General features: G+C 38.0%; 2 protein-coding genes and 2 pseudogenes across 2 annotated transcripts; 3 read left to right on the top strand and 1 right to left on the bottom strand.

The window, feature by feature from the left end:
• Positions 1–27064: 27064 nt before the first annotated feature.
• Positions 27065–31350, bottom strand: LOC115270155 (uncharacterized; annotated as a pseudogene).
• Positions 31351–38958: 7608 nt separating this feature from the next.
• On the top strand, positions 38959–39889 carry LOC109413518 (MIT domain-containing protein 1-like). Its single transcript, XM_019687204.3, has 3 exons — positions 38959–39166; positions 39223–39661; positions 39723–39889. The coding sequence occupies exons 1-3, from the start codon at positions 39046–39048 to the stop codon at positions 39877–39879; spliced, it is 717 nt and encodes a 238-aa protein (XP_019542749.3). The 5' UTR covers positions 38959–39045; the 3' UTR covers positions 39880–39889.
• Positions 39890–45501: 5612 nt separating this feature from the next.
• On the top strand, positions 45502–52554 carry LOC134288884 (protein lethal(2)essential for life-like; annotated as a pseudogene).
• Positions 52555–60783: 8229 nt separating this feature from the next.
• LOC109413458 (arylalkylamine N-acetyltransferase-like 2) lies at positions 60784–61735 on the top strand. The gene has a single exon (XM_019687134.3). It carries the CDS (start codon positions 60949–60951, stop codon positions 61678–61680), a length of 732 nt encoding a protein of 243 aa, XP_019542679.3. The 5' UTR covers positions 60784–60948; the 3' UTR covers positions 61681–61735.
• The last annotated feature ends 10354 nt before the right edge of the window (positions 61736–72089 follow it).

Genomic DNA, 72089 nt, shown 5'->3' with positions numbered 1-72089 from the left:
AAGTTAATTCTACACTCTCTGAAACCCACCTGATACTCAATCAAAAGTCTGTATATTGTTATTATTAATATTACATTTTATTAAAGACACTTCACCAGCTAAGTAGGCATTCGTGTCCAAAATACAAAAAAAAATCCAAAAACAGCTAGCCTCTTAAATCCTCCTGAAGAGCATTCTAATGCTCCCCAGGACTCCTTTGAAACTCCCAGAAACATCCTGAAACGTCTTGAAACGCACTCAACGTCTCTGAAAATCAGAGGCGTCTCGTCGGCGTGTTCAACCAGTTCATTGAACAGGTATTCGATTTGGAAGAAAATAATTAGGAATTGTTTCACCATCCTTCACCATTTTTGTCATTTTAAATTAACCTAAATTATACGGATTAAATTTTATATTATCACAGAACTTGGAAAAAAAAAGTTTTTACATTGCATCTCCGTTGGAACAAAAAATCTGGTGCGTACCACCCATCCCACCACTATAATGTCGAATTCGTTTTTGAACCTGGGTTGGAACTGGATTGGCGGAAAATGTGTAAACAAACAAACGTCAAACAAACTCAAACAAACTTTAGTACAAGCGAAACCGAAGTCGGGTTGGTGTTGAAACTGTGATCTCATCCAGTTCCAACCCAGGTTGGAACTGAATCAAAAACGAAAACGACATAAGACAGTTGCCCAACCACCCACCGTGAAGCGGCCGAGAAGCAAAACAAGCACACCGCACCGTAGTTCAACTTTTTCTGTTGAACAAGCTCTCATATATGAACGCCCCAACACACTGCAATAGGTCAGATGTTCGTATACGGTTGGAGGTGTAAATGTGTGAGATCAACCCGTTCTACAAGCGAATTTGAACAACGTTTGCTATCACATGCTGAGAGTATCTCGTGCGCGTTTTTGTTTGACGCTAAAAATGATTCGCATAGGATTGAGTTTGAACTCATTTAAATCGCACATGACAATGCTTCCGCAGAAAACGGATTTCAGCAGAAAACAGTTTAATTACGTGAACGTCGTCATGTTCTTATCCCAAAATCAAAAAGCGCTGTATGATTACAACTTAATTCTAACAGAACCATTTTTGCTAAACCGACATACCGCTATGTGAGCCACTCTTACCGTGTTGCGTCAAAAATCGCGGTAAACTTGCATGCAGCTTGGCGTCGGTGTCTCTCATCGTGTTCAACCCACCGGCTTGAACGAGAGAGAAAAAACGAAGAAAAAAGAGAGACTTTCTCACCGTAATCATTGCATGCTTTCAATGCGCGTGGCTTGCGCACCAAGCAACCATGTGTACCTACCTGCTACTGAAGCTGAATGTGCTTTCATTTGGCGTGTATTGTGTACATTATTCAGTGCTAAAATGCAATTTAATTAATTAGTTAAATTGTTATTAAACTTTTCCTAGCCGGGCTAGCTTGTATTGATCAACATATATTTAGTTATGTTCTGCTCCGCGAATGCGCAAAAAAAAGGCCACGCTTCAATATTTTTTGGCAAAAAATTTGAAGTGCTACCCGTTTTCATTCTACACATCACTTGTTTTCTGATAGAATGCGCTTGGGAGGATGAGATTAGTAATGGCACTGAGACCCCAGTCCCTTAATTTTCAAACAGAACTGAAAAACTTATTTTGATCGGCTATAACATTGAACCAAATTAACCCAGATGATTGTAAGGATTAGATTGATCAAGGTCCATTTCAGAATCTTTTTCATTATCTGGAAAAGTAGTTTTATGATTGTATGTTTCGTTAATCTGGTCAGACGAACATTCAAGCACCACAACAAAGGCTCCAACAAATCTGCGATTATTCAGAAGAAAAGTGCACCACTTTCAGTTTTGGAATACATTATAATATATAATTCTCATCTGTTCTTCAACATAAGTGTACCAAATTCCAATTTTGAATTTATCCTCAATATTGAACAGGTCCCCTATTAGACCACGCGTCGCCTCTGCTGAAAATTCCCTGAAGCTAACCTAAAAGCCTGTGAAACCATCGGCAACCTCTCTGAAACCCCTTCAAACGTTTCAGAAACCCCTGTTGAAGCTCCCTTGAAGCTTACCATAAAGCCCTCTAAAACAACCTAAAATCCTTCTGAAACCCACTGATATGCCCTGAAATGCTTTGAAACTCCCATGAAACCTCCTCTAAGCTCACCTGAAAGCCAGTGAGGTGAAGTCCCTCAAACCCCCTGCAAGCCCCTGAACCCTCCTTAAAATCCGAGGACCTGAAAATCAGAAGTCTTTGAAGAGATGAGTTATGAAGGTGATGATCCAGAGCCCCGATGGACGAATCTGACGAGCACACGCGAGTCTGATGATACAGGAACGAGAAGTGGTAAACTTCTAGCGTCGTGCAAGGTAAAGTGAACTCGAAAATACGGCCTGATGTGTTGTGATGCTGTGGGAAGTTTAAGAGGGACAATTAACAGCTCTACCTCTGCATGCATTTACAAAGATGGCAAATTACACGCAGTAAGTAGAAGTGGTACATATTAAGTAGAAAAACGAAGGGAAGTAAACAGAGATCAGATTACCATTAACTTTGAGCGAAGAATAGCGTCATCTTGATATTGGGATTGGAATAAAAGAAATATATCAGCAATTCTTTCATAAATTCATGAAATTGTTCAAGAATTAACCCCCCCCCCCCTTATTTTGCTAGAAATTCCTTCACGGATACTTAAAATTATTTATCATTCAGAAACTTCATCTAGCGGTTTTTTTTTTAATTTCTTGTATTGCTTTGAAAATTCCTCAAGTATTCCGCTCAAAACTTTGTCTTGAAGATCCTCCAGAAATTTATTCAAAAAAGCTCTAGAAAAGCTACCATTGATTTCCTCAGAAAAACGTCCAGGAAATCATCCATGGATAGCTTTGGAAATGCTTTCAGTGATTCCTCAAATAAAACACAGAAATTCCGAATTCCTCCAGAAATGTCCCCATGGATTTTTTAGAAAATCTTACACAGATCCCTTCAGAAATTCTTCAGAAGGATTCTTTCAGAACTGTTTTGCCTTTGATTCCATCAGAAATTCTTTGTAAGACTCCTCCAAAAGTTTGTCCAAAAATTTATTTCGGAAATCTTCTAAGGATTCATTCCAAAATTGTCCATTCCTTCAGAAATAACTCCAGGAATTCGGTCTTAAAATCTACCAAGGTTTTCTTTCAGAAACTTCTCCAGTAGATTCTTTAGAAATTATTTGGAATATTTCTCCCGGGCTTTCTTCAGATCAAGATTTTCTACAGAAATTCTTCTAAAGACATTCCTTTGGAAATGTCTGCAGGGAATTCTTCAGAGATTCTACCAAAAGCACCTGCTTGTCAGGGAAATACCTGACGAAACTAGGTGATTGCTTCAAAAGTTCTCCATGACGTTTTTCAAAAAATTCTGTAACTTTTTAAAGAAGTTTCTTCAAAAAAACCCTACAGTGATTCCTTCGAAAATTCTTTCAAGGCTTCTTCAATTAATTTCTGTGGAATCCTAGAAGGTTTTTCTGAAGGAATCCTTGCGAAAGATCCTGGAGGTACCTCTGAAGGAATTCTTAGAAGAATTTCTTATACAAATTCTGAAGGGATTAGTACATAAAATTCCTAAACTAAAACCTGAAGAAATTTCTGAAACAAATGAAGAATTTGAAAAAATCTTTGAAATAATAATACTTGGAAGAACTGGAGAACTTTCTGAAAGTATTCACAGAAGAATTTTCTGGAAAATTCCTCAAAAATGTTTAGGAATAGATTCTGATGTTAAAATTACTGAAATGCTGAGAGAGCCTTTCTGCCTGTCTTCTGTCTTTTGATATATAACTGCTGAAATATTAACACTGTTGTATTTCTGCTTTATTTGGATGCAAGATCTTGTGATAATCCAGCATCTGTGGAAGAAAGCATAGCGAACGATCGAGAATTTGATGAAAAATAACCAAGAATGTACCAAAATTGTCAATGTCACTTTAAAGAAGAGCGGCAACTTTTGAGGAATTCCTGAACCGTCATAGAAAAAAAAGCTGAGAGAATCCCTTAAGAAAGCTATAAATTAATCTTTAGCAATCACTGAAGGGAAATCTGGAGGGTCTTCTGGAGGAGCTGCCAAAAGAATCTTTTCAGAATTTTATTGAGGCATTCCTAGATAAACTCATGAGGGAAATCCCTAGAATGTGCTTCATATTTTACCTTTAAAACCTCTGGATAAATTTTAACAATCATAAAATAGTTCCTGGAAAAATTTCTTAAATTTTAAAGGAAACCCCTAGAAAAATATATAAAAGAATCTCCAAATCTTTGTAAACAAATTTCTCCAGGAATTGCATTATTTGAAGAAATCTTCAGAGAATTTCCTGGAGAAATTATTGAAAGAACATCTTGAGAACTTTCCTGGAATAATTCCTGTCGAAGTCCCATAGAAAAACTCTTGATGAAATTCTGATAGAGTTCCCTGAAGAATTCCTTCAGAAAAGTTTGTAGAAATGTACAAGGAGGAATGAATGCTTGCTTCCGTAGTAATCCTTGAAGAAATTTCGTAAGGATTCCCAAAAGAAATTCCGGGAGGAATTTATGAAAGTATTTATAAAAACTCCGTCGGCTAGTTTCAGATCAATCTTTTAAGAAATTTCTTGAGAATCTTTAGAATCTTTAGAAAAATTCCTAGGAATCCAGCGAGAATCTTCTTTCTATAAATTCCGATGAATCCTGAAAGAATCCCTTAAGGAATTTCTTGCATTGTCCTTAGAGATAATGTGGAGAAAATTGTTATGAAGTACATAGTAAGGAATACATTCTTAAAGCACATACAAACAGACGTAACACTTCGAACATTTTTCGAATCAAATCATAGTCACGGAAACATGTTCGCCCAATGCTGAAAAGAATGAGTTTGGCCGACCATCAACTAGGTGGCGGTAGTGGGTAAACGTCAAACTCGAGCAAAAGCGATGCGAGCGCCACGGGTGGTCAGTTGGCCAACTATGAATTTTTTAAATGGGCCGTTAAATCGGTGTACGATGCGAATTATCAGAGTGTTACGTCTGTTTGTCTGTGCTTAAAGGACTCTCGTAGAATTCTTTCTGAACTTATCAAAGGAATTCCTGCAATATTTCCCTTTTCACGATAAGGCGGATACAAATTTCATTTTGACTTTTTGTCTCCACCCCCAACCCAAAACCAACCCCCCCCCCCTCTTCAAAATTTTTGCATGATTTTGCATTTTGAGTAGCAGATAAAAAATATTTACCATAATATCAGGTCTTGCTATACATTCTTTAACAAATCCGATGAGTTTTTAATATTTTTAAGATTGAATGCATTATTATTTTTATCCCCCTTTCGACCAGCCCAAGACTGGTGGGACAAAAAGTGAAATAAATATTTTTAACGGCCTAATTACAGGGAGGGATTTCCCCAGAATAATTTTTAATACGTGACAATAAAGAGGTACCAATTCCTTGGGGCGTAGCAGAACAGGGGGAACTGAAATGAGGAAACCTTGAGTAACCAGCTCTGATTTTACCATGGCTTTGTCCTGCCTACATGAACGTTCCATTCCCTTTTTAAGAACCGCATAGCGGTGATAGGCTTTGGCTCCTGGTGTTTTTGCTCACTCAATTGCGGCTACGGCGTTCCTTTCCTTCCCTATCTTTCTGAAGGTGTTATCTGTGATTCACTGTTTACTCATTTTGCCAGGCTCACCCAGTTTATTCTTTTCATTGGCAATGAAGACGTTTTTGATGAGAATCCTTCGACTTTTTTTTGATTGGACATTGTGGTTCACCAGTTCCTCAAAGAAAAATCTTTTCATTGATGCGTCTTTAAGTCGACGTGTGTTATTGACCATTGTAATAACAAATCGTGACAATTAGTAACTCTTACTTCAAGCTTTCACACTTAATTTTGATCACCGAGTTCGGTAACACAGCGTAACAAAAAATAACTTTTGGTCTGTCTCAAGAGCAAACTTATGTGTCTCCGAAGGATTTTGGGCCGCTGAGTCCGAATCCGGGCTCAGATTTGCTCTAACACGTCACAATTTTGAGCTATACCTCAATTTATAGGGCAAAATATGCGATTTTGGGCTTTTTTGACTGCAAGCCATTAAGCAAGGAAATATTTTTTTAAGCAATCAAAAGGTTAACTGATCAATTAACATCTAAATTAACGACTCATGCAAAATATTCCATTTTACCAAATCGAATTTGATAGTTTTAGGCGATTTATGTTAGGTACGATGTTTCCCATACAAGTCACCCTCCAAAAGTTGCATGCAAGTTTTCATACTAACATAAAATGCTTAAATCTATTAAATTTGATTAGGTAAAACGAAATATTTTGCATGAGTCGTTAATTTAGATGTTAATTGATCAATTAACCTTTTGATTGCTTAAAAATAATATTTCCTTGCTTAATGGCTTGCAGTCAAAAAAGCCCAAAATCGCATATTTTGCCCTATAAATTGAGGTATAGCTCAAAATTGTGACGTGTTAGAGCAAATCTGAGCCCGGATTCGGATTCAGCGGCCCAAAATCCTTCGGAGACACATAAGTTTGCTCTTGAGACAAAAAAATGTTTCGCTGTGTAATTTTTTGACGAGATTAAAACTGCTGAGCACCGAACTCGTTCAGCAAAAATGCATTGTTTATTTCTTCCAAACGATTTTGACAATTGTTTTACTGAACCTCAGTAAAATCGATTCAGAAGTAAGTGTGTGTTTTTTAAAATGAAAAAGCACCGTTTAGTAGATATCGATTCCTTAACTCTTTATTATTGACATTCATTAACAGATTTTGAATCAAAGTAAGTTGGCTGTAACTGTACTCCATGGACAATGGTATTTGACCATTATCATCTCAACATCGCAACAGTGTGCCAACTTCATTTCGTCTAAACAGTTCCAAATCTCACACATTCGGGGCCCGGGAGATGTCCTTGCGCTTCGCTCGATAAAAGTTGATTGCTGATATTGCGACATATTTATACGAGAGTAGTTTTTTCAATCTCGCCCTCTCTCTGACCAACCGACCGACTGACTGACTAACTGTAGCACGTCAGTCAGAATCCGCATGAGTGTGTATATGTCGGGTTTTGGGCAAAAAGCATTGCCCAATTTCCTAAGGAGGATTCCTACATATCTCTGCGGAGACTCTGCGGGGGGTTTGGTGATTTGGAGCGGACTAGCAGAACAATTTGCGCGGCTGAGATGACGCAATCCGCAGACGGCGGATTTGTGCGTAAATGGGACTGCCCGAAGCTTGCGTTTAATGCATATCAACTGGTATCCTTGAAACGAACGAAGCGGTAAAATTTTTCCAGAACAGTAGGAGAAAAACTGGAATGTAAATTATTGAAAGGCTCAAACCACGAAATTGATCGAAACATAAATGTTGCAAAGCATGTCAGCTTAAAATTGACGTAAATTTACATGCTTTGCCATTCGTGTAAAATTAAATCCAACGTATTTATGTAGATTGGTAAATCATGCAAAATACGTTCCAGATAATACTAAAGGAGTTTCTTGTGACTGAAATCACTCAGGTTATGAATTTGTATGAGGTTCATGCAAACACAATATAACATATCGTATACATTTAAGTCTCTTGTCAAGTAAAATTACACAAATGTATTGATTTAATGAAAAACGACACTTGAATGAAATTTACATGGTCATTTTTCGAGGCGATGGCGAAAAGCCACGTTAATAAAGACAAAAAAAATGTGAAGTTGTAGTTTCGAGACTTTATGTAATTTTACATGTATTACTTATAGAAATCTTCATCAATAAAGAAATAATCAAGTCATCATTTTTATTTGCAACATTCTGTATCCCAAGCACCGTTGGAAGAAGCATAACTTAATGGGTGGGATGGTGATATTCGGTTTCAGTCAGAAGCCGCAATTTGCGGCAGGAATGAAAAAGCGATGTGGATTGGACTGTTGACCATCGGGATCACATATGTATGTTAACCAAGAAGCACACAGTCACACATACACGCTTAAACGCTTCCTTAGACGCATATCTTGGAAATCGCCGCAGAGTGATAGGCAGGCGGTCCGACGATGGACGAACAAGGCAAGGCAATGTTATTCCTCCACGCAGAGAGTGGAAGGAATTTGTTTAATTTAATTAGACCAAGCCATTCCCATGATATTAAAGCATGAGGGTATTAGCAATAAATTACAGGCTTGTTTTTTCGTCCGCCTCGTCTGTTTGGGTCGGTCGGCGAGGATCGTTTTTCTTGAGCTCTCGTCGGTTGATGGTGGTGAATCCGATTCTACTGAGAGGAAGAGAAACCATGTCCGTTGATAACAACTCTATTAATAATCTGGAAGCTAACTTCTGGGACAAAAAGATTGCCGGGAAGTGGGCAAAGATGGGAGTCTGTCTATTTTTCATGCAGTGAAAATAAACGCAGTGGATCAGTGTAGCTACCGATGTGGAAGCATGCGGGAAATGTCTGAAAATCTTCTAACGGACCATGCTAAGTGTGTCTGGGTTCGATTATCGGTTGGTTTAGATCAGCGTAGAGTTTAAGGTTTTTGTCAGATAAAAATAAAATCATAACTTTTAAATAAAATTAGTTTTGATCAAAAAATTTAATTACACTAAAATGTACGTCATGGTTTAAGTTTGATTTGTAAGTATGAAAACAATGCATAGGAAAAATATTCATATCAAATTCAGTCAGAAATTATGCACAAACAGGGAATGCTACACAGAAAAAAATTCTGAAAACTACATGTGACGTAAATATTAGAACGTTTTAATTTTTATTTCTTTTTATTTGATTTTACATGAAAGAATTTCTTGCACGCAAAGTTGTTAGTAAGCTCCATACTGCAGACAACCTCTAAATTTACAATCCGATGAAAAATTGCGAAAACAACGATGGAGGTCATTTTGTTACAGCGAACTCGATGTAACAATTTTGAAATGTGTAGTTTTAATGCAAATTTTTATGAGATATCATGTAAAATTACAATAAGATCGTGTAAATTTCTGACAACCAAGCGAATTTCAACCGAGTACGTGAGTGACTATAAGTGGAACTTTACACGATCATTATGTAATTTTACATGAAATAGAATGTAAATGGGCACAAGGTCTACACAGTTCAAAATTGTTACATCAAGTTCGCTGTTACAAAGTAACCTCCATCGCTTACAACACAATTCGCAATCCGATTGTAAAATTACAGGTTGTCTGCAGTATGGAGCTTGCTTACAACTTTGCATGCAAGACATACTTTTATGTAAAATAAAATGGAATGAAATGGAAATTTAAACGTTGCAATATTTACGTTATTTGTATTTTTCAGAATTACTTTCAGTATAGCATTCCCTTTATGTGCATGATTTCTCGCTGAATTTGCATTGATATTTTTTTTTCTATGTACCGTCAGGTCAAAATCAGAACTGGTTACTCAAGGTTACCAAATATAGGCATCCTCTACTGGTACACCCAGACTGTTTCCAAAGGCATAGTTTAGTGATCGAAATTATTTTGTTCGTGGAAAATTGATTTAAGTGGGAAGTTGTTTGGTATATCAGAGCCCTTCTACTACCAGAAACTTATAAAGGAACTGTTGTAAAATAACCTGAAAAATACTTCCTCTCTCCTCTTCTTGGCGTAACGTCCTCAGTGGGACAAAGCCTGCTTCTCAGCTTAGTGTTCTATGAGCACTTCCACAGTTATTAACTGAGAGCTTCCTCTGCCAATGACCATTTTGCATGTGTATATCGTGTGGCAGGCACGAAGATACTCTATGCCCAAGGAAGTCAAGGAAATTTCCTTTACGAAAAGATCCTGGACCGACCGGGAATCGAACCCGTCACCCTCAGCATGGTCATGCTGAATACCCGTGCGTTTACCGCCTCGGCTATATGGGCCCGAATAAAAAATACTTATGGATGCATTTAAATAAATTCATAAAATCATTCGTGGAGCAATTTTTAGAGACATCCTTGTAGGAAACCATTCGAAAATACGCAAAGAAATACACGGGGGTATTTCTGAGTTTCTGAAGAACCGCTACAGAACTTCCTGGAGGATTTTTTTAAGAATCTCTAAAAATTTCTAAAAAAAAAAACAATTTCCGAAGAAATTCCAGAAGGAATGAATCCTTGGAATACTGAAAGAGTATCAAGAGATATTTCTGAAGAAATCCCTGAAAATGAATGAATGAATTGTTAAAGGAAGTTTAGCAAGTCCTAAGGTTTCTAAGAAATATTTGGTCAAATTCCAAAACAAAGGAATCTCTGGCGAAATATCCGAAGAGATTGTTAAAATAATCCTAAAGAAATTGAACTAAGACTTTTTTAAGAAATTGTAAGGAAACTCCATGTGGAACACCAAAACGAATCTCTTGAGAATTCCTGGAAAAAATCCTTACAAAAATTCCTGAACAGTTTCCTGAAGAAATTTCCTTGGGAGATTCCATTGACGTATTTTTGAAGAAAGTTCTGATGGAATATCCGATTGAATAAAATCTTAAGAAATTTCTAAAGAACTGTCGTAATATTACTCAGAACATATTTCTGGAGGAATTTTTAAATCAATGTTTCAAAAAATGCAGGGATGAATTCCTAGAGGTATCCTTGTAGGAAATCCTAGAGGATTTTTTGAGAAAACACATAAAGTAATACGCGGAGGAATTTCTGAAGTTCCAAACAACCGCTGCAGGACTTTCTGGAGGTTTTTTATAAACCCCTGAGAATTTCGGAAAAATCAATGAATGATATCCGAAGAAATCTCTGATTAAGTTTCTGAACAAATTAATCCTTTGAATACTAAACGAGTATCAAGAGATATTTCTGAAGGAATCCCTGGAATCATATCTGAATGAATTGCTAAAGGAATGTCTAAACTACACATGACGTTTTTAGTAATACAAAGTCAAATTCCTGTAGAAATCACTGGAGAAATTATTCAAGGAACCCCAGGCAGAACCACTGAAGGGATTCATGAAAATAACCTAATCCGGGCTTTCTGAAAAAAAACTTGGGAAACTTTTGGTGGAATTCCAAAACGAATCCCTTGAGATGGTTTTAGAAGAATTCATAGAAAATCTCATACAAAAATTGCTGGACAGTTTCCCGAAGCAATTTCTGGAACTATTCTTTGAGGAAATCCTGGAGGATTATTTGGACAAAAGAATATCTGGTCGAATTTCTGACGACTCGTCTGCATGATTTTATACAAGAATCGCTGAAAGAGTACCTGCTTTACCTAGTTAAAGAAAACATGCAGGAAACTCTGGAGTAATCCATGGATAAATTCCTCGAGATATGCCTTCGGGAGTTTCCTATTGCATTTTCCTATGAAAAAATACTGAAGGATTCTCTGGAGAATTTCGTGAAACCCGTACAAAATTATGAAGAAATCCCACAAACAAAAATTATGAAAAAAACACTGAGGCAATTTTTTACCAGATCCTTGGAAAATTTTTAAATGAATTCACAAAAACTTAAGAAACTAAAGAAATGTATGAGGGAATCTCTAAAAAATTTAAGAAAGTTCTTGAAGGAATATTTGCAGGAATCTCAGGAGACTTCCTAAAGAATCTTATGAAAAATTTCTGACGGAAACGCTGGACAATTTTCCAAAATAATCCTTGTAAAATTTAATGAAGCAATCCTACAGTAATTTCTGAAGGAATTTGTGTAAGAGTTTAAAAAAAAATCTTCTAAGGGAATCCAATTTTGGAAGGAATTCATAGTAAGTTTTCTAAGGGAATCCTTGAAAAAAATTTAAGAGGAATCTCTAGAAGAGTAGTTTCTGATGCAATGCTTGGCGGAATTTCTTGAAAACATCCCTGGAAAACAGCTGATGGAAACTGTGAAGGAATTTCAAACATAAATCCCCAAAGTGTTATATGAAGGAATTCGCGGATGAACTTCTGCAGGAATGCTGAACTTATGATTTTCTAAAGGAGACACTTTGGAAAATGACTAATGAAACCATGAAAAATCACTGGGGGGGGTTTATGAAAGAATCCATAGAGAAATTTGGAGGAAGTCCAAGCAGTCCAGGAAGTCCAGAGGAATATTTTTAGGAATTTTCGGAGAAATCTCTAGAGGAATTTCTGAAGGAATCACTGTAGAAATTTCTCAACGAATCCCGGAAGAATTACTGATGGAACTATTGGAGGATTTCCTGAGAAATTCTAAAGAACATTTGAAGGAATTTCTAACTGAATCTGTAGATAACTTAATAAAAAACTGATGATGAACCTAGCCATGTTAGAGCTGCTTGTATGAATTATTGAAGGACTTTCAAGAGAAATTTATAACAAAGTTCCAGGAAGAATTTCTTAAAAACACTGGTAGATTTTTAAAAGAATGGCTGGAAGAACTTCAAAAAGACTCCCGATAGTTTTTTTTTAAAGAAATACCTGGACATTTTTTTTAATGAAATCCATGCAGGAAATTTGTGACCAATGAGAAACTTCAGAAGGAATCTCTTGAGGTAATTCTGCAGCCACCTATGAAAGATTTTCTGAAGAAATTTACAGATTTAATCTTCAACAGATTTTTTGGAAGAATACCTGGGTGCACTTTTTTAGGAATTCCCGAAATAATTTTTAAAAGAATCGCAGGAGGATTTTTCATGGAAATTCTCAAGTAATTCCTTGAAATGGTTCTAAAGGAATTTGTGGAAAATTTATTTAAGGAATCTTAAATAAACTTTTAAAGAATACCTTGTAGAGTTTTATATAAGAATCTATAAAGGAATTTAAAAAAACACACACACACACAAGCCTTCAATTTTTAATGAAATCCTCCAAATATTTTTTGGAAAAATCTCAAGTAGAATTTTCAAAGGAATTCCCCGAGGTTTTTTTTAAAATATGGATGAATTTCTGAAGCCATCCATGCAAAATTTTCTCAAATTATTTAGGAAATATGTGGCGAAAGCACAATTAGAATCCTTTGCAATTAGGGTTATTTTTTGACTCATGCTGTACACTACGCAAGCAAACTGCTCCAACGTAATGCAAAAGGGAGGTTAATCCATAGAGGAATTTAGAATGCAATGCTTAAAGAATATTTAAAGTAAATCCTTGAAGAACTTTTCTAAAATAATCCATGATAGAGTTTCTATGATAATTTCTAAGGAATCCTAGGAAGACATTCCCATGTAACAGTGAATGCTGAACAGTGAGAGTATTGGCTGAACATTAGCTGGTTAATGGTGCCAGTGGTTGAACACAATGGCAGCTGAATATTGATCTGAAGTATGGTTTGTTCAACCTCTTCAACCAGCTAAACATACACCAACACGCAGAATTAATCATCTATTGTTTAACCTTTAATCAAATCATTTTGACAGCTGACCCAAGCAAGTTTTCGTAGAGCCCACATCGCTTCTTCAGCTACAATACAGGCTTAGTTCAACTTATGTTCTTGATTATTCAGACACAACAAGTAATCAAGGATGGGAAAAAATCATTAATTTATTGTGTATCCCTCACTCACATCCACGCACAATCTGATGCGAGTGTGCTTCTCCCCCAGCCAGGGTATGAAATTATCGATCACGATCGCGATAGTAGAAAACTCTCCAACACGCATTATCGGCGAAAAAAGACGTGCGATAAATTCAGACCCGGGTTTCTCCCGAGAATGTGTTTTCGCTCGTTCCGCAGCGCCGAAAATCGATTATCATCAGCAATGAAAAGTTGACTGGTTTGCTTTCTGCTCTTTGTTCGCCTTTCCGTAGTCCCGTCGTCACCGGCTGTAGCTTTTATGTATAAAATTTCTGTCCTCTCTCGAGCAGCTTGTGTGGTCGAGTGGTTATGGTGCGCACTTATACACATTTTTGTGGAGGGTCTAGGTTCGAATCCCGTTAGCGGCAAATTTTTGTTATTTACCTTCTGATAATTATCGCGATAACTTTGCAGGCGATAAAGTTGGATAGCGAAAATGAAAAGAGCGATTTCCAGTTTTCGGCTATCTTTGATCGGGGACAAACAGCAACAACCGATAAACATTTCTCACAGGAAAAGTAAAAACAGAAAAAAATCGGTTGCCCGAAAAACGCCGTTTTTCGTCTCAATTTGCTGATAATTTCATTCCCTGCCCCCAGCCAAGCATAATCTTTCCACTTTCATTGCCCATTCTTTCTAATCGCCGAGCACCGGGCGACACAAGCAACGGCGGCCGAACGAATCGCTACCGAATCTGAGTGCCGAAGGCGAACGATCCAATATTGACGACTGTTTGCGTTCTGAGTCGGGTGCGAGAGCATTCATTCTGGAACGTTCATTTAAGCCTGGTTTAGACGGTGCAAGTGACTTGATTCAAGTCAATGGAAAGTGTCCAATTGAACCCGAATTGAACGTGTAAACACCACCATTCATCTCACTTGATCAACTGACTTGACTTGAACGCAAGTTGAACATGTTGAACTTTTTCAGTCAAGTCAAACGAAATCATCTCACTTGCCTCATCTAAACCCGCGATTCATGTGAGCTGAATTCAAGTCATCTGTCAAATGTGATGAATTCAATTCAGTTTGCTTACGCATCGCACGTATTGAATAATGTAAACATTTCCTTCAACTGAAATGCATTCAAGAGCATTCAAGTAGACGTTCAAGTCGTTTGCTCAGTCTAAACACATCCTTCAATTGGATTGAACGCATTTGAGAAGTTTGCAAGTGCAATGCTCGTTTCAGTTGATCAATGTAAACCAGGCATTAGCGTTCAGTGGAAGCATTCAGTACTGGGAATTGAATCAGTGAGTGCGTTTTGATTCAATCAGCTGAATGCCACTCGGTAGTTGAGAGAGCGAACGTTCTTTTCATATACACCGATACAAGCTGATTCATTTCGCTCTATATTTGTTTCTCTCCTGATTCGCTTCGTTGGCGTCGGTGGCGAGCCGTTCGTGCTGCGTTCGTTCTTAGTGCGCCGTGCTCTCACTCAGTATTGGGTTATTGGCGTTCTTTTTGCTAGTTTGCATCGCCGGCATTCGGGTGAGCGAATGAGTTTTCCCATGCTTGTAAGTAATGCTCTCGGTTTCGAGCATATGCATACAATTGTGTGTGGTGTAGGAGCTAAAGTGTGTGACTAAAAATCGGGAGGTTCGAGTTCCAATCCCAGTATCCCAAATATTATTTATAACATTTCTAAACATCTGTTCTGGGAAACGAAAGCCGCAAATAGTGAAAATCAGCTGACGAATATGTTTTTTTTATTTTCACACTTTGAATAAATTTGATTGCTGACTGATTAAGCGCATGTTAAGCCTTAAGTCAGCCTTTCAATGTACCTCAAATCAGCTTAAGGTTGAATAAAATCACCAAAATTGGATGTTTAGGGCCTCATAAAGGATTGTACCTCTTGTGCTCAGCTTTTGTTCAAACGAAGGCTGCTTCAAATAAGTTAGAAAAACGATTGTACAACATCAAATTGTTACCCGGGTTCCCGGAAGGATTTTTGAAGGATTTTCTGAAGATTTTTCTAAAGGAATACCGGGAGAAGTTTTAAACAAGTATCTACAGATTTTTCAGGAGGAATCCATGAATGAATTTCTTAATGAATCCGTTGCATAGTTCCAGTCACAGAGATTTTTTCTCGTATATGGGAGTAAAAATTGGATAGCTTTTAGGTGATTTTATTATACACTGGAACCTATTATCAGGTAACGAGCCAGGGCTGCCTGAATAGAACTTTAAAAAGGGAGAGTGGCTAAGAGATTTGAAAAAGTGGGTCATGCGAGAATTCAGAGAGTCTTCAAGGGAGTTTCAGGAGGAAGAGTGTTTAGAGGCATATTAAGGCATTTCAGAGCGTTTCAAGAGGTTTCAGTGGGTTTTAGGGCGCGCAGAGCTCTTAGGGTGAGCTTCACGGAAGTTTCAGGATAGTTTCAGAGGTGTTTCAGTGAATCACAGAAGGTTTTATAGCCGTCCCAGCCAACACGAAATCGTATGTGATGTAGAATAAGATGCTAAAGGGGAGGCCATATGCGTACATGCTCCCATTTAACCGTGTGTAAAGTGTACGCATATCACCTCCACTTTTGCATCCAATTTAACATCATATGCGATCGTGTGTTGGCTGGGGTTGTTGGAGAGTGTCAGGTGCGTTACAAGGAGTCCGACGGGGTTTTAGGCTGTTTCCGGAGGCATTTCAGCAACATTCAGAGGATTTCAGTGTGTTTCAGAGGCGTTCAATGAGGCTTCAGGGGAAATGGAATCTAATGAATACATTTGCATGGTTTTTGTTTTCATATACAGGGGATAGACAAAATGATCGGGACAGGCAAAATTTTCACTTTTCAAAAAATGTTCAACGAAAAGTGCTTCAAATATTCTCAAATTTTTACTGTAAGTTCGTCAACTAGTTGTGTATCAGTGGTCCAAATTTGGAAAAGATCGGTTCATTCTTCACGAAGTAATAAATATTCTTGAAAAAAGTAAAATTATCCGATAGCCAACTTTGATCTGTTATATTTCCGGATCCAATGAACCGATTGCAATGAAATTTTGACCATTCATGACCTATATAATGAACTCTGGAAAACATTTGACTCAACTTAAAATTTTTAACAAGAGAAAAAGTTAAAGCGATTTTATTTTTTTCACGTTTTTTTATTAAATTAGTCTATTTTTAATATGCATTCCATTACTTTTTCAATTTATTGGCGACTCTGTTGTTACTTTCCTTCAAAACACATTTATATATAAGTCAATCAGAGGGAAACTAAATGAACTATAATTTGCATCTTGAATTTTGAAACGATGTTGATGTTTTGGATAATTTGGAAAAATAATCTAATCGTTATAATTTTCTTCCGTGTTAAGAATTAAGTTAGGTCAACGGTTTTTCATAGCTCATTATATAAGTCATAAATGGTCAAAATTTCATTGCATTCGGTTCCTTGAATGCGCAGATATAACAAACAGCTCAAAGTTGCCTATCGGATAATATTACCTTTTTCAAGAATCTTTATAGCTTTGTGAAGAATGGCCCGATCTCTTCCAAATTTGGACCACTGATACACAACTAGTAAATGAACTAACAGTAAAAAAATGAGAATATTTGGTGAACTTTTCGAAAAGTTACAGCTAGTTGAACATTTTTTGAAAAGTGAAAATTTTGCCTGTCCCGGCCATTTTGTCTATCCCCTGTATAGCGAAAATTATCTTGATAATGCTTTAATTTACCAAAAACAAACCTTTACGGATGATTGAGTCTTCAAGCTTATATCCCTAGGCACAAAATGCCACACGAAAGGTAAACAAATACAAAAGTGGTCAATTGCTAAAGAAATCTTTCTTAAAAAAGAACTGTGGGTGGGTGAAAGTGAATACTAAGCACATTTGAGATACACTTCAAATTTCTACAAATGAACAGCAGTGAACGACGAAGCATCAATTCATCAAACATGTGTTAACAATTACACCAGCTTTCCAACATGCCCTGCCACCTCACAGAGACCGACTCGCAAATCTCAGTCCACCGAGATTGATAAAAGATTGATTGATTGATACAGATTTCCCTACCCACACGTGTGAATTGGAGGTCGAGCTCCTTTCCATCAGTAGCAAAACTCAAGTTTAACGCACTCTCCCTAGAACGCAGATTCTTCTGCTTCTGGTCGCATTCAAATCCTCTGGCATACTTCTCAAAGGTTTTCCTCACCCTTCTTCTGACTGTGTCCTGAGACTGATCCTGAGGTGCGTGTGAGAAGCAAGACAACTGCCACACATCGCGTTGGTTGATGTGCGTTGTCGTTGTCGTCGTCGTCTTTTCATGCCTCGTCGTAAGTGATAAATTGCTGGGAAATTTCAAAAGAATGAATTGGAATTGATGGAATTCTTCCCGCGGTGACAGGAAAGCTCTTTTCAAATGTAGATTAGAAATCTGCTGCTGTAGTGTAAGGTGAACACACTAGGAGAATTAAGCCGATCATTACACGTGTAGGTTGGTGACAGGAAAACAACGTATTTATCTGCGGTTGAACAAATCGAGGAACTGAGCCTGGCAACTTGCTGCAATCTCTTCTTCAACCACGTAGACCAAAATTTGTCAATCTCAGACCACGACCACACCCCCCACACACAAAAAAAAATAAATTTGTATAGAGTATAGACTTTGGTCCCCAAAAAGTCTACGTGGTTCATGAACGACCCCGAACCAAAATCGAATTTATTTGATCGTAGATCTTCAACTGCGTTGCAGTGTTTGAAGACTTAAAGTTTCCGCTCGAAAATCGCAATGCAAAGTCAAAAAAATCTTTAAACTCATGGTGTACGATTTTATTCTATTCTGTTCAAGCTGAGACAAACTTATATCGCATTGGTTGGATTGTCGCAACTTATACAGGTTGCGACATTGTCATTATTGTTGCGCTAGACCGGCCCACATTTGTATGAAGCGAAAAAAAAGTTTTCAAAATTCACGGGGCACCCTCTAGAATCGTGCCTTGGGATAAGAAGAACAATCTGTGAAAGATTCAGCTCAATCGGTTGAAAACTGAGCTGGCGCAAATGAGTTGAAGGTTTGTTTGGGATTCTCAGTCCAAATATATGGGAAATTGGATTTTTTTTTTTTTTTTTTTTTTTTTTTTTTATCTGTATTAACGAGATTTTTAGCACTAGGCTAGTTCATCTCGGGACCCACGTTTTACTTCCCTTCCGAAGGAAGAACTCACATTTTGCGAGTTTTTCGGGAGTGGGATTCGATCCCAGGTCCTCGGCGTGATAGTCAAGTGTTCTAACCATCACACCAGATCCGCTCCACGAGGGAAATTGGATGACCTCCAGTCTCTCATACAGCACGCCGGTTTGGCGAGTTCGATTTAACTCAGAATTGAAAGAATAGCAGTTGATACCCTAATGAACAACTTTGTAGAAGACCATATCATGATAAAACTTAATTTAGTTGCGGTTTTAGCCAACGAAATCAGGATTACGACATCTTCCCCCGTTTACTCTCGGCTGTTACATGCAGCACGTGTTTGCCGTTCGAAACTTGCTCACTACATCATAGGCGGCTATGTTGTCCTTCATTTCCATTGCTCACGCATGTGGGTGAGTATCGAGATCCTAGATCGAGACAATGTAGAATTACATAGCTGCCTATGATGTAGCGCGCAAGCTACGGCCGACCAACACGTACTGCATATAACAATCGAGAGTAGACGAGGGAAGATGTCCTCATCCTGGTTTCTTTGGCTAAAACCGCAACTAAATTAAGTTTTATCATGATATGGTCTTCTACAAAGTTGTTCATTAGGGTATCAACTGCTATTCTTTCAATTCTGGATGAAATCGAACTCGCCAAACCGGCGTGCTGTATGAGAGACTGGAGGGCATCCAATTTCCCATATATTTGGACTGAGAATCCCATACAAACCTTCAACTCATTTGCGCCAGCTCAGTTTTCAACCGATTGAGCTGAATCTTTCACAGATTGTTCTTCTTATCCAAAGGCACGATTCTAGAGGGTGCCCCGTGGAATTTTTCAACATTTTTTTATTTGGGCCGGTCTATTGTTGCGCGTTAGTGGTCGATAGCGTTTTGAAATAGATCAGCATCGATTGATATCATAAATCTCTCACTGGTTGAACGGGTACTTAAACGCCAGATATCACAATGACCGGCAACTAGTTTTTGAAAATAAAAAAAATCCTACCACTCTGAGAAACATGTCAGTAAAACGAATCATACTACTCGAGGCTTACACATAGGTGAACACAAAAGTTAAAAAGTGAGAATTTGATTCATTCATTCCGAGAGCTACATTTCCTCTTCCAATTTCTTCCACCAAGTCAACCCCAATGTTTTTATCCTATTTGCCGGAGAATCATCCGACGAACGTCAACACCATCGCCTTGGGAACAATCAACCGCCCAAAGAGCATTTTTCCCACATGACGAGCGAATTCCATTCTTTCCCTGTATGCAATGCGGGATCGCGCATAAAAATCCTTCTTATGTAACATAATCTCCGTTGAAATCTTAATCGAAATGTTTCTTCCGCCTCCTCCATCCGTGCCTCAGCCGAAACATCCTTATTCCTCTTATCCTGGATGAGCTTATATTCCCAATGTGTGTAGTACACGTTACCTCGCTTTGTAACCACTCTCGTCTGATACGAGTTATACTGCATCGTTCCTCTTCCACAATGTTTACTTACACATATCTTGTGACATCGGTTTACTCCTGAATGCAGGATGTTCAAATCTTTCCAAAGACATTTTCTGGCAATTTCAGCATCCCACACTGACGCAATCAACCATTCGAAGTCCATCTCCCTCTACCGAATCAATCCGCAACATTGTCAAACTGAACTTGACCAGCTTACTTAAAATTCAAACAACGCCACTCACATTCCATCATGAGAGGCAAAACTGCATCCCGTCGAGTCGTCGACCGTCACACCAACAAACCGACTGCCGGCCGGCCAGGCCCAAGACTCCGCAAAAGTGAAAGGGTAAACGAAGACATCATTTCTCATTTCACCGCCCATCGGTTGGTGTCATTTTTCTTTTTCCCCATTTTTTCGGCATCCACTTCCTGTCCTGGTCCTGATTGCCATCTCCTGTTCTCGTGCTCCATACCCAACCGACCCATCCCCCAACCAACCAAGCAGACAGCGTGTAGCGATTCGGTTGCCGGTTTGGTCTCAGGCGTACAATTTTGTTGCGCCTTACTTGACGACGATGACGATGATGGTGGGCCAGCCCTTGAGCCACTTTGCGGGGAAAGTAGGTACAAGTACTGCGGGCTGAAAGGTGACGCGGGGTGATGGATTTCTTCCTACATTGGACTTGTTTTATCATTTCCCATTCGGGAATTGGGATTTTGGCGTGTGTGTGGTCCGTTACACATTTTGTGGTTTGTTGCATCGAGCGGATGATTTGTACGATGAAGGGTTGACTGACTAGGGGGAGGAGTGTAGATAGAACTGAGCTAAGGCAGCAGGGTTTAAGATATGTATGATCCAGTGGGGTCTCCTCTATCTTAGTTAAACTACTCAACTATTATGCAACACCATGCATGACCCATCTTTTTCCCCTTCTTATCCATGTGGGATAATCTGCTTAACAGACACCTGAACAGGGAGCTTCAGGTAGTGTTGGGTTAAGGACCGCCTTCTAAAACAAAAGTAAAATCCAGGACTACTATTTCCTCAACTAAACAACATTCCCATGGTCATCAAACGATTTCGTCTCTCCAGGTTAGCTGCGTAGCCTGCAGCAACGAACATCGATGACTCGCTTTGGAGAGTCTATCACAGTAGCACGCTGGCGCTTAGCCAGTTTCCCGAGTGGTCCTCACCACTCCCTTTGTCCTCGGAAGCAGGCAGAGTGGACACCACGCCTGCTTCCAACTGCACAGCAAGTATCAAGAACTGATTCTGCGTGCATAGCGATTTGACCTTCCCACAGGTAAGGCCATATCAGCCAGCATTCAGAAGGACTTGACGACATGGGGCCTCCACCCGCCCCGATCTTGCCAAGGACCCCTTTCCAACCGCGGGCTTGGGGCCAACCCAGTAGACCGACGCCACGACAGCAACGCTACCAGGATGTTCTCCCCGCAGCCACTTAATCGCTGCGCTGTAAGGGTCACCACAGGGCGACGGTATGACCTACGTAGCCCACTCCGAATCCTTGGACCACCTCTTGTAGGTATGGCGTCTGCACTAGCCATTGTCCAAGTTCATGCGCCACCTCCTCTGTAGCTGCAAGACGATGTGGGTGATAGCCGTTGAAATGGCATTCCAGCCAAACTCATCCCAACATCAAGATTGTCCAGAGTAGTGTAATCAATTCACGAAGTATGCTGCCAACCAGTAAGGTCGCCTCTCTCTCTCGCTACACGTTGCGACACTTTGAGATGTGCTAGTATGGGTGTAATGTATTGAAATTGGTCTACGTTTGATTGACGACAATAAATAAATAAATAACAGTCCCATCTTTGCTGGGTTTCCTATTCATATGGGACTGTTTTGCGAGTGGGGGCAGTGTATCCCATACAAAATTTGGGCAAAAAATCTGTATCCTATACAATTGCAAAATCTGTTTTTCATATAAAAGCAATCTGTACAGATGCTCAAAAATCTGTATAATACAGATCAATCTGTATATATGACATCCCTGCTTGTGACTCTGTGATTCGAAACGACTGGTACGACGGTGAATGTGAACAGTTAAAAATCGAGAAAAACGCAGCATGGACGAGAATGTTGCAACACCGTTCGAAGGCGAAAGAGGCACGTCACAGACAGGCGCGGAACAGACAGAACTCAGTTTTCCGGAGAAATAAGTGCCAGCAGGAAGAATGAGATCGCGTAGAGACGAAAGAGCTGTATCGCGCTAAGGACACACGAAAGATCAACGAGAAGCTGAACCGTTCGCGCAGATTGCTTCGTGCCACAATCCGACATGTGCCGAGATAATCACGGGAATATTCTCACGAGCGAGCGTGAGGTGGTCGAGAGGTGGCGACAGCATTACGATCAGCACCTCAATGGCGACGTTGCAAGTACCGAAGGTGGCGTGGTAACAGATCTAGGAGTACGTGAGCAGCACGAAAAATGTCCGACCCCTAACCTCCAAGAGATTGAAGAGGAGGTTAGCCGGTTGAAAAACAACAAAGCCGCTGGAGCAGATCAACTACCAAGCGAGTTACTAAAACACGGTGGAGAAGCACTGGTGAGAGCACTACACTGGGTCATTACCAAGATTTGGGAAGAGGAAGTGTTACCGAAGAAGTGAATGGAAGGTATCGTGTGTCCCATCTACAAGAAGGGCGACAAGTTGGATTGCGGGTGTTGGAAATAGTGTAACGATTTCTTCCAGTGCTTAGTGAGTCCCGAGTTTTGCATTGCGCACAGATCAATGTTTGACGAACTCTCACGTTCTTTTCAACATGGTTGTTATTTAATAAATGCAATAGAACCCAGAAGTGGATAGTTGAGGATGTTTGCTTGCTAAGTGCCAAGTTATAGTCGGGCATATTCCATTGATACCTTCATGAATTAAGGATTAAGTTTAGGAGAGTCGCATCTTGGGAGATTTATGGTGTTACTAAAATGTAAGAATATGCTAATTCCATTGTAATATCGGTGAATAAATATTGAATTCCATGCAGTTTTGAAGCTGCAGAAACAGTGAGCTGCTGTCAAAAGGTTTCACTCTTACCAAGAAGTTGCGCCCCTATCAGCGGGAACAATCGCGCGATCACACTACTGAGTGCTGTCTACAAGATACTCTCTCAAATTGTATGCCGCTTTCTATCACCGATTGCAAGAGAGTTCGTGAGGCAATATCAGGCTGGATTCATGGGTGAACGCGCTACAACGGACCATATGTTTGGCATCCTCCAGGTGTTGCAGAAATGCCGCGAATACAACGTGCCCACACATCACTTGTTCATCGATTTCAAATCGGCGTATGATACAATCGATCGAGAACAGCTATGGCAGATTATACACGAATACGGATTCTTGGATAAACTGATACGATTAATCAAGGCGACGATGGATCGAGTGAAGTGCGTAGTTCGAGTATCAGGGACACTCTCGAGTCCCTTCGAATCTCGCAAAGGGTTACGGCAAGGTACGTACTTGCTGTTCAACATGGCGTTAGAGGATGTAAGGTCTAGCTAGCTTAGTGGTTAAAGCTATGGATCGCCAATCCGGAGACGGCGGTTGAAGTGAGGCAGGCCAAGTTCCAGTGGGGACGTAGAACCATAAAGCAGAAGAAGAAGAAGCTGTAATAATGAGAGCGGGGATAAACACGAGTGGAACGATTTTCTTAAAGTCCGCTCAGCTGCTTGGTTTCGCTGATGAAATTGATATTATAGCTCGTAAATTTGAGATGATGGCGGAAACGTACATCCGACTTAAGGGTGAAGCCAGATGAACCGGATTTGTCATTAATGTGTCGAAGACAAAGGACATGACGGCAAAGGGCTCCAGGGAGGAATCACCGCGCCCGCCACCCCGAATTTCTATCGACGGTGATAAAATCGAGGCGGTTGAAGAGTTCGTGTTCTTGGACTCCCTGGTGACCGCCTACAACGATACCAGCAGAGAAATTCAGAGACGCATTGTGGCAGGAAATCGTTCTTACTTTGGACTCCGCAGAAATCTACGATCGAATAAAGTTCGCCGTAACACGAAGTTAACGATCTACAAAACGCTGATTAGACCGGTAGTCCTCTACACGGAGAAGAAATCTTAGTAAACTTTATTAAATTTACTGTTCAATCAACTAAAATTTCCTATTAATTTAGAGATAACTAAAATATAGGTTCAATTCAACTATAATGAGGTTATAAAAACTATATCATATAGTTGAATCAATGATTATTTTTAATTGTTTCGAATAAACAGTGTTATTAGCTCTACTGTGTTAATTGTTGAATGAACTATTATTTAGTTGAAAAATTTGACAGCTCAGTTCATAAATTAGTAGAATCAATTATATTTTGTTTATGATTTGTAAAATTCTTATAGTTCTTTTGACTAATAAATGATAACTTCAAATTGTTTTTTAACGAGTTTTATTTATTCTCACGACTTACAAGCAATCATGGCTTAATTCTACTATTCCGCTAGCGTACCGGTAATCGGACTATTAATGCTGACAAAATTACACATTCTCAAGTATACATTTTCATTTACATTATGAACATTAATTGGTTTTGAATCGATTTTTTCTATGTTCATTATAATTTTTAGTATATCTTGTTTCACGAGCACAAACGACTGCAAATGTTCATCAAACTTTGTTGAACTGAACGGATAACAAAACAAAATAATATCTGTGTCTTCGCGTAAAATTATAGCCTCAATTTCATAGACATTCCTCATTAATTTCTTTCTTACGCAAAATATGGTGCCCTTCTCATACAATGAATTCTGCTTAGTGAATGTTGATAGAATTAGGAATGATTTTGAACCCCTGCTAGTAATATAATCCATCAGTGGTTTACAAATATCGGGAGGCTGCCCATTAGACCGGCCCACATTTGTATGAAGAGAAAAAAAAGTTTTCAAAATTCACGGGGCACCCTCTAGAATCGTGCCTTTGGATGAGAAGAACAACCTGTGAAAGATTCAGCTCAATCGGTTGGAAACTGAGCTGGCGCAAATGAGTTGAAGGTTTGTATAGGAAGTTCAGTCCAAATATATGGGAAATTAGATGACCTCCAGTCTCTCATACAGCACGCCGGTTTGGCGAGTTCGATTTGACTCAGAATTGAAAGAACAACAGTTGATACCCTGAAGAACAACTTTGTAGAAGACCATATCATGATAAAACTTAATTTAGTTGCAATTTTAGCCAACGAAACCAGGATTAGGACATCTTCCCCCGTTTACTCTCGGTTGTTTCATGCAGCACGTGTTTGCCGTTCGCAACTTGCTCACTACATCATAGGCGGCTATGTTGTCCTTCATTTCCATTGCTCACGCATGTGGGTGAGTATCGAGATCCTAGATCGAGACAATGTAGAATTACATAGCTGCCTATGATGTAGCGCGCAAGCTACGGCCGACCAACACGTGCTGCATATAACAACCGAGAGTAAACGGGGGAAGATGTCCTCACCCTAGTTTCTTTGGCTAAAACCGCAACTAAATTAAGTTTTACCATGATATGGTCTTCTACAAAGTTGTTCTTCAGGGTATCAACTGTTGTTTTTTCAATTCTGAGCCAAATCGAACTCGCCAAACCGACGTGCTGTATGAGAAACTGGAGGTCATCCAATTTCCCATATATTTGGACTGAACATCCCATACAAACCTTCAACTCATTTGCGCCAGCTCAGTTTTCAACCGATTGAGCTGAATCTTTCACAGATTGTTCTTCTTATCCAAAGGCACGATTCTAGAGGGTGCCCCGTGGAGTTTTTCGACATTTTTGTATTTGGGCCGGTCTACTGCCCATTATATTTGTTCTCATTTTTTATTACTATGAAGGGTGAAAAAAAATCATCTTTAAATACTTCGAACGCATACTTAAAACTAAATTTTGAAATTAGGGATGCACACATATTGCGCTTATTGCAATTTACTCTGCAATATTGTTTTGCTTCTTTGTGTTTTGCCTCGCATCTCATACCCCATTGCCTCCGAAGACTACCAGACATATTTATTGCAGTTGCATAATGCACTATGTTATGATGTTTGGGTTTGAGTGTGTCTTCGAACAAAACTACATAGTTAGAGTGATGGAATTTAACTAATCGCTTCAACTCATCTAACAGTTCAACAGGAATGTCGTGAAGCATGATTATATCGAATATTTGTATAAGGCTGCATAAATATAGCCACACTGGATCATCACGTGGAACCAAATTTCCAATCATTAATGGCAGAAATCGAGTCAAAGTATTTATCTCATTTGCAGTCATTTTAACTTTTTGATTGGCTAGATTCGTGTCTTTGATGTCGTTGGGAATATTAGCTGAGTTCAAATGACCGTAAATAAACAAATTTTTACGGCAGTTCAAATCATCCAAAGTAAAGAATTTTTTCTTGTACACAAAATAGTTTAGACAATGGGATAATCCATACAGACAAATTCCCTCTGAGACATCGTGCATTGTATCAAAATAGATATTGATAGATACATGAAACGAGGGTATTTCATTCAGTACACAGTTTCCTTTTATACCTGTTCTGGATACGTCGTTTACAAGAACATCCTCATCATACATTGCTTTTGATCTCATACAGTCCAAAAACTCCTTACAATCTTCTTCTCTATCTGATTTTGACCGTTTGCAAGCGCGACAATAGAAATTTGCTGAAGGCGATTCCGCTAAATTAAGTACTTCACTAAGCCCCAGATTGTCTCCAGTGACGAAACCGATCATAAAATATACACGAATTTCATTTCCCTCATACATGATCTTCAAACCGTTAGTTTCCAAATCCGAAAATATCTCTACCAATTTGAAAAACGTTTGACTGTTTCCAAACCGTTTTCGATCTTCTGACAGGAAAAATCCAACTACGTGTATATTTTGGAGTTTTGCAAGCACATGTGGAGGCAAACAAGGAATGTAGTAGTAAACTCCACAAATTTTGGTACTACTCGCATGTGGAGACACAGTGTCGCTAGTGGTGAAATCATCAATGAATAAATTAATAGGAATTACAATTCTTTCTTTTGCGTCTTCTACCTTATCGCGCCAGATTTTGCCGTCTACCAATGATCTGATAACTCCGTCTGTTGAAGGTTTTAAGCAATCGAAAATTGCATCCATCATCCCTGCCGATTCCAAGTATTTTTTCAAATGGAAACCGATCGGCATCAAAACTCCTTTAACATCATCAACTATCATATCAAGCTTATGGTCGATCACGCCAGGCCGTAACTCACTACTTATGGTAAAGCAAATCGGATCTTCATAGAGTTGCATGGATTTCAATTGACGAACAAACTGGTATTCTGAATGTACATTGGAGAACATCGCAAACATAGAACTCAAAGCATCCTTTCCTAATGAGGAAATGAGTCCGGCATCTGACATTATATTTACAACATTTTCAATCGGTTTTAAAATATTGGCACGAACATCCTCTTGAAATTCAAAGACGAGCTTACGAGAGACGGAACTCTTGTCTAACCATTTGAGGTTGAATCCAACGTTTAAACGTGAAAATTCTTGTGATAACTTCTCGATGTTAATTAGTGGTGCCGGTTCGCTTCTATTTCCTAATTCATCTGGTTCAACTATTTGCTCATTTTCTTCTTTTGTTGCATCGTTTAAATTGTTTTCGCTTACTAAGGAATCGCTTTCTAATCTGTTATTTATCAAACACATTTCACTTTCATTTACGTTTGTTTCTCTGTATTTTCTACTTTCAATTTCACCTGCTCCGTTCCTAATATGTTTCTTAACGTGGGCTATAAAAGAACATCTTACGCTAAATCTTCTTCCGCAATTCAACTCTGAGCAAGTATACACGTCGATCGGTTCATGCAGCCGTCGTAAATGGAGACTGAAGAGATTGGGGCATGCAGTCTTCCAGCTGCAACCGGGAATGAAACATTTAATCATTTCGAAGGCAGATGGTTACGAAGCGTCGAAATAAGCATCAGGGTTCTGGCTTTATATCGATCGTTCGGAACGTCAAAATCGTAGAAGTAGCTCGCGATGAACTGCCAGGGTCCCGTAGCTTCCAACGGAAAGGCTATTCCATAGGCCTTGTATATCTTGAAAGTGATGTCCAGAGCCTTCAGGAACGTTTCAGCTTTGTAAGCGATATCATTGAAGCACACGATGAATTGATTGGCTCCCCTGATGTCCTCGCCGACAACTACTATCACTGGATAATCCGGCAGTCCCCTCTTGATTGTGAAGGCGTGCAAGCTCCGTCTCGTACTCGGTCAAGGATTTCATGAAAACAATGCTGCTATCACAGACTTCCTGAAGTGACGGCTTCCATTTTGCTCCATTCGGAAGGCGCATGACTACACTGGGCCAAACGTAAAGAATAAGTGTCGCTGTGATGCAATCACGGGAATCTGTCAGAAACAAAATATAGCATTGATAACCTGTTTAGTGAATCTATTGAATACCGTTTTAGTAAAAAAATCAAGAAATGCAACTACTGCTACTGTGGGATTAGAATCTAATATAAACGCACTGTAGATTACTTCCTAAATTAGACCAACATACTATGTTTAGTATGCCTAAAAAGTGTGATGAATGTGCACATTTGCTTGGGATCGTCTCGATGTCTTCGGTGCACTTGTTCCTCGATTTACAAGGACCACACCAAGCCACCAACTCGATCCAACGCAAACCTGCCCTGTAATCACATTTAAAAGCGGTGTGCACACACTGTACCAGTCCAATTCTGGGTCAAATCAACAACAACGTTGAAAGTATTTAACAATACAACGAAAGTAGAATCTTACCGTCGTTCAAATCATCGTGATTAAGGAAGTCGCATAGAGGTTTCCCTTGTGGTGATACTTCGTTGCTGAAGACAACTTGTGCACGGGTTCGAAAGTCCACGAACCGATTGAACAAAAGATCAACCTTTTCTGGAAATTTCTGGTGGAAGCCCACCTTTACAAGCTGGTACCCGCCGCCTGTTCGCAGCACCGGATACTCTTCCAGAATGCTCTGATATGATGGCACCTCCAGTTTGCCTATTTCGTACAACCGTACCGTACTAGTCGCCTCCCAACGCCTTTTCAGATCTTCCCATTCGTCGTGGTGATGCTTAAACCATCTCTTAGATTCCTGATGTGCAGTCACTGTAAAGAGTATATCTGAATAACCGGATTGATTCTACATATTAGAAGAAAAATATATACCTGCTTCCTCGGTGATGTTGACATCCAGCTGCAAAGTCGGGTTTTCCTGCTGATCTGGCCTCGGTGGGTTCGATGTAGGGGTTTTCGTCACTTTATTGCCGCTCGACAGGTAATTATTATTACGATCGTACAGGCAACCTTTGGGCACACGTCCAAATTTGATTTTTTTGCCACTTGGGTCACGACAAAACGCAGGTTGATACCAGATGTGCTGCAATAGTAAATAATAATATTATGATTATATTCTAATGACGTTTGTTCTTGAGGCATCTATTTGTAGCGTAACATAACAAAATAGCCTATATCTTATAAGAAGTCGTTGCTAACTTAGATTCAATAATTCAAAAACATTTACTTCTTATTAATTTAAAAACTAACTTCCAAGAAATGCCTATTTTTTAGTTGAGAGTTAAATTGTAAATTTCAGCTGTCAGTGATATCTAAACCGAAGCGTTTAGTAGTCAAACTGATATTGGAATAGGAACTTTTATAAAAATAAGCGAGGGGGATGATTCAGAAACATGCACAATTGTACTTGTTCCATGATAAATCAATATCGTATTTACTGCATCTCAAGGGGTACACTTGCGCATTGGATAAGTGACTATTTTTTCTTCCAAACACAAAATATGGGTAACCAATATAATTTGGACCCCCATATATTTTGGACCCCCTGTGTCCTTTTATCACAACTTACACAGGTTTAATTATGAGATGACGGAAATTTTTAGAATCATTCGCTAAATAAGATCGCTCTGCACGGGCAGCAATCACTTCCTCACTGGAAATATCATAATTTGCCTTGAAATTATTTTTTGCCAATCTCGTCATCCGAGCGAGTGTCGCATCATGTTTACAAAAAGAGATTGCGGTGCTGAGGAAACTTGCAGATGTAAACAAAAACGTTTATCATTCTAGCACATTGAATTCGCAAAGTTCGTCTAATCAGCCTTTGTCAATCAACTAATTAGGATATGATCCAGTATATTCAAGCGGCAAATTCTTCCAAAATAGTTTCAAACGAGTTTAAACACCGGGTGTCCAAAATATATACTGAAGAGGGTCCAAAATATATTGGGGTGTCCAAAGCAGAGAAAACTGATGCTTCAAAAATCAGTTATTTTCATTAAATTTTCAGCCAGAAATGACCTTGTGGGTATTTTTAACGGACAGTAGAGACTTTTACGAACATACTAACATCATCATTATGTGTAAATACCCTCTGAATCTGTTTGATTTTGAATTAAATTCGAACCAATGTCCTCTAGGGGTCCAAAATTCAACCGTTACCCTACCTGCTCGGTTGTCGGAAATAGCACAGACAATTCCGCTGATCTGTTTATAACCTCTTCTCTGGTAAGCTTTCCGAACTCGTCGGTGAATTCGTCAACGATTAGGTGCGTTATGAAAATCCGGTCCTTTTTAGATAGAATGTTGGTGGTTTTGAACTGTTCCAGAATTTGAATCCCTTTCTTGGATCGGGAAATCAGATTCTGGGCCGTCCATTCAGCTCTCGGCCGCGCACCAAGGGACGTTTTTGACGAAGCGCCGTTTTTGTACGAAGAGCTACTCTGGCAGATCTCCTTCAAGGGTTTTGAAACTGGTCGTAGACCCTGCAAAGGAATATAAACAATCAACATTAAAGTAAATTCTGAGGATTCCAGAGTTATTAATGAAATTACCTGGGAAATTCGCCATTTATTTAATCCATCAATGGATTTCGTACGGTCCGCCAACAATGGCGGTGGCAGTAGTGCTTCCACTTCTTCTCGCTCAATGATACTCAGCGAGGCGATATCGTAGCCGTTTGCTGAAATCAAGAAATAATAATGAAAATTGGATGTCCCGACTAATAATTTTATTAGCACTTACTGAGGAATTGTTCAATGGCCTGATCCGAGAGGTTGAATGATTTTAACAAGTTCAAAACATCCTGATCTAGCAGAACTTCTACCTCAATCAACTCTTCCACAATATTTTCACTGTTAGACGCCATTTTGGAAAAACGAGAAAACGCGCTTGGAGTCGGCATCGGCATTTACATGATTCATTCAACTATACTTCACTTATATATAAAAATAGTCAATTGAATCAACCAGAAGTTTAGTTGTAATTGATATTTCATTGTTAATATTTGTATATGGTTGTTTTGATAATAAAACATGATCCGTGTGACTGTAGAAAAAAAACCAAAATAACAAAAAATCTCATTCAAAATAACTATCAGCTTATTACTCCAAATAACTATCAGAAATATTATCTCAACATGCCAAAAATCTTCTCCGTGTATGGGCACGAAAAATGGACCTTACGTGCAGAAGACCAACGCGCCCTTGAAGTTTTCGAACGGAAGGTGTTGCGTACCATCTACGGCGGAGTGCGGATGGAAGACGGGACTTGGAGAAGGCGAATGAACCACGAGCTGCATCAGCTGCTGAGAGAACCAACCATCGTCCATACCGCGAAAATCGGGAGGCTACGGTGGGCGGGTCACGTCATCAGAATGTCGGATCGCGACCCGACTAAAATGGTTCTCGAGTGTCATCCGACCGGTACAAGAAGACGTGGAGCGCAGCGAGCTAGGTGGGTCGACCAAGTGGAGGACGATCTGCGGACCCTACGCAGAGTGCGGAACTGGAGACAAACAGCCATGGACCGAGTGGAGTGAAGGCGGCTACTATGTATAGCAGAGGCCACCCAGGCCTTAGTCTGATCGATGAGGTAAGTAATATTCATATGCAATTATGCAAAACCGTGAAACCTGATGTCGACTAATGTGATTGGGTATTGTGCTAAAGTGACTATATGATCAGAGCTCCAACGCGGGACATTAATTTGTAAAGATGCATAGTAAGGTGAAATCGTGTAGTCACACACATAGTTTTTATTATTTTAGGGTAGGTAATCAAAATTTGAACCAAATTGAGGCTTTCTGAAGCAGTGCAAATTTTAAGTGATTTTTTCTCCCACATGGGAATAATTTACTACGGCAAAATCGTATGCACATGAAAGCCACGGGTATAAGCTTTCTGTTAAATGGTAAAAAGTTTGTATTTGCACCGAATTTCATTGAAATATTTGATTTTTCATCAACAATGATTTTAATCTTAATTTGAACCATCGTAATCATAATTTGAACCAATTTTAATCTTAATTTGAACTACTGGCGGCAGCAGCTCGAGCAACTCACAAAACAGCCAATTCCATGCTAAACAATGAAAAATCACATGAATCTGCCAATTCTCATACCTATTTTTCATTAGGCAGTGGAATTTCAACTCAGAATGTTCGGAATTCTTTAGGAATTTGGAAACTAAATATGGATTTTTTCATCCCCAAGAGTAAACAAAGTAACCACTAGCGCAATCTACAGGCCAACACTAGAAGCTCACCACCGTTTACTAGTTCAAATTTAGATTACAAATGGTTCAACTTAAGATAACATTCTCCAAGTAAGAATCACTTAAATTTGATGATTTTATGTCAAATATGCGGAATATTATTCGGTTGGTCGATTCTACGATAAATAAACTTTCATTTGACGTGTTCACATATTGCGTGTGATACAATGCATGAACTGTACGAGTGCACCGAAAATGTGCTTTCTCTTGGGGGAAATGGGTGAAATCACAGTGATTTTTCAATTGCCTGTTTTCAATGACAAAAACGCTTTTTTCAATGCTTTTAAAGTCCATGTTATCAGGTTTTATTACGGAAAGCTGTTTAACATCTTTTTCGGGACAATATTTGCCTGAAAAGTACGTCGTTTTAATGGATTTTGAAATGGTTCAAATTAAGATTAGAATTTGACTAGTTCAAAGTTTGATTTCTTACCCTATTTATTTTTTTTTTCAATGAAAAAGTTTGTAGAATATGGAACACTTGGTTTTGCTAATAAGCATATTTTTCAACGCTGTGAACTTTCCGCAGAAGTGGGACATATGTACTGAAAAACATTTTATCTACAGTATTCAAAAAAATCCTGATTATTGAATCTAGCTAGCAAACATGCATTTAATATTTCAACCCTTAATTGCCCTCAAACTTAAAATTATGGTTCAAACTTCGTTCAAAACTGCAGCTTAACTGCAACTAAACTTACCCATTACAGAATTGGTGCCTGACAAGCATTATGCAAACTCTACAATTTTTTAGGTTTTTACTGTCCTCGAAGTGTCTGAAAATTTCTACCGATCTATCTTCTGCCTGTTCAATTTTGTCCTTATTTTCTACAAAACATACATCATTTAGTAGCTTTGATGCTTCTCTGCCAACACCGACTAACTTTTTGTATGAATTTAATTTACGTTTTAGAGTATTGGTTCCCTCATTAAGCATGTGAATCCCCTTTTCATCCTACGAAAAACAAATGATTGAAGCGCTGTTTATTTTGTTTCTTATTTTTGTATTTTTTGTTAGAAGTGAGCCACCCATGAAAATGAAAAGAACGGACTCAATCGGTGCCGTAATTGCTTGTTTTTGAATAGGATGAATATGGGAGCGTGAGATTACTGATGGCACACATACCCTTTGTAATGTATTCGTTTGAACCGCCTGCAAGTCAGAGGTTTTAACCCTCTAATACCCAAATTTTTGATTTTGATCGTCATCTAAAATCGATTTAAACATGATTTGGAAGATGATTCTTTTTAATTCCCGATTTCGTGAATTACAGTTTTTGATGCATCTAATTTTTATTTTTGAACATCTCCACACATTTATATTTTTCCTGGAAGCCAATTAGGGGTACGGATGTTTTGAGAAAACATTTTGAGATTTTATGGTTATTGTTGCAATATTTTTATTTTAAACTAGCAGTCCCGGCAAACGTCGTATTGCCTGCCTACTCTGTTTTTAGATATCCGGTTCGATGAAGAAATGATTTTCCCGTTTTTCTTGCCTTCCCGGTCACTTTTCTTAATTATTTTTTCGTACGAACACGTCGGAGCCCTGGCGGAATGCAACTCTTTCACTGTTCATGTCGATCTGTTGACCCGTTCCCGAGCCTATTCGTGACATACAAACACCATTCCATTTTTATTTATATAGATTTTTTTCATAAAAATTTTCCGTTTAATTTTAGGGAAATAAAATTAGAGTGTATTCGATTCCCTTAAACTATTATACTAGGATATGTAGAATGATTTGGGAAACATTTAAAATATGTAAATTGAAGCGATTTAATACAAAATGAACAATGATTTCTAAAAGGTAACTAAAACATAAATTTTTCAATGATTTTTTAAAAATGTAAATACGCTTTAAAATACGCCAAAAACCATTTTTAGATATACAGAACAGTCCTAAATATCAGCCAAAAATATAAAAAAAACACGAAACAAAAATGCTTAAACTATACCCCGTCTAAACTGCCCATATTCGCATAGTTGACGTAAGCGCCACTGTAGTTTTCAACAAACTTCTGAAATTTTAACAATGAATAATGAAAAGTTTAGGATTTTTTTTTTTCGTTGACATCTAGCTAGTGATTAGCTCTTGTGCTCTATTGAATAAAACTGGTCACATTTATGCACATGTGATAGATATTAGATTGTGAATGCTGACATTGTCAATGGTGGTTACGTCGACTATGCGATCATGGGCAGTAAAGGCGGGGTTGGGTTATGATTCACCCATTTGAAACAAATAACAAATTCGAAATACATTTCTGATAGAAGTTTACCATAATGAGCTTGGATAGATTTCTATTCCGGACAACGGATTCCTTACAGAACAATCACACTTGGTAATAAAATAGATTTCTACCCTTTCAAGAAGTTTGAACTTAAGACAGTTTCGTTCATTTTTTTTTTTTGTAACTGTGTCTTGTACTCTGACATTGCATAAGAATCAACCACATTTTCATATCTTCTTCTTCAAAAACAAAAAAAACTGGGACTGCTATTGATTGATGAAAGAACTTTTAACAGATCAAACATTTCAATAGTCGTTCTATAGCAGGTATTAATACTAGCCACCTAGTCTTACTGTTACCCAGAATCTTCATGTACCTACTTTCTCGTAAAAATCTTTCAGTTTTTGAACTCTGCCGTTGAAAGTATGAAAATATGTAAATGTAAATATGTTTGATGTGATTTGTGCTTTGTACAAAACCGGTTTGACTATTTAAGTACTGAAGTAAGTACAATATTTTTACGATTTGAGACGTACGCGGGACGGGACTTTTCGCAGTACGTAATATGTCGCGGGACATTTGGCCAAAATGCGGGACTGTCCCGCGAAACGTGGGACGTCTGGTCATTGTGTATTACACGGTGTTCAATAAGTTCGGATACACAGTAAAGTTGAATTTATTTCCCATCTGTAATTCAGATTTGCAAAGTGAATGTATTAATTGAAAGCTCAAATAATACTGATCAAATACAGTATATGTTTTGAAATAAACTGTCCTTTATCCTATTGTAATAGGTAATTGCAAATGTGTCTCAAGTTCCTTTCGGCCGGCACGCACGTCATTCATTGGTATTTCGTCTAGTTTTTATTGAGTAATGGTGTTAAGTTAAATCAAATTAGGTTATTGTCCTCAGCATTAGTGGTAGCAACTATGGTCATACGAAATAATCTATAAGATTCAGATTGGGTGAAGTACAGACTCATTTTATTTTGATCTTAAAAATAGTTAAAATGGCCGCTGTACCTATTTTTATGATTTTTGTTTTGTCAAAAAGCAAGGCTACGGTATATCTCAGTTTAATCCATGATTATCTTTTCCCAAACCTGATTATATCCCTATTGTGGCAAATTTGAACCAAAATTGGCTTTATATAATGTATTTATGCCTTTTTCATAGAGAGTCAGTCGGTTTTCTCGGTAGGGCGATGGAAGTGCTAGTGAAAAATCCGGGTTCAGAATCGCGCTACAATATTCGTTGGTCAGTCGGTTTTCTCGGTAGAGCCATGCAAGCGCGAGTGTGGAATGCGGAATCAGATTAGCTTGAGAATTTTCGAATGGCAGACAATTTTCAGGTAAGAGTGATGGGGGTGCGAGTGAAAAATCCGGGATCAGAATCGCGCTACAATAATCGTAGATCAGTCGGTTTCCACGGTAGGGCGATGGAAACGCGAGCACGAAATCCGGTATCAGTGGTCATCGTGATCAAATAAATCATAATCGTGATGAAGACCGCGACGTGTATTTCCATATAACTAGTGGATCATATCACCTAACAGAGGTGGCTCCTAGATCCACACCTTACCCTACCCTACTAACCACCATTCCTTCCCGTGACAACTGTGGGGATGCTGTGGATTCCACGGTTTCTAGTAGCAACGGTTGTCGAACTAACATTCCTTCCCTTTCCTGATGACCGTAAGGACGTGGCCAGCGCCGTTATTGACTTTAAATAGCTGAACTCTCGAATTGTGCACATTGAGAATGATTAGCTAGTCCCAAGCTTTCACATTCATTGGCTCTCTTTGCAACTTCGATTGTTCTGGTCAATCACGGAGTAGCAACTACGATGTGTACGGTTATTTTTGCTTTGCTTTGCTTTGCTTTGCTTGCTTGTATTTATGCCTTTTTCATAGATTTAAGCACATTTATACTAAACTTTCAAATTTATCACCATATCATCACTGAAATAGCAGTGTAAAGCTTTTGTCTATAATTTAGTTATTATAATTTAGTATAGTGAGATGTAAACTCAAAAGTTAATGTTTTAGACTTCTGTAGCTTGAGCAACTTATCGAAAATTATTCCAGCGTGCCGGAGCTAACAAACTTTAGATACATCTAAGAGAGATAGATGGTTCTTGAAAAAGTGAATGTTCATGGCGAGGGCTCGGGTTCAGTTTGGCTTTCTATTCCGCAGAATTATCACCTGTTCTGTGGCTTAGTTGGTTAAAGAACCGGTCTAGCGAATACGGGGTCGTGGGTTCGAATCCCACCAGAACGCGATTTTTTTCAAAAATTCATCCCTCAATTTGTCAATTAGCAACATTCTGTGTCTTCTAACTACAAGTTTTTCTGTATTTTTATGACATACCAGCTAACCTGGTAAATGCCAGTAAAGGGCAACATATATCAGTATACATCTAAGGCTTATAAAAAAAGTAGAAAAAGACTTTATCCAAAACCATATGCTATGTTTGATCAGTAGTATGGGGCAATTATCAAATTCTCGCTCCAGTTGACTTTTTTGATTCCTTTTGGGTCCCATATCGACTGTGCAAAATTTCAGCGCAATCGGTGAAACTATAATTTAGCGCAAGCAGTTCAAAGTTTTCATAGGATTTACTGTGGGAAAAGTTGCACTTTCAAATAAAAATTCCCAGAGGTCGCCCCTTGTCTCCTTAATTCAAATCGATCAATGCTTCTTGTAGAACAATCATTTATGAAACTTTCCTTCCAAGACCGCAAAACGATTGGGTGCTTGTGGAAAAAGTCATTGATTTATTACCGATTAGTGATCCAACGAACGGCTTTTTGTTTTGTTTTATTAGCAGCACTGTATCTGCTGATTGGCTGCTGCTGTTTCTGGGGGTGGTGATGCCTCCCGCCACCCCATGCTACAACGGCAGCAGCAGTGCTGCTGATAAAACAAAACAAAAAGCCATTCGTTGGATCACTCATCGCTCATAAATCAATAACTTTTTCCACAAGCATCCAATTGTTTTGCGGTCTTCGAAGGAAAGTTTCATAAATGATTGTTCTACAAGAAGCATTGATCGATTTGAATTAAGGAGACAAGGGGCGACCTCTGGGAATTTTTATTTGAAAGTGCAACTTTTCCCACAGTAAATCCTATGAAAACTTTGAACCGCTTGCGCTAAATTATAGTTTCACCGATTGCGCTGAAATTTTGTACAGTTCATATGGGACCTAAATGGAATCTAAAAAGTCGACTGGAGCGAGGATTTATTTTTTCCATACAAGCGAGTCCCATACTATTGATCAGTGTTATATGACCTTTCAATAAATACATTTATTTTGAAAATCTGAATTACAGATGTGAATTTAATTCAAGTTATATGGTGTATCCGACCTTATTGAACACCGTGTATTTGTCCCATGTTAATAGGGACAACACGGCAGTATTGGGGGTAAATTCGACGTAAAGAATTACGAAACAAACAGTTAAATTATGTGCATAAATAGTTTTCAGGGTCCATATAGCCGAGGCGGTAAACGCACGGGTATTCAGCATGACCATGCTGAGGGTGACGGGTTCGATTCCCGGTTGGTCCAGGATCTTTTCGTAAAGGAAATTTCCTTGACTTCCTTGGGCATAGAGTATCTTCGTGCCACACGATATACACATCCAAAATGGTCATTGGCAGAGGAAGCTCTCAGTTAATAACTGTAGAAGTGCTCATAGAACATTAAGCTGAGAAGCAGGCTTTGTCCCGAAGAGGACGTTACGCCAAGTAGAAGAAGAAGATAAATAATTTTCAGTTTTCAACCGGCTGTTCAGTAGAATACGAATCCAACATAAATATTCCCGCGCTCTCTGGTGCGCATGTTCCATGAAATTCAATTTCATCATGTTTCGCTTTCCATCAGTTCCATTTAGAGACAATCGAGCGGTTCGAGCACTCCTGACGTTTCTCTATGTTTCTCGTTTACCCACAATTTCTTATTGGATTGATAACATCAGCTGGTCGAGTAAAAATAAATAAACAATCTACCTATTTCAGATGTACACATCACTCCACTGACTGCTCAGCCTAGCTTAGAAGCAGTACAAAGGCGGTAATTTGTGATCTGAAATTCAAAAAAAGCCATAAAATGGCTCAAATGGCTATCACTTTGCTCACGAGAGCAATCGAATACGACATGAACGGACGGAAGTTAGAATCCCTCAAGCTATACGAAGATGGAATCGAAGCACTGCTCAAGGAATCAAAAGGTGAGTTTCAAACTTCATCATTTCATGGGAAACACTAATTTTGAACCGATTTCCAGCGGAAACGGATCCCGTACGCAAGAAGCACTTCCAAACCAAAATCGTCGAGTACATGGAACGAGCTGAACAGGTGAAAGAGTTAGTGACACGATGGAAAAGCAAAGGTGAAATACGCGACAAGATGCACGTCGTGGACGGAGCAACAGGTTACAGCTATGGGCGCGTATTCGGGCGCTACATGACCGACGAGGTGAAGGAAATCCTGGTGGAGGAACCGTACGTGAGGGATCACTATCAGTTCTGCAACCTGGTGATGTTCGGTGAGCTAGCAGTGACGAGTTGTAAAAATTTGAAGTTCATCAAACTTCTGACGGTGCGAGAGCAGAAAAATAACGACGAGCAATTACGAGCCTTTCAGACGTTGAAGGACAGTCTGAAGAAGCAAGGCGTGGAGTTTTTTGTGGAATACTCGACGAGCATGCACGATCGACAAGTGATGTAAGTTTTGTTGCATTTATTTGGTTTGCGAAATAATTAAAACTTTTTTGCTCGATTTCAGATTAAGTAATGGTTTTATAGTAAAAATTGGTCGAGGATTGAACTACTTCAAACCAATTTCTAGCAAATATTGCCTTGGGGCCTTCAATTACCACTTCAGGGAGTGTAGAGAAACAAATATCGATGTATTTTATTGTCCTGAAAATGATAAAGCGTAGAATTCAGAAATACATGTCATTACTTTGAAAGAAAAGCACCAATTACACGTTCCAACATTTGTTCTTCCCTACCTCTAAATTAATCGTTTTATAATTGTTCCTTACTAGAAACTCATAAGTCTGAAGTTTCGACCCTCCCCGTTCTGGGCCAGGGATTTGAAATTTTGGGAAACAAAATAAAGGTATGGCGTCTTTGAAGATTTTTTTTTTGTTTTTATTAATGTGTATTTTAACTTATAGCTAATTCTACACTTATCTTTGAAGAAGTTTTTCACTACGATAACACGCTTCTTTTGAACTATTGATTAAAATGATCAATCCCCCTAAATGTGAACTAGAAAACTACCAAATTCGTAACTCCGTTACTTTTCAAGATATGTTTCGATTTTGTTAACCTACCTCTTGGAAAAGATTTTTCGCTTTTTTTCAGTTTTATACTTAAAATACATATTATCCAGAGTTTCCTTTTCTATTTTTTAGGAAAATTTTCCACGGATTCCTTAGAATATTACTGCAGCAAATCTTCAAGTAATTTTAATTATATTTTCCAGGAATCCCTTTAAAGGTAAGATTTTTGAAGTACATAACTACAATTTTCTCGAGCACAAAATTTGTAATTTGTAAATTTTTAATGTAAAGAATTGCCAAGCGTATCTGGCTGAAAATGAAACTTGATGCTTGCTCCCGCTTAGTAAACATTTAGTTACATTTTCAGCCAGATCCGTTTGACCACAGAGAACAGACATCCAAGTCCAGTTCCGAAACTGTGTAAGGAATTTAACGGCCGTTTGAAATCGGCAACACAAGTGGCAATAGAGTGGCGCTGCAATCCGTTAATTTCCCATACTAATTTAATTCACCACTTGAAATGTTTCAATTCACCACTGACTGTGGCAATATGGTGTTTGGTGGCATAAGTGTTGTCATCGTGTATTGGTTTGCAACCTTACTCAAGTGAAGATTCAAATCCTTACACAACTTACCGAATGAAATTTGTTCTAGCCTGGATGTCTGTTCTCTGTGGTTTGACGGTTCTCTAGATTTGTGCTCCAGAAAATTTGAGCTGTGTACTCCATATATCTTGTCCATAAAAGTTCCTCTTTATTTTTTTTCCCTTCCTCGCTGTTGGGGAAAATTAGAACACTGCGACCAATAAGCTGAACTTTTGTGGCTTAAAGTTCCACTTAGAATTCCGAAACTTCCATAGAATCCTTTTCAAATTCTTCCAAAGTTTCTCTAAATTCTCCAGAAGATTCTTTAAGAAAATCCTCCAGGGATTCTTTCGCAAAATATCTTAGAAATTCCTTTAGAAATTGCAAAATGGGTTCCTCTAGAAATTCTTCTCCAAGAATTTCTTAACACTCTACTTGCCATGGTTGCTCTAGAGCAGCATCGATTTTCGACGAGCTCGAGACAAACGGAATGCAATGAATATGATGCAATAGTTTTTAGAATATTATTGTAAACTCATTAAGTCAACCTAACTGCCAACTACTTATTTCAATAGAGGAGCTATTGATAAACAATAAAAAACTGTTGATTTACAACTTTTTTTTTCGTTGATTTAGAAAATTTTTACCAATTTGCAATGACTTTTGTACAAACATGTTTTTTAACGCTTTTTTGGTATAGAAATAGTCGATCAAAGTCGTGAGAAAGAAAGTGTTAGTTTTTGCATGGATTGCATCAGAAATTTATCGATGTTTGTTTTATTGATTTCTTCTGAGTTTTCTTTAGAGATTCTTCCACAAAATTCTCAAGGATATCCATCCTTTCATGAACTTTTTATGAAATTCTTCCGTGGATTTTTTATTGATTTATTTTTCGGAAAATCTTTCACGGATTTGTGTAGTAGTTCCTCCAAAGATTGTTTAGGAAAATCAGAAATTAAAACTATTCAAGAAATCTCCAGAGTTGGTTCCAATATTATTTCTAAGATTATAAAAATGGATTCGTTTAGTAGTTCTTCCAAGGTTTCATTTGTAAATTCATTTCCTTCAAGTATTGTTTCAGAAATGTGTGTATATGTTCCTCCAGATCAGTTGAACTGTTTAAACAAATTTTCAGTCGTAATTTCTCAGTGTGTTACCAAACACACTTTTATCAAGTCTATTTTATGAAATGGTCTTTAAATGTTATGTATGGAGAACACAAATATAGCATAGATTACTTTACATGATATGTTTTATATTAATAAATCATTTAAATAAATTTGATGAATTCTTGGTTATGAAACCTCCTGTCGACTAAATTTCTTAAAGCTTAGTCGTGTTATTCAGTTTGTTGTATGTAAAACTTTGAGTTTAACAGGTTTCAGAAAACGTCCATGGCCAGGGATAGAAAATGTCGTGGAATTTCAGATAATGTTTCTATTTACACCATTTACGGTGTAAATTTCTGATCGTACGCATCACCAGTCTATAACGCTGATAAGTTGTGGATAATCAATTAAGTCGCCAATTAACATTCCCGATAAAGTGCAGTGAAATTAGCTAATAACGAAATGATATTTTTATGACATTTCCCATCCCTGTGCATGACAATGTGAACAAACTGCCAAAACAAAATATTTGAAGGTAAAGGTGTTAAAAATTGAGTGTAGAATTAGCATCTAAGTTAAAATACACAAAAATAAAAACTAAAAAAAATGTAAAAAAATTCTGGTAATTTCAATGATGTATCCAACTGCTGGAACTGCTCCTCTGAGAAACAATTTAGTTTATATTTAAAAATACTTCGAAATTCAAAAAAAAATTTTTTTCATAGCCTGTTTCAGAAATTGTCTTACCTAAAATCATCTCAAATATTCTTACAGTTCTCTTAAAATGTAATTTGCCAAAAATTGCTTGTAGAATTAGTTGGGCGGCTCCAGAAAAAAATACAAAAAAAACTACTGAACAAATTACATGTACACGAAATCTTCTTGAAGCTTTTTAAGGCTAAATTGAGAATCGCAAATCTTCCAAAACTGATAAAGCACCTTTTTTTCAGAACGATCAACAACCCGACGAAAATAAAATAAGGATATTCGATTGTCACAATTCAGAAAACAAACAATCGGACATTTTTATTTATATTCCTTCTTTCTTTATTTTTATTCCTTCCTTCTTTTTTAGAATTTGTTTTATTTATTTATTTATTTATGTTTTGGAAAAAATACAATTCTAATGAGCCTTAAAAAAATTCGTGCAGAATTTTTACCTGTAATTGTACCTAGAATGCATCAGGTTTTTTTATCCTACAAAAAGACCTTTTAAACAACTCTTTTTAGACTCCGACTTTTTCGCCTTTCAACAGAGCTTCAGAGCTTCCTTCGAAAAACTTCTAAATATTCATTAAAACTGCCAATTTTCAGCCCAAATCTTCATTCTGTATTTGTCTGAGTGATCTTATTTACTCAAGAAGTTGTATCAATTGGGTTCTTTAGGGGTATCAGGATTATGTCATAATCGGATTCTCCGCCCAAAAATTAGTCGAAATCCAAAATTTCATAATTTTTGGAGTCCGGGAACTATTTTTAAAATTAATTTAAAGTTTGTATGGGGAAATTTTTTTGTTCGGGTCCAACTGTCACTTTATCGATTGAACTGTCATTCTATCCACGAAAATTAAAACTGTTTTGTTAATTTAGCCATCAAAACAAAGGTATTGGAATCCAATAAAATCACGTTATACTCAGAAAAATGAGCTCTTTCGATTAGGCTATAGACAATAGCAATATTTTATTCACTAAACAATCCAATTGCGAAGAAATATGGAAACCGAGACATGGAAATTCTAAACACATTCTTCAATATAATAAGGCTGATGCAAATATTTACTTACCAATACATAATTGTCAATTTTTCAACTCCCTTTTAAAAATGATTGCGGGAAAAATGCAGGAATTTCAAATTCGATTTTTTGTGGCCTTCCTGCATTCTTTAGGAAAACTTTCCATGAATTTCTTCCAAAGCTGCTTCACGGTTTTTCTTTAGATATTCTTCTAAGAATTGTTTCAGAAAATCTTCCGTGGATTTAGGCAACTTTTTTTCTCCGTGGGACAGGCACCTTGATTGATTGATTTGTCTTTATTAAAGAGACTTTCAGCCCTTGGCTGGTTCGTCTCTAAGACAGCCACCTTTTTTTCTCTCACAAAAAAGTTAAACATGATGTATATTTTCATTGAGTGCATCAAAAATTCTCAAATTTTTACTGTTTGTCATACTATTATATTTAATTATATTTACATCATTGGTACAAATTTAAGCTCGATTGGTTAATCTTTCGCGAAGCCAGAACTTTTCTCATAAAACATAATTTTTAAGACAACTGATTTTTAACTGTCATATCTCAAAAACCAGTGAATCAAATTGAATAAAATTTTGAACGTTTATCAACAATATGCTTGAAAAGTTTTTAAAATATGAGTACTTTTGGAACGTTAAAAAAAATTATAATATGTACACACTTTTTGAATCTTTCTCGAAAAAAAAATGTTTTTTTGCATCAATATCATTAAATTTTAGTTTTGATATCCAAAGATTTTCTACTTCTGTTCTCAAAATGTCTATCATAAGATATATTGGAGCCTTTTCAATTCGGTTCACCGGTCTCCGAGATATGACAGTTCAAAAATTGGTTGTCTAAAAAGTAGTGGTTTACGTGAACGGTTCTAGCTTCGCGGAAGATTCACCAATCAAGCTCAAATTTTTACCAATGATACAAATATAATAGTATGACAAACAGTCAAAATTTAAGAATTTTTTATGCACTCACTGAAGAGATACAGCATGTTGAACTTTTTTAGAGAGAAAAAAAGTTGCCTATCCCAAACATTTTGGCCACCCCCTGTACATTTTCCATTTTTTTTCACGGATCACTCTAGAGATTCTACCAAGGATTGCTTTTGAAATTCCTCCAGTGGTTTCTTCGGAAATTGTGCACGGTATTACTCTCAGAATTCATACAGCTGATGCTCTACAAACTCCAGAAATTCGTCTGGGAATTGCTTCTGATACCGATTTGAAAATTCCCGAAGGAAATTTTCCAGAAATTTCTTCTGGGACTCATCCAGAGGCTCTTGCATGTATTTCAGCAGGAATTTCTGCAGTTGTTCCTTCAGAAATTCATATAAAATCTTTCAGGATGTCCTCCGAGGATACCTCTTAAAATTGAAATTGGGGTCTCCAGTTTTCTCGAATCCTTGGGCATAGTGTTTCATTGAGCTTGTCTAACAATTTTCAAATCCATGCAATGGCCGGTAAAGAAAGACCTTCAATTAATAACTAGTTCCAGTGGGAACGCAAAGCCATGAAGAAGAAGAATACCTCTTGGAGTTGTTCCACACATTCTTTCAGGAATTCATTCAGAAATTTCATTAGATATATTTCGCAGGAATTTCTTTTAATATTACTCAATATGTATTTCTAGGAGTACCGTCTACCCCCGTAGGTTTGACCGCATGTAATATGAACACTTTTTAATTTGATCTGCACATCGTTCAAACTAAAAATGGTTGAAACGTCATTCTGGTAATGGAATGGTGTGAAACGGAACGCAGAACCAAAACAAAACATCAAATCAAGTTGCCAGTAGTTTGATTTTCGATGCCAACCGGGTTGCAAGAAGTTCAAATTAAAAATGAACCCCGTTGGTTTGCATGAGCTGTCGCTCAAACCAACGGAGATAGACGGTATTTACAGAAGTTATACGGTAATATTTTCGGATATTATTCCAGGGATTTCTGTTAGAAAATCGTCCAGGCATATAATTAAGGGATTTCACCTGGATTTTTTCAAGATATCTTAAGAAATTCTTTTAGGAATTCTACCAGGGTGTTTGAGGCTCATTTAGGTATTTTTTAACGAATGGTATTATAAAATCCACATTAGGTTTCTTCAGGTTTTTCCCCTAAAAGGATTCTTCCGATAATTCCTGTGCAGATTTCAACAGAAATTCGACTTGCATTTTGTACAAACATTTCTTCAGAAATTTATTTCAAATTTCTTCAATGATTTTTTTTTTGCGAAATATTTTTTTTGTGAAAGTGCTGCAAAGATATCTTTAGGAATTCCAGTAGGCTCAGTGCACCAGTTATGGCTATAGTACCTCAAATTCGCCATAGTTGATTTTCAACCTTTAAAGATACAAATCAACAAGAAAAAAACCGTGAACAATAGATCACGATCACAAAAGATGATTGCAATCATTCAAACTTCACAATTTGCTCAAATTATGGTTGAAACAAATCATTTTCCTTAACTTTTCGGCCTCCTTGCACCCTATTTCGCCATAGTGTACCAGTTATGGCAAATCCCATAAGGAATGCATGTAAATAGTGCGAAGTGGAACCCAAATTAACAAATGTGTCCATAACTGGAACAGGGTTCCTATCATTGGCACACGTCGTAATAAATACTAAAAGTAGTTTTGGTTCCGGTTTCATATTTTTCCTGTAAAGTATGAAAACTAATCAATCATTTGACGTATTGTTTACATTCGTCGGTCTTCTTCTTATTTTTGTAGAAATAGTTTTTCTTAGGTGGTGCGATAACTGGTACAGGCACCCTAGAGATTTCTTCAAAAATTCTTTCATGCATTTGTTTTCAAAACCTACCACTGCCAAACTGAATTCATAAATAGGGAATGTACCAATATAAACAACAATCAATACGAAACTGAAAATTCGGCCATGACTCCAGTTTCATCAAATTTCAATGACCCCAATCCCCCAGTGCGTAATTTTTGAATGGCCTTAAGGAGGCGACGCTTTTCTAGGTTTTCGCTGTCAGTCATGTTTACATTGTTCAACATTTCACATACATCAAGTGAGTTCTATAAAATTACAGTTCATCAGTTCTCTTCTTTTTAAGATTATGAGGAAATCTTACAGTTCCTGTTAGATTCTAAATCCTTAAACCCCAAAACCCAAGAGAAATGACGATACCCAGAATTCAGCCACCAGCAGGACAGCCACTGGGTTATTCGTGAAATCGTTTGATCCAGTCGAGCAGAATTTGACGTCAGGACATGTTTGGAGGTCCACTTGCAAAATGTTTCAAATGTATGCATGAGTAGAATTTGATGGGAAGAACAAGAATGGGTAGCTGCTAAACTGGAAGATGTAATAGAGTTGGAGATGGAATAAGCTGATATGTGAACTGTTTTTCATTTCGCTTTTACCTTTGTTAGATACCTCAGCAGTGATGCCTCCCCGCATAGTGAAATACAATTTGTATTACACTCCCAACAGTATATCTCCTTTATCTGTTACTGTTACTGTACCATGAACAGGTGCTTTCCTGCTGCAACTATGAAACTTGAAGCTTCCGATCATAAAGAATGGTTTATGTAACCCACACTAATTTGTAACAACATATCATATTGTGCAGAACTTGTCAAATAAAGCCTGTATCCGCAATAATCGGGACTCAGAAATATGACTGTAACTCTGCAATAGATAATTAAAAGTTACTCAAATTTTGCCTGATAATATCTTAAGATGTGTTCATTTCACCTGCAAAATTTCATGTGAATCGGTGAAGTACCTTTTGTTGAAACAGTAGAACGCGAGCAATTAAATTTTGTACAGCCCCTGGTTTAGCTCGTAGCGCTGTAACTTTTGAATTTGATAAAGAAAATGACTGAAATTTTGAACACAAACCTCTCAATCTACTTTACTTGCATAGGCAAAATTTCAAAAAAATCGATGCACTATCAACAATTTTATAGTCGAAACATATATTGGGGCTGACTGTGATTTTAGCCCCTCAGACAATAATTAGTAAGCACCCCTTATTGTTTCGATTATATTGTTGAAAGTACTCCACCAATAATCATCAAATTGTGCAGGCATAATAAACACATAATCAACTACCTTCTGTGAAAATTTCATGAAAATTGACAGAGATATTCAAAAGTTATGAATGGGCAAACATCGCACATAAAAAACATGAAATGTTTTCACTAACACTATCCCCTATCAACACCAGTAACTTTCAATCCAATTGATAAAAGTTGATGAAATTTTGCAAGAAAGTGTATCTATAAGTATCATAACTGCTCACGAAGTTTCATGATTATCCTCACAGAACTTGGAATTGTAGCGGAAAAGAACCATCTAGTATGCGAATGAAAATTGGTGATGATTGTACAAGTTCTTAAAAACATCATTTGTTTGTTTCTCATCCACTGTTAAAAGTAATACATCGATTTTTATGAAATTTTGCACAAATAATAAACATACATCAAAGAGTTCTCAGTTAATTTTTGGCCAATTTTTATTGACTCAGTACAGAGTTACTGCCGTACTTTTGTGTCCCGATTATTGCGGATACAGGCTTTAATATAAAGATGAAAACTCGGAAGACATGGTGGCAATATAGAATGACCTTTTCTCAAATAGTTTGTGCGCAACTCACTTACACATGTGTATTTCAATGTATGTCACCTCAATTTAACTGTTTGCCAAATAGTAGCTTTCATTAGGATCTGTGCCGATTGAACTTTGCAGTTTGCAATTGTTTAGAAAAATAAAAAAAATCTTTCGCCCGCGAGCTGAGTGAAAACAAATTGAAAATTGCCTCAGTAAACGGTTTCAAGAGCATGAAGCAGTCTGTATGAAAGATATGTAAGTTTTGCATAATTTATACATTTGTTTTTCTTGTGTCATATCTATTCGGATGTTTGGAATTTTGCAGAATTCGCGAAATTGAGTGTGCCGAGAAGGATTCGTTCTGCTGCGGGCGGGAATTGTGTGTGCCCCTTGCGACTAAATAGCCGGATCCACCGAAGGAAAAACCAAAGTGAGTTTCAGTCGCCGTGGGTGCTATCGGGCCCAGGATGGAACACGTCGAAATCTTTCGAAAAAAAAGCATCTTGGAGATATAAATTGGAGGCGCGATTGGAGGAGAATATTTATTGAATAAAAAAAATCATTGGTGAACGCGTAACCGCCTTTTTATTTTTAAACGGTTTAAATGCAGTTGAACCACATGCCATAAGCTTAACCCTCTAATACCCAATCCCGCCTTTAGACGGGGTATAGTTTGAGCATTTTTGTAATTTTTGTTTGGTGAAAAATCATTTTTTTTATATTTTTGGCTGATATTTAGGACTGTTCTGTATATCTCAAAATGGTTTTTGGTGTATTTTAAAGCGTATTTACATTTTATAAAAATCATTGGAAAATTGATATTTTAGTCACCTTTTAGAAGTTATTGTTTATTTTGTATTGAATCGCTACAATTAACATATTTTAAATTTTTCCCAAATCATTCTATCCTTGTTTAATAGTTTAAGGGAATCGAATGCACTCTAAAAACTTTTTCCTTAAAATTACACGGAAAATAAAATTTTCTGTGAAAAAAATTTAAAATAATAATGTTTCAACAATAATCAAAAAATCTCAAAATGTTTTCATCTCAAAAAATCCGTTCCCCAAAGCAGCGTTTGTATAACAATAACTTAATTTCTCAAACATTAGCCTATGAATCTTAACTCAGCCTGGGAGCCACTGAGCTCTGCAACACCAATTTATTCTAATAGATGATTCTTGGCACCCAGAATTTGAATCCTGGGATTTTCGATTCTTGCGAAATCAACAAGGTCCGTGACCCCATCTTGGGAACAACTTAGATTTGCAATGGCGGTAATAAATGCGCCTTGAGACTCAGAATCTGAAAACTATTTTCACTTTATCGTACCTTAGATTCTTGAGAAATTTACATGGCCCGTAACCCCAGATTGAAAACTCCTAAGGTTTACAGCACCACTATTTTCTAATGAGTGCTCATTGAGACGCAGAATCCTAAAACATTGACACCTTCTCCTATGGATTTCAAACATGGCCTGTGAACCCAGCTTGGGAACCACTGAGCTTTTTTTCATTCCTGTTCGGGCCTGTCACTGTGACCAGTTTTTAGATCTATGAGCCATTTTACGAAGTGACAACAATGTTGATGATGATATTGGTTTTTACGGGTTATTGGACACTACCTCCTGTCAAAATTCATTCATAAAATCGGCTCGTAAAATGGACTATTGTGACATTACCCGTATCCTTAGTGTAGTGCATGTCGCATTACACAATTGCCATTGAAGGGCAATAAAGTATCGATTTTGATACAGTTTTTGTTTTGCTTTCTTAGAAATTTCTTTCTTATAGAAAACAAAACAAGAGCACTGATAATTGGCCATGCATCGGAAACCTAGCATCACCCTTGTTTACCGCTAAATTCTCCCCTTAAGAAGACCCGGGTTTTAACATGAGCAGCAACACCCAATAATGGAACATGTGTTCAGTAATAAGAAATCTAGTATGTTCCTTTTGCGTACTAGCACTTTCCAGTTTTCGAAGAGTTAGTACATACATGGATCCCTAACCCAATTTGATTTCCTTTGCATTGAGTTTAGCCTCAGATGGTGAGGTTTTAAATTTTTCCCAAATCATTCTATCCTTGTTTAATAGTTTAAGGGAATCGAATGCACTCTAAAAACTTTTTCCTTAAAATTACACGGAAAATAAAATTTTCTGTGAAAAAAATTTAAAATAATAATGTTTCAACAATAATCAAAAAATCTCAAAATGTTTTCATCTCAAAAAATCCGTTCCCCAAATTGGCTTCCACGAAAAATATGAAAGTGTGGGGATGTTCAAAAATAAAAATTAGAAAAATCAAAAACTGAAATTCATGAAATCGAGAATTAAAAAGAATCATCTTCCAAAACATGTTTAAATCGATTTTAGATGACGAAAAATGATATTTAGACCAAAATAAAAAATTTGGGTATTAGAGGGTTAAAATACCATGGAAAACCATTAATCAATAACAACACATACATTGTTCGTTTTCTTCTAGATTTATTGTTAAACTGTTCTTTAACCATTTGCTATGCAGTGGATTGTCTCAAAAACTGGATAGTATATTGATCATATCCTTTACTGTATTGCGAAAATTTTGTTCGAGAAAACGAGCGATTTTTTATGGTAACCTATCTTAACCGCCTATTCCACATACTGTAATTTGGCGGATTACCATTTGTCAAACTGGCAAATCTGTACATGGAATGGTTATCATACTGTTATCTCGGATAGTCTGTGAAATAGGTCACTGTCAATTTGTAATAGTCATCTACAGTATAATAAACATTGCATTTACAGTTAGCGATTATGCGGGTCTTCAAATACACTCACACTTTTCCGCATGAGTTCCTTGAGGATGGTTTGCTAAGACTACATGAAACACAAATGATTAATAGGAGCAATTCCGATGAACATCTGGAAGCACCTAGATGGGATATCTTAGAAAAGTTATGATGGCGGAATTTAATCTCTGACTTGAATCTTTCCTTGATACTTTTTCCACAAATTAAAGCATTCTTTTTTACAACTCCGTTGGAATACTATCACAAGAAATCTTCCACGAATATTCAATACAATATTAAAACGCTGGAAGAACTAACTTGAATCTTGGATTGGATATAAACGGCTTCTCCCAAAACACCGGAGACGGAGTTTTTTTTAACGAATGTGTTAAAGTGTGCCCCATGTTGAAGAAAACCACATTTTACACGACTAAAATATTAACGCGCACTTAAACGGCAAAAATTAGCAATAGCCAATATCACACAGAATTAATATTAAAAACTATCTAAGTCTGTGATAACAGAGAGATGTTCCTTCTTCTTATCATCTGCACAAAAAAATATTTAAAAATATCCATAGGATTGCCAGTTATTCAACAAAAACCGATATTTTTATTGCTTCACCCATACAAAGTGTTAGGCGATTTCGATCAAGTTTATTGCTAATTTCTAATTTTTAATTGAGCGATAATATAGCTGCCGTTTATGTTAAGGTATATTACATCCCCGATTCCGTCATGAGAGGGAGTAGTGCGATAGGCCAGGCACTTCACAGAAACTACTGCGCGGACTTTCCTCGGAGTTCTCACTTTAAAGCTGAACACCGGATAGGGTAAATATTTGACGTTAAATTGAAATAAATAAACAAGATCAAAACTTGGTTACGGTATAGGGCAGTGCATACGGCGGTTGCTATGATAAATTCTTCTAAGTCTTTGACGTTTCGTGGCCTTGTTGTTTACGATTCGGACTTAGAGAAATTTCGTTGGCTTTCTTTAGGCAGTGTGAATAAATTCAAAAGGTGAGTTTGCGCGCACTGAGTGGTGTACTAATTTATTACTTACTGCTAAGATTTCACCAAGAGCTTCTCCTGGAATTCCTTCAGGAACTATCAGCGGTTCTAAACTAACAGGAGCGTCCCGTCTATAATATCCATTCCGGTATCGCTGCCCACCAGGACTGCGGATCGACGATTCACGCCGACAATGTCAAGTTCCAAATTAACTTGGATGTGCAGCAACTTTGAAGTTTTGGGTGATGGCCTCCGACAACAGAATTATCATCATCGAAGGGAATTCGACGAGAAGCAGGACAATCATGGCTACCTATTAAATCTCCCAGTGCTTCATTCAGCGCTACACGCTTCCACCGGAACACGATTCCAACCAGATCAACTCGTCGATTTCATCGGACGGCATCTTGACGATTTCAGCTCCGAAGCGGGCGGTTTCGGATGCGGAAGGCCACAAGTCGATTCCGATCGTTCAGACAGGTCAACCGCTGAAGAGAATCGGTGCCGATGTGCCAATCACGAGATCACTATCTTAGTGGAGTGGTGGTCGAGGTTTTGCTGTTGCAACAATTTGCACGGTCAGGACACTTTGTTCGCACAGTACTTGTTAATGTTTAGCTGAATAAATGATTAGTGATTGAATTTCTTCCAAGATTCCTTTCGGGGTTCCTTCAGGATTTTTTTCCGCGATTTCTCCAGAAAATTAATGTAGGATATTCCAGGAATTCCTTCTGCTGTATCTGTGCGAGTTTTTCTTGAGATTCTTCTAAGGATTTATTTAGGATTCCATCGGAAATGCCCACTGGGATTCTTACAGGAGTTTCTTCTAAGATCCCTTAAACGGTTCCAACTATGATTCCTCTTAGAGTTCTTGCCAGAAGTCCTCCATAAAATTCCTTCCCCAAGAATTTTGGGATTCTAGGAATTTCATCTGAGATTACCCAAGGAATTCCTTGCTTCTCCAAAAATGTTTTCCTTCTGGGATTTCTCATTGAGATTCTTCCTGTTGTTTATTCAGGATTCCATCGGAGGTTCCTTTGGGATCCTTCCAGGAGTTAAGATACCTTAGGATATTCCATTTGGCATACTTTCGGTAGTGCTTTCCTGGATTTCTCCAGCAACTCCTCGCGAAATTCCCACCGGAATTCATTTATTAGTATTTAATATTTAATAATAAATCTATTTTTTTCCGATACTCCTCCAGGAATTTGTTTTGAGATTTCTCTGGGAGTTCCTTCTGAGATTTATCTAGAAGTTACTACAAGGATTTCTATGGGCGTATTTTCTGAGATTCTTCAAGTTTATTTTGGAATGGCTTCGGCAGTTTTTTTTCTGGTTTCCACAAGGTAAATGGTATTCCTGATAGAATAATTGGAGGAAACTCAGAAGGATCTGGAAGAATTCTTCAAGGATAACTTCTGTAGAAGTTTTAAAGGGAACTTTTTGAAGAATTTTATATGGATCTCCTTGAGGAGTTTCCAATGAAATTCATTGACAAAATCTTCTTGAAGGATATCGTAAATATCTCCGGGAAGATTACCATTGGGAACATCTGCGAGAAGTTCAAAATGAAATCCTGGGGGAATTGCTTAAGGATATGCAGAAATTCCATAAAGGCCTCCTAAAGCAAAGCCGGAAGCAGTTACTAAAGGGATTCCGGTAGAAGTTCGTGGAGGAAGCACAGATGGAGTTCCATGACGGTATTGCTGGGAGAATCTTACACAGTGTTCTTAGGTGGAACTCCTGGACTAATCCTGAAGGAATGCTGGAAGGAATTGTTGAAGCGATCTAAAAAAAAACAGAAAAATCGTGGAGAAGTTGCGAAAGGAATTTCTGGAGGAATTCTGGATGAAGTTTCTGGAAGGTTCCAGAAGGAAAAAATGAAGAGACATTCCAGAAATAACCATGGAACGATCCCGTGAAGCAACTCCTGGATTACTGAAAGCAACATTTCCTGAATGCAGGATTTTCTGGATGCAGGCAGGATTTTTGGAGAAATTCCACTAGAGACAACTTCATAAATTCCAGAAAGAAATCTTTGAAGAATTCCAGATGGAACACCTTCATAAACACCAGAATGAACTCCTGGAGGAATCCTGGAACACATTTATGGAGAAACTACGGAAGGAATTCATGTAACAATCCCTGGAAGTATTCCCGGGAGAATCTCAGAAAAAAAACTGGGAAGGAACTCCTAGAGTTACCCTGGAAATCCTAGATGATTTCCTGAAATGACTCCTGGAAAGCACTTGTAGTGGAATCCCTGTTGGATCCTTTTTAGGGATGTCAGAAGAGTGAAATTAGACTATGGTAGGACCTCCTGAAAGAATCTCAGAGGGAACTTATGAAGAAATCCTAAACAAGCCCCTAAAAGAATCTGTGAAGGTGCACCCCGAGGAATCCTATAGGTAGAAATCCTATAGATGTAGAACTCTGGGAGAAATCATGACAAAACTGGAGAAATCGCGAACGAAATTCCTGCAGGAACTCCGAAAGGAATTCAATCACTAACAAATTTTATTTATTCAGCTAAACATTAACAAGTACTGTGCGAACAAAGTGTCCTGACCGTGCAAATTGTTGCAACAGCAAAACCTCGACTACCACTCCACTAAGATACGTGGGCAATGCTATCCTTCTTCTCGTGATTGGCACATCGGCACCGATTCTCTTCAGCGGTTGACCTGTCTGAACGATCGGAATCGACTTGTGGCCTTCCGCATCCGAAACCGCCCGCTTCGGAGCTGAAATCGTCAAGATGCTGTCCGATGAAATCGACGAGTTGATCTGGTTGGAATCGTGTTCCGGTGGAAGCGTGTAGCGCTGAATGAAGCACTGGGAGATTTAATAGGTAGCCATGATTGTCCTGCTTCTCGTCGAATTCCCTTCGATGATGATAATTCTGTTGTCGGAGGCCATCACCCAAAACTTCAAAGTTGCTGCACGCACATCCAAGTTAATTTGGAACTTGACATTGTCGGCGTGAATCGTCGATCCGCAGTCCTGTGTACAGCGATACCGGAATGGACATTATAGACGGGACGCTCCTGTTAGTTCAGAGCCGCTGATAGTTCCTGAAGGAATTCCAGGAGAAGCTCTTGGTGAAATCTTAGCAGTAAGTAATAAATTAGTACACCACTCTGTGCGCGCAAACTCACCTTTTGAACTTATTCACACTGCCTTAAGAAAGCCAACGAAATTTCTCTAAGTCCGAATCGTAAACAACAAGGCCACGAAACGTCAAAGACTTAGAAAAATTTATCATAGCAACCGCCGTATGCAGTGCCCTATAGGGAACTGCACGCCGCGGTTGCTAGGGAAAATTCTTCTAAGTCCTTGACGTTTCGTGGCCTTGTTGTTTACGATTTGGACTTAGAAAAATTTTGCTGGTTTTACTGAGGTGCACCCAAGGGTGCACCCAGGTGGGCAGGGTGGCTTTGATTGAAATTATCAACGCGTGGTTCGTGGGTGGCGGGATGCGCGCGTTCGGGCTCCTACTTGCAAGATTATGAAACCTGACTTGACTACAGTTATGAAGTTCAGCAAGTTGTAAGGCATGATTAGCTGATGTCAGGATGAATCATTGACCACATGGTCACCACTGGCCACTCCGGGAACTTCCGGGATTACCCGAAACAACCTGGAGAACCGGTGATAGGGGTCAATTACGTTTATTTAGCAAAACATGATGAAAAACACCACGGCTCTTTTTTATGATTTTTCGTCAATTCACTTGTGACTGCATAGCAATACTGGCCATGGTTCCCATGTGCCACTTCCGAAACTTCCGGGATGCCCTGAAGAACCGACATTAGAGGATAATCATATTCTAACAGAAAAATGTGTCATGCGACGGATCTTCCTTCATGAATTTTCATAGATATGTTTGAGGTTGTATCGATGCTAGACATGGCCCCCATTATTGGCCACTTCTGGAACATCCAGGTACCCCGACGGAAACGACAACAAAAGCTAATTACGATCATACAACAAAACATGTAATGTGACCATCATGATTTTTAATTCCTATGTATGTGGTCGTATCAAAAGTGGCCACACTCTTGGTTGACCATTTCTGAAACTTTCTGGGGCGCCCTGAGGGAACCGATGGCCAGAATCAATTTGGTTCATTCAGCGACGGTTTCATCATGTTTTTCGAGAATATGCTTGTGGTTACTGCTAAAACTTAGAGAATGCCCTCAAGAGACTGATGGCATATTGAACAAACGCGTTCATATGACAAAATGTAATGTGTAACGCATCTTGGCTAGGTCCAGAGAAATATCTGACAGGATAAAATAATGCCTGATGGAACTTCCGAAGGATTCCCTGGCGTAATTCCTGGAGGAATCCCTTTCAAAATGTTTGAAGGCATCCTCAACGGAATTTCTTGAGAAACGTCCATCTGGGAATTCCTCCGGGTTCTCCTCCTCCAATTCCTCCAGGAGTTTCTGACTTTCTAGGAGAAATTCCACGACCAGCTCCCGCAGGAATTCCTCGAGGAAATCCTGAAGGAATTTCAAAAAAATAACCTAAGAAACTCAAGAAGGAACTCCCGAAGAAATTCCAGCATGAACTCTCGCAGGAATATCATGAGAAACTCCCTGTGAAATTCTAGGATGAAATTTCGGTAAGAAAGGAGGAATTTTGGGAGGAATTCTCAGATTAACTCCAGAGATACTCCTAGAAGGATTCCAGAAGAATTTCCAGAAAGAATTCCAGAAGCAACTTTAGGAGAAATTGCAGGACGAACTTCCAGAGGAACTTCCGGAAGATTTCCTGAAGGAACTCCCGGACGTTTTTCAAGAGGAACATCCGAGCAATTCTGTGATAAACTCCTGAAGCATTTTTGGGATCCAGGAAGTTCCATGAGGAATTTCAAGAGGAATTCTAGGAGGAAACTCCCGGATGGTACTCTGAAGGAATACTATGGCGAACTCACAGATAAATTCTAGGTCGAACTACCGTTGGAGTTTCCGCGTGAACTTCAGAGTGAACTCCCGGAAGAATTCCAGGATGAACTCTCGGAGGAATTTCAGAAGGAACTTCCAGAGATATTCTAGAATGAACTAAAGAAATTCTACAAGCATCTTCCGTAGGAATTCCTGGGGAAATTCCCGGAGGAATTTCATGAGAAACTGCCTGTGGAAGAATTTCAGCATAAACTCTCGGGGGAAATTATGACAAACTCACAGTGAAATTCTACGTGAAACTCCTGGTGTAATTTAAAAGGGACTGCCGGGGGGAATTCCAGAGGAACTTAAGAAGAAACTCCCAGAGGAGTTCCAGGAAGGACTTTGTGCGGAATTACAGAAGAAATTCCCGGAGAAGTTTTGGAAGAAACTCTCATACTTACTTAAGGAAAAAATTTAGAATGAACTCTTAGAGAAACTCCTGGAGGAATTGGAGGAGGAGAACCCGGAGGAATTCCCAGATGGACGTTTCTCAAGAAATTCCGTTGAGGATGCCTTCAAACATTTTGAAAGGGATTCCTCCAGGAATTACGCCAGGGAATCCTTCGGAAGTTCCATCAGGCATTATTTTATCCTGTCAGATATTTCTCTGGACCTAGCCAAGATGCGTTACACACCACATTTTGTCATATGAACGCGTTTGTTCAATATGCCATCAGTCTCTTGAGGGCATTCTCAAGTTTTAGCAGTAACCACAAGCATATTCTCGAAAAACATGATGAAACCGTCGCTGAATGAACCAAATTGATTCTGGCCATCGGTTCCCTCAGGGCGCCCCAGAAAGTTTCAGAAATGGTCAACCAAGAGTGTGGCCACTTTTGATACGACCACATACATAGGAATTAAAAATGATGGTCACATTACATGTTTTGTTGTATGATCGTAATTAGCTTTTGTTGTCGTTTCCGTCGGGATACCTGGATGTTCCAGAAGTGGCCAATAATGGGGGCCATGTCTAGCATCGATACAACCTCAAACATATCTATGAAAATTCATGAAGGAAGATCCGTCGCATGACACATTTTTCTGTTAGAATATGATTATCCTCTAATGTCGGTTCTTCAGGGCATCCCGGAAGTTTCGGAAGTGGCACATGGGAACCATGGCCAGTATTGCTATGCAGTCACAAGTGAATTGACGAAAAATCATAAAAAAGAGCCGTGGTGTTTTTCATCATGTTTTGCTAAATAAACGTAATTGACCCCTATCACCGGTTCTCCAGGTTGTTTCGGGTAATCCCGGAAGTTCCCGGAGTGGCCAGTGGTGACCATGTGGTCAATGATTCATCCTGACATCAGCTAATCATGCCTTACAACTTGCTGAACTTCATAACTGTAGTCAAGTCAGGTTTCATAATCTTGCAAGTAGGAGCCCGAACGCGCGCATTCCGCCACCCACGAACCACGCGTTGATAATTTCAATCAAAGCCACCCTGCCCACCTGGGTGCACCTCAGTAAAACCAGCAAAATTTTTCTAAGTCCAAATCGTAAACAACAAGGCCACGAAACGTCAAGGACTTAGAAGAATTTTCCATAGCAACCGCGGCGTGCAGTTCCCTATTGGTTGCTTAGATGGACGGGCAAAAAAGCAGGGGAAGTTAACGCGTCGCTTCAAGCGAAATAAAGGCAGGCGAATATACTGGGTTAAACTGAGGGAGCGAATGGCGTCATAAATTCTAACGAATTTGTTCCTGACATTTATATCTTTAACTTAAGTCTATGGTATAAGAGTGCCGAGATTTGAAAACCTTGAATAACCAGCTCTACCATGACTCTACCAGTACCAGTACATCTACCAGTACATTAGAATAACTTGCCAGTACCATGACAGCACTGCACGGTACCCTGGAACACCCAGCATGAAACTTTGCTGTTGTTGCGTCGTCAAAGCCTTGCTAGATCTGGCCGAGATGTTAGTAGAGCGATCGTCATTTGAAAGAGGTGTTGCTTGGCTTGTGCCTAAGTCTGCATTTTGAATGATCAGCATCCATCTTAGTTTCACTAAGATTACACAAAATTGAAAAGAACCCAGAAAATTAAAAAGAACTCAGCAAGAAGTGTTCATATATTTCAAACTGGAATTCCGGTCGATTCAAACTCTTTATTATGGACAGTTTGAATTCCTTGCCCCACGTCTCCACTATGGCAGAAATGTCGTGCCATTTTGCTGCCAGAAAGAGAAAACGTTGATCAACGCCGCTGCTCTACTTGCAAACAGCCAGAGAACATTTATGTCACGACATACCGTGGGTACACAGTCATGGATTACTTAGTAGTATTTTTGGCCTTCAAAATTCAATTAAAAATAAAAGAAAACAAAAACTACGACTTTGAAAGCACCGTTGGCTATGTTTTGATTCGAACTTTTCATTTCCGATCCATTTGAAGTATAATCGCAAGTCATTTCCGCGTAAAAAAGGAGAAATTCACTGTTTACAAAGTGTCTTATTATGGATCAGCTCCACAGAGTCCCACATATTATGGATCAATTTTTGCCATATTATGGATCAGTGCAAAATTACTCAAAATTCCAACTCTCATAATAAATTTGCGTTTGTAAGGCTAAACTACGCAGTGTATTGATTATTTTACTGATGGAGTACCCGATTTTATAACAGGAATAAAGAGAAAACATTAAAAAGTCCCGAATCTATTTACTTCGATAGAAGTGCGCCACTAGGTTTCAGTGATGCTCTCCATTTTAAGTGTTATTATTACAAGACACCTGGTTTTCAAGGTTACATGTTTTTAATGATACTTTTGATACTTTAAGGTAAGAATATTGCACAGGTAAAAATAATGAGGTTTACACGTCATGTAAACTTCATTTTAGTCATGTAAACTTAATGTTATGATGGTTTACATGGTATATCATGTAAATTTGTGTTATATGTCATGTAAACTCTCAGAGTCATGCTGATTTACATGACATATAATGGAAGTTTACATGAAATTTCATGAACTTTACATGATATGTCATGTAAACTTCTGCGATATCCCACGCTCCAATTATGTGCATCATATGTCACAGAATTTTACACTCTTTTTTCGATCTGTGTGTATCAGGAACGTTGAGTGGAGCAAAAATCTATATTTGTTTAAAATGATCCATAATAGCGTCAAACGATAAGTTTTTGGGTCACATTATGGATCGCTGTTGAAAATCACATTATTCTAGTATTTGAATCTCAGAATGAAACGAAACTTCTTTTAATAGATACATACATATCTTATCGAACGTGTACGAGCGATTTTTATATCAAAATTGATGAATTCCGATACTTTTAGAGCTTACCGCAGCAGGAGTATCTTCTTATGGAATTCGGTTGTTTACTGGTAGATGTGAGAGGACAACACTATCATTGCATTGAAATACATTTTATTTTTAGATTGAACTCTTGTAAATGACTTTTTATCTCAGAAAACAAATAAAAACAAATAAATGTTTTGAGCAAGATATTCGACTTTGAACATCAAAGTGATCCGTAACTGTGTGTAATCCATAACTGTGTAGGGACGGTATCTGTCCGAAAAAAAGCGAGACATTTCTGTCTTAGTGGAGACGACGGGTTAGATATAGAGTTTCATCTTGTCTATCATAGATATATGAATATTGAAACGATTAAATTGCAAAGAAAACCCTTGGTTGATAATTGTGGAAGTGTCCATGGAAGCTGAGAAGCAGGCTTCAATCTCAGTCAGAATGTAACACGGCAGAGTACATCAGAACTTTCCAAGAAAATGCCTCTGTCAACTCCATTATTAATTTCTCTGGAAACTCCAAAAGCATGTTGCATGTTTTGCTGGTGCAGGGGATGGTCGTTGGCAGTAATGTGCAAAGGCCAGCATAGAATTCAAGCCCAACCCACATTCAGTTTTTCCAATAAGATACGTTCAATCACATTCGAGCAGTCGTGAATAATCCCTTTGTCTCCGTCTGTCATTCCCAAAACACGCATGATCCGTATACCTCGTTCGCTCAGGTCAGTCAGTTATAAGTCTGTGCGCCAGCAGCTTGCTTCATCCACCATGACCGCCGCCGCCTCCGATAGCATAGCGCTTCGCGTTGCTCGTCCGGACGAGCTAGAGCAGGTGCGTGAGGTTCTCCGCAGAATCTACTACCCGGAGGAAGGTATTACCGTGTCGTACGTCCACGGTAAGCAACACACCCTGGACGATGAACGATTTTCGCTGTCGTTTGTCGAGCAGGGCACCGTGGTTTTGGCGGAGGATGCAGCAGCGAAGAAGTTCATTGGGGTTGCGATAGCTGGACCCATCCGGCCGGGAGATCCCGATGCGATGGTGGAGGAAGCGGCCACTACCGAAACGAAGAAGTGGGGTGATATCCTTAAGTTGCTGGCGCTGCTGGAACGAACGGCCGACGTTTGTGGCCGATACGAGCTGGAACAGGCGTATCATCTTCATATTTTGGCTGTGGATCCGACCTACAGGGGGCACGCGTTGGGACAGCGACTGCTGCAGTTTCATATGGATTTGGCGAAACAACTGGGTTTCAAAGCAATCAGCGGCGACTTTACGAGTGTGTTTTCCGTGAAACTTGCAGAAAAACTGGGTATGGAGTGTATTAGTCAGCTGGCGCTAGACGAGTATCGCGACGAGAAAGGGGAGAAACTGTTCGAGCCACTAGACGTCCATCAGGTGATAAAGACCTGTGTAAAACTGTTGTGATAAGCATTTATTACTAACTGATAAGGAAGCTACTGTTACACGGCTGTAAAAAGAAGCATTGTATTTATCTCATACATCAGTCAATAATCCCACCGCATAATGAATCGATCTTCTACGTAAACTATATACCAAAGTTTCTGCACAGTTTAACTGCTGAGCAAAACCTCAAAGGTGTGAAATAAATCAGTACTGGAAACTAAAAGTATTTTTTGCAAAGGATGACATTTCTGTTGGTGGTACAATACCTTGCTGAGACTGAACCAATAAGGAACATCCCCATTAGGGGACTAATCATTTTCCAACCAATCAGCCTAGCAGCCTATTTCGTAAATTACTAAATCTCTTCGTCTCACTAATTTAGTTACCATTTCCGTAATTGATTTTCTTGGCCAACAGCCGCAGTGCCTTCCAATAATATTCATGTTTCAATTCGTATCTGTCACTCGGCTGAAACTATATCCGAGTAGCGCTCTGCAAACCTTCCCTAACGAAGAGACACCACCGTACCGTAGGCCCAAGAAAACACACACACCCATTTTGGCTAAGCTTCCAACCTATTTAAGTTTTAATGTCAATCCGCACTGCAGCACTACTGCTAGTGGTGTGGTATGCTTCTGAAATGGGCAAGGATTTTGCAGTGATTGTTTGTGTAATAATTCATAGCTAATGACTAAAGTTAATTGAACGTTCTGCGCCGTCATTTCTCCGACTTTCTGCCGTTGTCCGATTGCTGCTGCTAGTGCTACTACCGGGGGCTTTGGCTGCGTGTCTCCAACCATTAGTAGGGACACCAAATACATCGAAGTGAAACACCACTAACCAACCGACTATTCACAGTCGGCACGAGGCACTTGTGGAAGCACCGAGCGGAGAGCTTCCTAGCCCTGTGGAATAACACTCAAGGAGAGATACTATACTGGAAAGCAAACAAATAAATCCATTAATTATGATTGTAATTTAATGCGTCCATTCCCTTCCAGAGGGAACCGATTCCTTGCCAGCAATCCACCGGTTCTTCGTCGTCGTCCGAGATCGAAAAAATAACGAATAAATCAAGAAAGCAAGGGGAAAATCAGTCATCGGAAGGATACAAAAAAATGCAAATTCATATTTTTCTCACCCAAGAAGGACATCACCATGCACGGTGGTTCAAAAACTAGAATATCAAAACATACATTAAAAATTTGGCAAAAGGTTATTGCAACCATAACAAAATGCAAATGCTGCATAGAAAATCAAAAAGCGCTCCATAAAGAATGAACATATGTTCCATGAAATTGTGCAATTATTACCCATAATTAATTGAAAACGTTCCATACTTTGTAAAAAATGGACCGGTAAAACATAAAATTTTCTCATTAAATGTGCAATTTTGCACCAATAAATAATACTGAAATGCTCCACAATAAAATACAAATGCTCCGTAGAAAAATGCAAATGCTCCATAAAAAAATTAAATTGTACTCATATAAAATTGAATGTTGCTCCATAGAAAAATTAATTTGCACCATAATAAATTGAAATTGCACCATAGAAAACAGATGAATGCTCCATAAGTATTATCAAACTGCACCACATAAAATACAACTTGCTTCATAAAAATTGAAAATTCTCCGTAACTTTAAACATTTGCACCACTAAAGCAGTGCAATGTAAAGCAATTCAGCCCTGTCGAATTAAATTATGAGAATATGCTATCTTTGCAGGATTTTCAATTTTTATGGAGTAACTCATATTTTTCATGGTGCTGTTTGATAATACTTATGGAGAATTCATCTATTTTCTATGGTGCTATTTTAATTTTTTATAGTGCAATTTAATTTTTCTTTGGAGCATTTGTATTTTAATATGGAGCATTTCAGTATTATTTCTTGGTGCAAAATTTCACTTTTAATGAGAAATTTTATGTTTTACCGGTCCATTTTTTATAAAGTATGGAACGTTTTTGAAAACGTCAAATTGATTATTTATGGGTAACATTGCACATTTTCATGGAACATATGTACAGTACATTCTTTATGAAGCGCTTTTTGATTTTCTATGGAGCGTTTCTATTTGTTTATGGGTGCAATAAATAGGCTGCCATAAAAATTTTAAGGTGTAATAGGTAGCTCACGCATTGAAACAATTTCGTCCGCGCACGTTTGTATAACAATAACTTAATTTCTCAAACATTAGCCTATGAATCTTAACTCAGCCTGGGAGCCACTGAGCTCTGCAACACCAATTTATTCTAATAGATGATTCTTGGCACCCAGAATTTGAATCCTGGGATTTTCGATTCTTGCGAAATCAACAAGGTCCGTGACCCCATCTTGGGAACAACTTAGATTTGCAATGGCGGTAATAAATGCGCCTTGAGACTCAGAATCTGAAAACTATTTTCACTTTATCGTACCTTAGATTCTTGAGAAATTTACATGGCCCGTAACCCCAGATTGAAAACTCCTAAGGTTTACAGCACCACTATTTTCTAATGAGTGCTCATTGAGACGCAGAATCCTAAAACATTGACACCTTCTCCTATGGATTTCAAACATGGCCTGTGAACCCAGCTTGGGAACCACTGAGCTTTTTTTCATTCCTGTTCGGGCCTGTCACTGTGACCAGTTTTTAGATCTATGAGCCATTTTACGAAGTGACAACAATGTTGATGATGATATTGGTTTTTACGGGTTATTGGACACTACCTCCTGTCAAAATTCATTCATAAAATCGGCTCGTAAAATGGACTATTGTGACATTACCCGTATCCTTAGTGTAGTGCATGTCGCATTACACAATTGCCATTGAAGGGCAATAAAGTATCGATTTTGATACAGTTTTTGTTTTGCTTTCTTAGAAATTTCTTTCTTATAGAAAACAAAACAAGAGCACTGATAATTGGCCATGCATCGGAAACCTAGCATCACCCTTGTTTACCGCTAAATTCTCCCCTTAAGAAGACCCGGGTTTTAACATGAGCAGCAACACCCAATAATGGAACATGTGTTCAGTAATAAGAAATCTAGTATGTTCCTTTTGCGTACTAGCACTTTCCAGTTTTCGAAGAGTTAGTACATACATGGATCCCTAACCCAATTTGATTTCCTTTGCATTGAGTTTAGCCTCAGATGGTGAGGTTTTTAACTATATTCAAAGTAAAGTTGGTAAACTTAGTTTTATTCAAAGACTGAACGTCATCTAAACACCAGTAGCAAGGACTAAATACTATAATGCTTTCAATTACCAGAACACATATTCCAAAATTGAAAAATAGGGCGACACTAGATTTCTCAACGTAACCCAAAAAGGCGATCTACCAACGCTACGGGCTCCGTTAAAGATCGAGCATATTTTAAACCCCCTCAACCATTCATCCCTCAGCACGGGTCGCCTGACACCTTGGATTGGGGTTATCCGTTTGGTGGACTTTTACCCCCGGAACAGGTGGTCCGCAGTGCTATTCTAAGCCGGCAGCTACACGGGCAACCACTGAGCTTTACAACGCCACTATAATGTAATGAATGATTCATGAGATGCAGAATCTGGAAAACATTTCCAGATTTCTTATCGTTCTTTCGGTTTTTTGAGAAATTAGCATACCCCGTGGCCTCTGCTTGGGAACCACTGATCTGTGCAACACCACTATACTCTAATACATGTAATGTACTTACTCCTCGGAGGGCAGAATCCAAAAAAACAAACTTCTACTAGAACTGGGTTTAAGTGTAGTGTAGGGTAGAAATTACCTTCATCATATGAACTTATTCCCGTCATATCAGACGAAAAATAGCGAATTATATTTTCCAACTTACCTTTGCCAATGACTCATAAAATGGAAGCGAAGAGATATAGACTGTTGATAACCAGCCCCCAGAGCACTGGAAATCGAATAATTACGCAAAATTTCACTCCACTTCACAATTTTTCTCGTTTTGCGTATGACGAAGGCAACCGCACCGAACCACCAGCTAGCCTAATTATTCTTTATCACCGTTCAATTTTCACGTCGCCAGATTCACTTATTGAACCGACCCCAAATTAGATTTGCGGCATTTCAGCATGCAGCAGAATGCTTTCTCCCGTCGGTAAATTGTAAACCAACAGTTGTCTTCGTCCCAGGTATGCGTGCGTAAACTTTCTGCATACGAAACATTGTATCTAACAACCACAGAGAAAGGTTTCCTTGTTGCACTGTGATAGCGTATTATGATCTGGTGGGGTAAAATAATGATAATTATTGAAATATTTTAATTGTTGTTCCAAAACCACATCCATCTCAATTTAAAAGCTTTCTGCTCAATCGTACTTTGAACACATGATTTGATTTGAATTACGAAGAATTTGACCGACGTTTCGAATAAACATCTATCATAGTTTTTAACCTTTTTATGTTCCAGTTCCAGTTCCAGTAAAAAGTGTACCACAAATTGAATTCAGGTTGTGCCCAAAAAAGAGGACGTCTTACGTGGAAACGTGGTCGGAAATAGCACTCGAGAAACATTTTTTCTTTTTATTTAGGCTAATGAAATTGTGATTCTTTAACAATATTCTTTACATTGATTAGGATATTTCACTATATATTCTTCCGAGATATCAGAAAAGATTATTTTAGAAAATCCAGTAAAGTGCTCCAGAAAGTTCCTCCATGAATATGTTGAGAAATTCTTTAGTAACTTTATCGAAGGATTCATTAAGAACATCATCCATGTATAGTTTCAGAGATCCCTCCATGGATTCCTAAAAAAAAATCCAGGTGTGTGTTCAGAAATGTCCCCTCCAGCGATGCCTTCGGGAAATCTTACAAGGAAATTTCATAAAAGTTTCTGCTAGGAGATATTTTTTCTGAGAATTGTTTCAGGATTCCCTCCAAGGATTCATTCAGGAATTACCCTGGAAGTTGATTATTAAAGCTTTTTATAAAACAATCCTTGAATTCCTTCCGAAATTACTCCATAGATTCCTTCGGAAAATCCTTTGAGAGTTCTTTTAAGGAAAGTTTCCACGGTTTCCTAGTAAAAGTTTTTTTTAGAACATCTTTATAGATTGCTTCAAAAATTCCTTTAGAATTTCCCGCAGGGAATCCTCCAGAAGTTATTAAAAGATTTCCTGTACATAAATCTCATGGATTTATTTGAGAATTCCACCATTGTTTTTTTTTTCAGAAATCCATGGATTTCTTCAAAAATATTTTCATCAATTCTTTCAGAAAATCAAAAATGAAGAATTCCTCCGGAAATTTTTCTAATGATTTCTTTGAGAAATCTTTCACAATTCTTCCAAAGTTACATTCAAAAATTCTTCCAAGATTCTAGAAATTTCTCTGAAAGTTCCTCCAGAAAATTTTTATGAGATTCTTTTCAGGGAGCCTTCCGTGGTTTCTTTTTGAAGTTTTTCAGAATATCTATCATGGATTGCATCAAAAATTCTTCTAAAATTTCCTACAGAGAATCTTCCCAAAATTAAAAAAAAAACACTAGAAGCACTTTCTTCGATTTCCACAAAAATTCCTCCACAGTTTCTTTCAGATATCAGTACGAAAAGTCTTTCAGGAAATCCATGAATTTCATCAGAAATGTTTTCAGCGATTACTTCAAAAAATTAAAAGTTCAAATTTTCTCCAGATATTTCACTAAGGATTTCTTTATAATTCTTCTAAAATTCTTCCAAAGTTTCTTTCAGAAATTTTTCATTGGTTTTTTTAGAAATACTTCCAGGGCATCTTGAGGTAATTCTTTCAGTACTTCCTTCAGATATCCCCTCAAAAACAGAACCATAAATGTCTCCGAGATTTTTTTTTTTTAATTTTCTTTGACTGCTTCTGAAACCCACAAAGGATTCAGTCTTTAATTTTTTTTCCAGAAAATCTTTATCTCTAGGGATTTCTTCCGAGTTTTCTATAGAAGTTGCTTCAGTAATTATTCGTAAGTATCTTTCATAAACTCTTCCAGAGTTTATCTTTTTTTGTTTTAGAAAATCTTCCAGAAATTGCTTCAAGAATTCCTCCAGATATTAATCCGTGTTTTTCCCAGAAATTCCTTTAGAAATATGTCAGAGTTTTTGCAGGGGTGTAAGGAATCTAGGAGAAGCTTATCTTGGCTTCAGGAACTCCTTCAGACATTTGTCCACATTAAGCTACCGAAATACTTTTAGAGAATCCTCCATGAATTTTATCAAAGGAACATTTTAACAAACTAACAGTTCATCAACGAACTTTTCTAGGAAATCCTCCATAGTTCTCTCGAAAAGTTTCTCCAGATATTTTTCAAAGAAGTTGATCAAAATTCCTACTGGGATTTCTTCAAGAATTTTCGTGAGACTTCTGCGGTTAATCCTATAGAGATCCATTCGAAAGTACTTCTGAGATTTTTAACATCTATTCAACTGGAAATTTCTTCAGAAATTGCTTCAGGGATTCTTTCAGGGATTTCTGTTCGGTTTTCGTCTGAAAATCCTTCAGAAACGTTTCCAAAGGATTTTTCATAATTTTAGGCATTTCTTCAGGAATTTCATTTAGGGATTTCCTCAAAAGTTCTTCCATGGAGTTTTTAAGAAATTTCTGTAGAAATTTCTTTGAAAATCCTACAGAGAATATTTCGGCAATTCATTTTAGAGTTCTTCCATGAACTGCTTCGGGAATACTTTATAAATTCTCCTAGGATTTCGTTTCGAAAATTCTTCGGAAATTTATCTAGCAATTCCTTACGATTTTTCTACTGGGACTCTTCAGAAAACCTATCAAAAATAATTTCATGAACTTCTCCAGTAGTTTCCACAGAAAATCTTCCAGAGTTTCCTTCAGAAATTCGTACACGTATTTCTTATAGACGTTTACCTGTAAATTGTACTGGAATAGCTCTGTGGATTTTATTGAAAATTCTCGTGGAAACTTCTTCAGGGAATCATCCAGAAAATCCTGCAGAAATTCCTCATGCAATTCTTACAGTATTGCTTTCAGTGATTCTGTCAGGAATACCTTTAGAGGTTCCGGCAGGAATTCATACATGGACTCCGTCATGATTTTCTGCAGATATTCGTCAATGTTTTCCCGGAAATTCCTCCAATATTTCCTCTACGGATAAGTTTAAAAATTTCACAATGGATTGTCTAAGAACACTATTCAGAAATATTTCGTTTCGTAAAAGTTCCTGGAAAAATACTTTTTAGGAAATATGTCAACAGTTTTTTCTAGGGGTCCGTATAAAAGCTCATCTAGGCAGGTCTCCAGGAATTCCATTACAAATATGTCCACATAACACTCCAGGAAAATATTCAGAAAATCCTCGTGAATTTTTATCAGAGGATTTCTGGATTTTTCTTCAAAGTTCCCCAAATAAACTTTTAAAAAAATTCCGAAAAGGGTTTCTCGAGACATTTCTCCGGGAAGTTGTTCGGAAAATCCTCCTGAGAACCCTTCAAGAGTTTCCCTGGAACTTCTTACGTTATTCCTCTTGGAGATACATACCTTCAAAAGTACTTCTGATATTTTTGCATGGATTCTTCTGGAAAAATTCTTCTGAAGTTCATTTTGGGATTCTTCCAGAAATTTTCGCTCAGATTCCTGCTGAAATTCCCGCAGAAATATCTCCAAAGCTAGCTCTAGAGATTTTTTTTTTCAAAATTTTGGGGGTTTTTCCTGCAACTTCAGCAAGGCATTTCTTCTAAAGTTCTTTCATGGAGTTTTCGGAAGTTCCTCTAAACCAAACTTTCAAAATCCTACGTGATGTTTTTATGCATTCCTCAAAGGGTCCTTCTAAGAATTTCGTGAATAATTCATTCAGAAATTCATGCAGAAATTCTTATAATCCCAAGCAACACACTTGGACATTAATAAGTTCCTGTAATTTGTATGCAACTATATTGAAAGTTATGCCATTTGAACCAATTGTCATATTAACGACTAAATTACAACTAAAAAAGCGCAAGAGGTGGAGCCAATATAAAACATCCATTCGTGATATAAACGGCTTTAATACGCAATCGAATTATAACCAAGATACAACTTATAGTCGACTTAAAAAATGGTAACCGATTCGACAATTAGTCAGCTAGCCACCACATTCGTCACTGCCAATGACTATGCACCCACAGTTTCGTTCAAGTGATCAATAATTTTGTGCACAAATATACCGCAAAAAAGTCTGACCGAGAACGTTAATTTGTGTGCCGCTCCAGATTTATCGGTAAGTCACGCATTTTGGCTCCGTATTCCCAATGCGCCTCAGTCTACCTATCATTTTGTGAGTGAAAATTTAGGCATTTGTGGTAAAAAATAACTCACCATATTGCTTTGACGGAGTACATTTCAGCAGCTTATTTAATGCACCCATAAAATGCTGAAAATTAATTTTAGAATTTAGAAAGATACTATTTGCTAAATCATGTCTATGGGAATCCGTATTGACAAGGTACAACAATGCCGCACGAGGTACACGGAACAGCTAAACTACCCAAAATTGGATTCATTTGACGCAATCCCATAGTTCGGCCCAATAAGTCAACATTTGCGTGAATCGATTAAACTTATGCTAGGTAAATTGCCTTTACCTCTAGCTAAAAATATACTAAAGAGTAGGTAAATTCAACCCAAATTTGGGTAAATCTACATTTACCCAAAATTGTCTTATGCATAATTTACCCAAAATTAGCTTATTGGCCTCGAGGACCCCCGTTGGATAGACACATCTTCGATTATTTACGACAACATCGGTGGGGGAGAGAGGAAAAACAACCTAAATAATTTGATCTACTCATTTTAGGGTAAAATAGACCCGAAATAAGGTAGTTTGAATTTTCCGTGTAGGACATAAGTAACCAAAAAAGCAGGCACTTGGACGTATACTTCCCATTTACGTCGACAAGAGGCTGTCGTAAGAACGTAAGACGTAAGGAAAATTGCACGTATTTTGTAAAAAATGTTAACCCATTGTAAAATTTGTCGTGGGAAACTCCTAATACGTTTTTACGTTACGTTAGATTTCTCAAACCCCCATATATTCCCAGTGGTAGGTACCAGTTGTTCAGTACTGCGAAAATGAGGCTTTTTTTAATGAGTCATTATAATACTTCCAAACAGATTTTTTTTTTCTATTTTACCACTTTAACTTTATAGAATTTGGAATTTGTCGATAAATTTATGAAGAAAAAATTTCATTTTATTTGTACATGATTTCATAATTTTTGAAACATTTTGGTTTTTTATAGTGTATATTATATTTTTCATGATCACAAAAACATTTTGCCGCCAATTTTGGAACTTCTACCTCTCCTGTCAAAATTGTTCGTTATGTTCTAAATAAGTTCCAGGCGCAACATGTTTATAACAATCAGAATCAATGTTTTGGTTGATTTGGTTTGTAAACGGTTGTAACTAAGATTCGTTGAAACAATAATATTATACTTCAGTTACAAAATGGTTTCGCAAGTTTCGACTAATGATGACGTTTGTTTTCATTTTGCTAGTTGTTATAAAAATGTTATACCTTAGTTTGGCATTACCAACAGGGTTTTAAAAGGTTTTAATTTTGTTTGTTTCATGAAAACTCAGTTGCAACATGTTTGCAACGATTATAATTTCCATTTTAGTTGCCGGTGCTACTTGGGAAGGATTATTTTTGAAAAGTGCTCCTGCGTTTCCGTCAGAAATATCTCTTAGAATTAGTACAGTGATTCTTGGGAAAATTCCTTCAATAATTGCTTAAGGAATTTTTGAAGAGATCCCTGGGAGATTGCCTGAAGGAATTCTTAAAAAACACCAAACTCCTTCGGAGATTCCTAGGAGAAATAAATGAAAATTTTCAGAGAAATTTCCGGACAAAAATTCCTGAAGCAATTACTGACCTTATCTTCGGAGAAATTTATGGATAAATGCCTAGGGGAATACCTCAAGAAGTTTCTTAAGATACCTTCATAATCACTAGAAAAAATATAAATATCTTCTGGAGGAACGCTGGAAGTCATTCCGAGAAAAAAATTCTGGAGGGATTCATCGAGAAGTAGAAAATTTTCAATTATTCTAAAGGACAATTCAAGAGAAATATCTGACACAATTTCCGATTCTCCACAATGAAATTCTCCTGGAATTGCAACTTTTGAAGAAATCTTTGCAAGAATTTCTGACGTTTTCTCTGAAGGAATTTGTGAAATACCTGGAAGAATGTCTAAAGTTCCTTAAGATACTTCCTCAATTCATTGGGAAAAAAAATCATGAGAGGCTTCCGGAGAGATTTCTGAGGGAATCTGTTAAAAATGTCTGCAATGATTCCTGCAGAAGTAACAGTTAAAGGTTCTCGTGGAGATTTTCAATAAATCTCTCAATTTATTTCTGAGGGATCCCCTGAAGATTTTCTGAAGGAATCCATCGAAGACCTCTTGGAGATTCCTTTGGAAGAATTCTTAGAAAAATTGCTTATACACTTTCTAAAGGA

The sequence above is a fragment of the Aedes albopictus genome, chromosome 2 (assembly GCF_035046485.1).
Source record: "Aedes albopictus strain Foshan chromosome 2, AalbF5, whole genome shotgun sequence".
Taxonomy (NCBI): domain Eukaryota; kingdom Metazoa; phylum Arthropoda; class Insecta; order Diptera; family Culicidae; genus Aedes; species Aedes albopictus.
Note: the sequence above shows the minus strand (reverse complement) of the source record. Positions and strands in the feature narration are given on the sequence as shown.

Coding starts and splice junctions, on each gene's coding strand:
- LOC109413518 (XM_019687204.3), top strand. CDS start 39,046: ATGGCTCAAATGGCTATCACTTTGCTCACGAGAGCAATCGAATACGAC. Junction 39,167..39,222: donor ACTGCTCAAGGAATCAAAAG/GTGAGTTTCAAA, acceptor ACCGATTTCCAG/CGGAAACGGATCCCGTACGC. Junction 39,662..39,722: donor ATGCACGATCGACAAGTGAT/GTAAGTTTTGTT, acceptor GCTCGATTTCAG/ATTAAGTAATGGTTTTATAG.
- LOC109413458 (XM_019687134.3), top strand. CDS start 60,949: ATGATCCGTATACCTCGTTCGCTCAGGTCAGTCAGTTATAAGTCTGTG.